Genomic DNA, 71,756 nt, shown 5'->3' with positions numbered 1-71,756 from the left:
TTACTTAACAGCATATATTGGTCATTCAATTTAAAAGATAAGATATCACAATTTAACTTAATCAATTATCAGAAAAGGATTTATGTAATAAATCATATAAAAAATGTCAATTCAATAAAGAGATCTTTTATTAAAATAAAGAGATCAATTCAATTTAAATAATTCAAATATAGTATATTTTATGACTCTTTTCTTGATCTCTTCCCGTTATTTTAAACTCTTCCACTTCTGGTGGAATGATTCAATAAAATACGATTCACATAAAGGAAGGAATGAAGAATGATCAAGTCAATTAAATCATAGAGTAATTTCTCTCAAACGTATCGAATAAATCGATTGAGTCTTTTTGGGATTTAATATTCATATAAATTTCTAGTTCTCCAAGAACTGTTCTTTGTGTATTCATGCTATGGTACTTCTGGACTCATAAGTCAAAGAGAATATATCTCAATACAATTCTTATGGATTCATAGGATACAAATCTTCATGATTCATATTTTAAAAATTCTACAACGGTACTTCCAGACTTGTAGGTTAAAAATCTTCAGGATTCGTATTGTAAAAATCAACTACGGTACTTTTGGACTCGTTGGTTATGAATCTTCAGGATTTGTAGGGTAAAAAAATCAACTACGGTACTACTGGACACATACAATGCTTCTGGATTGAAGGCAATAAATCTTCATGATTCTTTCAAAATAATTCAACTACAATGCTTCCGGACTGTAAGGCTATGAATCTTCCTGATTCATGCAAAATAATTCGATTACAGTGTGTCTGGAGTTTAAGGCTATGAATCTTCCTGATTCATGCAAAATAATTCAATTACAGTACTTCTGGACTGTGAGACTATGAATCTACCTGATTCATGCAAAATAATTCGATTACAGTGCTTTTGGATTGTAAGGCTATGAATCTTCAGGATTCATGCTTATTACTATGGTACTTTTGACTCATAGATAAATGATTCGAAGAAGAAGGAGAAGAAAGAAGAAGAAAAAAAATTTATAAAATTATAACCTTCCACATGGATGTGGTACTTACTCTAGAAGTGGTACTTACTCTTTCACTTAGGAATTGAGAATTTTATGAATAAAGAGTAAGCAAGTAAATAAGGTAGGAGAAGAGAGGAACAAAAGATAGAGAAATAGTGTGATGGAGATACTCTGCTAGGTGTAGACTCCCTTGTATTTATATTATTAGGTTTGAAGTGTTGAACAAGTATACATGTGGGCCTGACCCATGGACTTAACTCTGATGGGCATCCATATATTCATAACAAATAAATCAATTTTCTCCTCATTTTCTTCTCTCCATCATTTTCTTCCAATTATATTGCCTTCACAACCAAGCAGAACATAAATGTTATGTTTCTCAATTCAAATTCGCACACCGTTTCACAGACTCATAACTGGTCTCACACCGTCGTCCTCCACCTTCTAAGCGACGCGTCTACCACCACTCTCTCGATCTTTATCCATCTCCGTCATCCACCGCGCAGAGGATCGTCGACCTCACCGCCTTCACTCATCCCGCCTTCCTCCGCGCACAAGACTGTCGGCCCCGCGGAATGTCTTTGGCTCTTTTCCTTTCTCTTTTGGTATACGAAATCGCCATTCCCTATTTTCACTATGTCAAAACTCGTTGATTGTTGGGATGTTGTTGAACAATCTATCCTTTATTAGATTAGCACTGGAAGATTGAAGAATTAAGATTGAACCAATTACAATGGGGATAATTCTAATGACTTGTTGGCTTGATGTGTGTCAATGCTGCTACTTGCAAATTCACATGTCCATAAATAAGGACATTTGTTCTCATATGTAATTGTCGAGCTATAAATAGAAGGCGATTTAAGTAAATAACTCAGCTAGATCATTTGACTACGAACATGTGCAACTAGATATTCAAAATCATGTCATTTACCAACTTGATCAAGGTTGGAATTTTCACTCTATCAATATTAAGATTTGATGACATATATTTGGTCATTTAGTCGATGCATCGATAAATTTATGAAATACTTAAATGACTCATAAAAAGAGTGAATCCGTGCACATGTATCGCATCAAATATACTCAAGAATAATGAGGGATTCAAATCCATCCTTTTACCAACTATTAATTGGTCATGAGAACAATATATAAGAATTCATTATATTGAAGAATCTTCAGGTTCTTCGATGAGTGTTCATATGAATTCAAATACTTTCGCATCATAAGACTCAGGATGGTCTAACCGGTCATGCCAATCACATTCAATTTGTTCCATATATAGAACTTTCTCAGTCAAAATAATACTTCAATGTTTGAAGTAAAATTTTATGACATTTTAAATCCTTCAAGGATTTTGATATTTTCAACTTATAGTTTATCGTTACATCCATTAGATGTAAATAAATTCCTTCAAGACTTTCAAATTAATAAGGAATATGTGTACATGAGAGTTGTGTCACAAGATAAGTATTGCATCTCATAATTTCCTTTAACGTGTATCCCTGGTGTGGAAAAACACAATAGTTTTGACATCTTTACATGTCTGGATTACTATTGATCCAAGCAATATCTAGCAACAATGTTTATATATACTCTTTATATTTGTATGCTTTGATACCAATTTAGGGGAAGATAAAGGGAGCAGAAAGCATGAGATCATGCACCAATGTGAGACTCTAACTCACACTTCAATTCTCAATATTCTCCCCCTAAGTGTGAGTCACAACCATATTATTATGCTCCCCATCAACAAGCTATTAGCAATTGCACTGCAATTCGCTTCATCACCGTGTCAATAGGACACGTCGTTTGACTACTACATTCTGTTAAGAAGACTTTCGATATAAGGAGTTATTTTCATGGTCACATCAATCATTAATTCAAATATCACTTCTATGATTGCAACCGCATCTGGGTTGTTTCTTGCAAAAAATATAATAATATTGATCTATGGATCTGTTCAAGAGTGTCAATGATCCATTTTAAAATATTGTTTTGAAATTTCATAGGCTTCTTCTACAGAGTCACCACAAAGTTTCATTTCATGAAACAAATGAAAAAATATCAAATATACCATTTGATGTCCTTCAGGGACAATTACTCATGCCTTAAAAGGATCACAACTTTTGTCATGTGAGTTGAAATATTCACTTCAGGGAATATCTCAATCCTTCCTTAATATAGCTACTTCTGTCGCTTACATGATAGACACATATCTTCCAATCAACTTGATCATTTATAATGATAATGATATAGTTCTTCAAGAACTATAATGTATTGACAAAAGACTTTAAGGTCTTCCTCTTTTGTTTATTTCAAACAGCTAAGTTTGTTTAAATATTCTTTTATGATACAAGAAGGAAGTTCAAATACATGTAAACAAATTTGTTTGTAACAAACCCATAGAATTATTTCTAAATATCCTCTCTTCACGATCTCATAAATATTTACACAAATTAGAAAAGATTTCCTTTAAGATTTAGATTGTGTCAAAAAATAAATATTTAGATACTAATTTAAAAAAAAATCATAACCCAATAATCATACATGTATTGAGAAACAATAATTATATAAGTACATCTTTGAAAAAAAAAACGATCAGAATATACCTTTTTTTTCAAATCTCTCAACTAATATAAATACACGGTCAATTTTTTTTTTCATTTTGTTTTTCAAAAGATATAAACGACTTAAAAAAATTATCTATATATTGATCAAAAGGTCTTAGATTTGTTACAAACTTTACTTAATAGCATATATTGGTCATCTATTTATCTATCTATATCTATACTATATATAAAAGCAAAGTTTATGCAGCTTTAAGGGCAATTTAGTAAATCAATAAATGATGATACATGAATTGAAGTTTCTGGATGGGTAATTCAGTAAATCCCAATGTAATTAGTTAGAGATCAAATCTTGGCCGTTGATTTCAACCTTGACCATTTGTTTCCCTTCGGCATTTCACTATTGCACGTTTTCGTTTTTCAGCTTCCGTTTCTTATTTTCCCCTCACAGCTTCCGTTTCGGCTTTCAATTCATCAATTCATTCTACATCCATTAATTACCTAAACGCGTCCATGTGACGCTCAAGTTTGGGCAGCCGCTATGAATTCTCCACCATCGTTCTCTCTCACCTACAATATTTCCCCTGTGCGTTCCCTCTGTCGTGGTTGTTAATGCTGCAGATAGCGAACTGATCTTCAAATCTCTGGTGAAGCTACTGTAGTTAATTAATTTCATTCCTTTCGTCAGATTTATGGGTTGGTTCTTCTGCAAAATGTAAAGCTCAATAATGGGTTGGTTCTTATGCAAAATGTAGAACTCAATTGGTGCATGTACACGTTTTCCCCTTCTCTTACCAGTGAGATATAATGTTCTATCTTCTAAAGTTTTAATATTTTTTCTTCTTCTCCAGGTCTTCTACTTCTCCGGATGTGACTCTTATGGTATGTGTTGGAAGGAGACCTCTACTGCCATGGATTTAACTGATTTCATGTTTTCAGTCATGCTTAACATATGCTCTCATGTATATATTATTTGTTCCAAGAGGATGCCTATATTTTCATAGATATATTGTTCGTTGCTTTGAATTAAAACCACATAGCATTTTCCTTTGAGAGAGAAGATTGGAAATTTGGCGTAATAGAACACTAATCTGTGGTGTTAGATTCATTTTTCTGTCTAATACAGTGTTAGATTCATTCTACTTTCAATCTGTTTGGTCAGATTTATCCTGTGTAGCCCATACACTTATTTTCGTTTCAGACTTACACACTAGGAGCTTAGGTGGAAGCTAGGTATCAGTACATGTACTAGCTCCAAGGATTCAGTGGTGTTTCTTCTGGCGCTTAATTCGGTATTTAACTTTGCTTTTAAGTTTGAAAACTGTATGTTATTTTCTACATAGCATGAATAACAAAATTAAATACATCCATAGAATCTGATTCTATTGGTTGTGTTTCAGGTCCAGTATCTGCATCGATTAAAGGATACTAATGGAAAGTAGTGGTTTGAAGCTGTTTGACGATGCAGTTAGGAAACTTTGTTATTCCACTCCTCCAATCCAGCCAACACAAGGAACATATGCACCGGTCTAGGAACTGACGATTTTTGTGAGATAGTTTGGACTCAACTACTGATGTGGTGATAATCAACACAATGTCCTGAATTTTCAGAGAGTTTTGAGGTCAATGGTTTTAATTGTAAGTTACAAATTAGTTGAAATAAAGTACTTGATTGATGTATTGGAAATTTATTTTACATTACCTGATAAATGATTCTCCTTTTTTTTTTTCTTTTTGCACTTTTATACTGAACCACTTGATGGGAAACTTTCTCTTCTCCAACTCTGTTCCTACCACTTGAGGCTTTCTCAAATTGTGTAACTCGGCAAAATAAAAAACATAGCAAGCATAGCACTGTAGGGTATATAATGCAGTTCACTTTTAATCAACTATCGACCTATGCTGCTTTGTGCATTGTATTTCTTTTTCGCTCAAATTTATTTTACATCTTAGTGACCATTCTCATTCTTCCTTCCCTCTTAAGGTACAAATAGATGGAATATGGAGCTGCAAGTATTGACCAGTTTATTGTGGAGTCCCAAAGGTAAATGCTAGATTATTTTTACATGTTTCACTATTTTATTTTCACATGAAATTGTTCTTAAAATTAATGACTTAAAATGATGTGTGTACTGCCACTTCATTTCTGCATTTTACTTACATAATTCACTTCATTTTTTCAATCTCAGACTTTGCCACAAAGCAACATAGTCTGCTTGTAAAGGTGACTCTACTTTGGATTCCATCGAATCTCAGAGAGTTGTTGAACTCATGAATTCAGAGTTGTCTCCTTGCTCAAGTTGAAACCCAAGGAATTTTGGAAACCGGGTTTGTACTTGCCTTTATGTTTAAAATCCGCCATTGATTCTGCATAACATGTTCTATTTGATTCTGCAGAACATACTTCAATGGAGACCGTTTGTGCATCTAAAGAGAACCATGTTAGCACAAAATTCACTCAGATCCATTACTCAATGTATAAAAATTGTAGCTTTCAGAATCTCTCATATAGTACTCCCCTTCATTTGGCACACATGTACAACTTAATCCATAAATGAGAAAGTCTTATGTCAATTTTATTCAATCCATAAGAAGCATGTACTCCGTGAGTTAGTGTTTGAAACTTTTATTGATATATTTTTTGGGTTTGTTGTCATTTTGATTTTACATTTTTAAATTGGCATTGTCCTATAGAAATTAATTTCTTAATCAAAATAAACTCTACCCTTTTGGTTGTCCTTTAGTGCTGATCTGCCCTCTGTACAGGCTGTGCAGTTTTCTGTGCCTCCTTCTGGCCTTGCTCCTTTGTTGCTGGCAGAGAGCCTTGGTTTTCCTCATTTGAGGCCTTGTTTTTTCTTTTTTTCACTTTGAAGGTGAAGGTTTAAAAATTAAATATGATATTGATGAAAAAATAACATTTCCAATATCTTTTTCCCCCCTGAAAATTCTATTTACGGTTTCAGTTCTCCCATCAATATCATGCTATATCCTTCTTCTATTTACCTTGAAAGTATATAAATTATTATTTGGTTCAAATGAGTTACAAAATTCCAAAAGATACACATATGACACCTTTAAGGACATGTGCTATGCTAATGACTTGCGTGAAGATGATAAAGAATACATTAATGGAGAAATACAAGCTTTGCATTGGGGATTTGAGTTTGTCACCCTAGGTATGGGGCTTGGCACACTACCCTTGAATACGAAACTTTAAATCCCGTATCAAATGAACTTGAAAAGGCTCTATCTTTACATACCTTGAATACAAAACTTTAAATCCCGTATTGAATAAGTGGGGTGCCAAACCCCATACCTAGGGTGACAAACCCAAACCCCTTTGCATTGGGGTACTGCAAAAAATCTTAGAAGACTCTTTGCTATTTTTCTGTTATCATATCAGCTTCCAAGGGCAGAGTTTGTTTGGAAAAAAAACCTGGGACTATTTAAATAGTAATATTTTGCATAGATAAAGACTTCTTATGCAATATTGTGGACAATATATTTTTAATCAAAGCTCATGCAAAAAATGGGAACATGATGTGCTTAGTGGTGAGTACATTTTTAATCAAAGCTCATACAAAACAAAATAAAGGAAAAAACATAAATAAATAAAATAATTGCGCTTCTACAAAACAAAAACAAACACATTTATCACAGAAAAAAAACCTTAGAAATTTATGTTTGCTTATAACTAACGCGGTTCTTTCAATTCATAAATGTTCTTTCAATAAACATAAAAAAACAACACAAACTTAGAAAAGATACATAAAATAAACAAAAATTAATATCCCCGTGCATCGAACGGGTCAAAGTACTAGTTCAATTTAAAAGATAAGATATCACAATTTAACTTAATCGATTATCAGAAAAGGATTTATGTAATAAATCATATAAAAAATAGTCAATTCGATAAAGAGATCTTTTACTGAAATAAAGAGATCAATTCAATTTAAATATAGTATATTTTATGACTCTTTTCTTGATCTCTTCCCGTTATTTTAATCTGATGGGCATCCATATATTCATAACAAATAAATCAATTTTCCCCTCATTGTGAGACCCAAGTTTTTAAGCTTAGAATAAATTAATTAAATTCATATTCACGATTAGGTTTCGATGTATCGTGACGGAAACCTGAACAAGTGTTTACCAAATGGAATAAATTTATGAAGGAGAAAGTTCAGGAAAAGGCTGAAAATAGTATTAAAGTCGATATAAGTTATAGCGTGAGTCTTATTCGCTTACGCCTAGGGCAAGAACGTTAGTAAACGATTAATTTACCCTTAAAGCACTATAGGGACTAATTCCAAAAATATTCAGAGAAATATAAGAATTTCTCTCATTCATTTCCATGACAAGCGTTTCGATACGAAACCCTGAGATATACGAACGTCCGATTCCAATTCTCGGAGGTTTGCCGAAACTAAATCCCTGATAACTCGAGAAACTTAAAATAAACGGTCGATGAAGACTTTTTCTATTCGGAGCTTCAACGAAGATTCCACACGCGTACACCCATTTCTTTCGATGTTTCTCATCTTTCTTCAGAAAGAAGTTTTCTCATCCGACATCAACTGCAAAAAGTAGTTTTTCGGGTAAAATCGATTTACACCGACTTTGGATCATTTGTTTGAATTCCAAGAAACCTGTTTCGAGTTCTGGAATTATGTCGCCAGAACCTATCTTAGAATTCACAGAGGAATGCGCAGGAAAAATCGGAATCGCGAAATATTCATTTTCCCGCATTTTCCATTACCTATAAATAGCAAAAAAATGAAAATTTCTCACCACCACCATTGAAGAGGCCGCGAGCTTGAGAGGAGAGGGAGGAGAAAAGATTTTCTCCGTTTCTTGCCTGATCGTCTCACTGACAGTTGCTACGCGTAGACCTCGAGGTATAGATGCTATTCCTTACTTCTGATCGTCAATTCTGTCGCTTTTCTCTATGTCTTTCTGTGCTCAAAGTTTTGAGCTTTTTGTAAAACTGTCCAAATAACTTGATTTCAGTGTCTAAACTTATTTCCTACATGCCCAAGAGCATGAATATCCGGTTGTTTTATGCTGAATCTCGCCGAATTGCCGCCGAGTTTCAATTCTGCTCGAAAAACCCATTTTTGGCTAAAGCTTCGTCCTTTAGACTTAAAACTCTCGACTGAGCTTAGCTCCAGTAGGATTAGTTGTCATAAACGTCGTAGGTGACGTCCCCATCTAATTTGTTTTTTGAAATTCCAATTTTGAAATTCCGAGCTAAAAACACTGACCAAAATACCCCTGCGTCAGTTTTCGATCCGATAATTTTTCCGAGCTTTAATTCGCCTTAGTTATGACTAATGAAAACCTAGGAACCAAGTTTGATCGAAGAAAAAGCGGCGAACACAATTGCATGTGTGTGGCCGAGAGCACCCTTTAGGGGGGGAGGAAATTTCTCTTTTTCGAAAACTTGTCTTATCGCGTTAGATTATCGTACTTCGGAGTTTATGATGCTTCGTGTAACCTTAGTAATTATTGTTTGCTGAGTTTATGACTGATTGAGATTGAATTCTGTGGTTTTCGCTCTAAGGTTCAATTGTGGAAACTTTGGGGTTGACTGAACAAGCTTGTGAGGCAACTTACTTACTAGCTATTTGTATTGTAGGCGTCGATAACTTCGACTTGAATATTGTTTGATATTGAATATTGCTTGGATATTTTTTATCGCTTTGAACTGCGAAATATTTTCTAGAGGCTTCGGCCGAGTGAACTTATATGAGACGTGTGTCTCTGTTTTCTGAGAGGCTTCGGTCGTTTATTGGTTTCTGTCTTATGATTTACGCACAGAATTATTGTCGTATTGCTTCTTATAGCGTGAGATATTGATATTGTTGTCGAATCGTGCGCTTTGACGCGATTGCGAAGTGTAGGACATTTGAATTGATTCTTTTTTATCATTCGGGTTGAAAGAATAACCCTAGGCAGGTCCTGACCTGAGGTCTGAGATCTAGCCCTCTTTGAAATACTTAGACTTTTCCCGGGGATTATATTTGGGGGATTTGGGAAACTTTGAATAGTTAGAATTTGGAACTTGAGAACTTATGGAACTTGGATTTCGATAATAAACCTCATAACCTGATTAACTCAACTTGAAATGCTTTGATTAATTAACGAGACCTTTAGGGAAAATTAAGAGTTGGAAATGATTGTGAAAAACGGGAAATAGTCGAAAAGCCTTGAACCATAGTGACCAGGGAAATGTCACTGAGTGCAATATGTACTCCGGCTTATCACAGCCTAGTCGCAAAGACGACTTTGACCTTCGGGTACTTTTAAATTGAGATTTGTAGTTAAACACGTATGAGCGAGGACGATTCGATGTTTAGCAAACCATATTGCATCATGCATATACTCGGGGTTGGGACGGTCGAAAGACTGGGCCTTCACGAAGAACACCATGAAGGTATGAAAAACGGTAGAAAGGGGGGGTTTGAATAACGTTTTCAGTATAAAACTTCCACCTTAAAGATTTTGACAAATCTTTCGAGAACTTAAGTGCTAAAGATAAGAGATAGAAAAGCACACAAGGATTTTATCCTGGTTCACTTGATAAATCACTCAAGCTACTCCAGTCCACCCGTTAAGGTGATTTCTTCCTTCTTAGAATGAAGGCAATCCACTAATCAGGTAAGAGTTACAACTGCACTTGAAACCTACAAGTGACTAACAATTACACTGACTTAGCTCACACTAAGATTCACTCTCTTAGTCTTCTCTAGGATCCGATCAACCTTGATCTCCTAAAGGAACTAAACAAACTGTTTATCAAAGAATTGTTTACAAGAGATTTGCTTCTAAAAAGCTAATAGTAAACTCAATGAATTTCAGATGTAAGAAAACTTAGAAGATTTTGAATATGTCTTGCGTATGTGAATGCTTCTAGCCGTTTCTTTCAGTCTTCAGCCTCTTTATATACTCCAAGGATTAGGGTTGAGCGATGCATGGGAAATGCTACCGTTGGAGGGCAGTTCTGGAAAATCCAGCTTCTGCTGTGGCTGAGAACGTTAGGTAGGTCGTCAGGAAGGTACAGTAGCTTTTGTACTTGGATAGCGACGCGACCTTTAAACCTAGGAGACTTCTGATCAGGGGAAAGCTTCATATTGGAACTTGTGAAGCCGGATGATCAGAGTCAGAGGGAAAGCACAGATCCTCTGACCATTGTATCTTCTGATTCTGAACTCAGAGGGAAGAACATGGCCTTCAGAGTTTCTTGCTTCTGGACTTCAGAGTTTCCACTATTCAGCTTCTGGATCTTCAGAGTCTTCTACACCAACAGAACATCTGAGCCTTCAGTGTTTCTTGGTTATCAGACTTTCTGGATCTTCAGAACTTCTAGTGACTGAGTCCTCATCAGAGTTTGTATAGCTTCAGAACTTCTGAAGCTTTTCCACTGTTCATACTGAACATGGTGAATGCGAAAGCGTTGCTTGGGTCACTCTTTATACACAGTGCTTCTGATTTGTGTGAGATTGAATTGAGGTCAGAACCTGCAAATAGCACACTCAGAAAAACACGTTAGAGTACCACAATTGTTCATATCAAAAGGTTAACTTGTAATCATCAAAACATAGAGTTGTACTACTAGATCAAAACTTGATCTTACAATCTCCCCCTTTTTGATGATGACAAAACTAAGATTTTTGATGAACAATTCTTAAACATTAAACTGAATTCACTCAGAGTTTAGAGATATAGAATAAGACTTATCCTGATGTGAATAGTTTATCTTGCTCATTCTGAATTCAAGTCACTGCTTGATTCTGAGCTTAGCTCCCCCTGAATCTAATACTTGATGAAAACGTTAGTAAAGTCTAGATTCTGAGCTAAATGATATAAGAGTTCAGAGTGAAAAACTTATGACATAGATGAAAAACGAGTAATCAGAGCGCATAAGTAATCAGAGTCATGGACAAGGTATCAGAGTCTTGGGTATTAGAGTCAACTTATAATCACTTCAGAAGAAGTGAAATGTATTCCTTGTATTTGCCCAGTGACACATCTATGGTCATGAAGGTGGAACTCTTAAATTCTCCAAAAGAAAAATAAATCACACTAACACATCTTACACATCAAAAACTGGGTTTACTCCCCCTTTTTGTCATAAGCAAAAAGCTTGGGGTGTGAAAAACTTAGCTTGAAGTACAAGGTACTCCCCCTTAGAGAAGGTCTAAGTTTAAAGAAAATGAAAATGATGCAAGAAACATAGTTAGGCGAAATAAATAGAAGAGTTAATGCAAGAGAAGAACGTTTACCACCGGTCAAGTGAGTAAAGAGAAGAGTCAGTTACCAAGAACTTAACCTCGAGAAACCGTAGGAGCATTAACTTTCAGAGAGAAAGTGAAGCCTATATAAAGCGTTGGAGAGAAAGGTAAGCTTCACACCTCGAACAATTTTCAGTAAGGAAAAAAAATGGCATCATACATCGTAGCACTAGAAGAGCTGAGGAAGAAGGCCTGCGAGGAGGACTTGTTCCTTAACATCAGGCATCCAGAGGGTACAGCGACCATCTCGGAGCTAACACGGACACTGCTGGAAGAGGACCTGCGTCCAGAGTTGGAGAGAGACCTGAAGGAATTTCTTGCCTTCGTGGAGGAGGTGCAAGAACTCAGCCGGCTTGAACTCAAGCTGCTGGAAGAAAAAAGGAGTTTGGAAGAGAAGCTCAAGACTTCAGAAGAGATTCTGGAGAGGGATGAGCTAAAGGACAGGCTCAACAACATCCAGCATGTACTGGAGCGTCTGGAGAAGGATAGGTCAGAGCAGCGCCAGGAGTGCAAAAGAATGAGGAGGGATCCTCCATTCTAGATTTTAGGGAAAGAATGTATGATGTAAACATAAAGAAATGATGAATAAAAAGATTTTTGCAAACATATGTGACACAAATATATATATATATGCATAGATAATCACAAAGGAACAAAGCAGAATAAGTAAATAAAAAGAAACAGAGTTTAAATAAAACAACGTTAAAGAAAAAGAAAGAAAATGAAGAGATCCTAAAACTAAGGTTTGTCAGTTCGTCGCAGAAGTTCCATCATCATGTGCTTCATCTCAATGAGCATGGATTCATGAATGTCAAGACGCTGTTCCATGATGTCGAGTCTGGATGAGCTTAACTGAGTAGAACTGGAAGGAACATTCTAAGCAGCTTGAGGATCTGGAATGGAAGCAGAAGCATCAGGAATAAACACTACTGGTGCAAGTGCTTGGCATCTAAGAGCTTCAGCCTCAGCTTCAAGTCGCTCTGCCTCTAGTCTGGCTTGTTCAGCTTGAGCTGCTGCTTGACGTGCAGCTTCTTCTGCTTGAGCTTTCTTTCTCTTGGCTTCTTCAATAGCTTCAAGAAGCTTGTGTCTCTGTTCTTGTTCATGAAGAGCCACCCTTCGAGCAAACCTTTGCTTGGCAGCCTCAATCCTCTGACTTCCCTCTGTATGCAGGAGCTGCATCATAATTGGAACTTGAGCCACCAGCCAAGTGCCCAGATTGTTCCACTCATCAGCCACACGTTCAGCATTCTCACTGAGGTCAGTCTGACCGTGCACATTGCGGAGCCTCAAAGAGGCTTCATGATAGAAAATATTGATGCACTCAGAGAGAGATGTGGGTTGGAGGTGAGTATAGGGAATTATGGAGAGGTTGGTTTCAGGAGAGGCTGGGTGATTGCTGCTATGAGCTTCAGAGGCACCTTGTGGAGAACCAATGTTAATCATTTGAGTATTGGGTTCAGAGGTTCCAAGGTGAGGGTCTGAAGTTTCAACCAGAGGATGGGGTGATCTAACCGAGGATTGGTTAGACACTGATTGTTCGGGTTCAGGTTCTGGTTGAATAGGCTCTTGTTGGTCAGGGGCAGGGTGAGCTTGTTGAGCCAAAGGGTCTGCCTCTTGTAAAGGATTGGCCAAGATAGGTTCATCTGGGTCAACTAGACGTTCAGGTCTAGGGCCAGGATATCTCCTAGAGCTTGGACAAGTGAGGTAATATTCCTCTAAGGTAGACACCTTTTCTTTTCTGACCTCCATGAATTTTCTAATGGATTCAGAGTTATTGGAGGGAGAAGAATCAGCAACATTGGTTGGGAAGGATACGGGTGTATAGGCTGTGGAAGAGTCTGTATCCGTGGGTTTGAGAGCCAGAAGTTTTGATGCTCTTGGGACAGAGTGATCAGAGGTTCTGGGTTCATGTTCTGTGTGGGCAGGCTCTGGTTGTTCGAGTGGGTTGTATGGAATGGTGATGGGAGAGGTAGGTTCTTCTGACCTAGAGGGTTGGTTCTGAAGCAAATTCCAGAGAGGTGCTTCAGTAGGGGAAGGGTGAAAGAATGAAGATCTTGGGGAATGTGGTGGAGAGGTGGTTTGTGCAGCTGGTTGGGATTCAGGAATAGGAGTGAGGGGATTTGAGGAGTGTTTGAGCATGGCAGATATAGGGAGTGCATCAAATAAATTCAAATCATCATCAGAAGCAAGTGCAGGCTTACTTGAATGTGCTGATGATCTAGTCACTCTGGCAGGAGGTTCAGTCCTTCTGACCACTTCAGCAGCTGGTTCCACCCGAGTAGGCTTCACCACGATTCTGACCTGCTTCTTCTTCTTCTTAGGAGGACCATCCTCATTATCACTATCATCACCATCATCAGGCTTTCTCTTCTTCTTTTTGACCAGAGGGACATCGGATTCCTCAGAAGATTCGTCCAGTGTCATCTTCCTCTGAGCTTTCTTCTTGGGAGGAGAAGGAAACTCTGGAGCTGGCGGCAGTCTGCTGACGAAATCATCAAGATCAATTTCGAATCCTTGAGCCCTTAGGTCATCAACATAGCACCTAATGGCGTCAGGATTGTCTGCCTGTGTCCACAGAGGGTAGTCATTCAGAGGCATCCTTCTACTTCTGATCTCAGAAGATGTGTCTTCACGAGCAGGAGCAATCTTCTTCTGGACCAAACCCATCTTCTTCAGAGAATTTGCAGTGAAGACATCACTGACCATGGTGCTCAGATCCTCTACACATCCAGCATTGACCAGATCTTGCACCAGGTTGCTTTCAATGAGAAAGTCTGAGAGCAGTCTCCCAAAGGGGATATATTTGATTGCTGACTTGATGGAGGCAGTGGTGCGAGACTTCCAGATGCATTCCTTCAAGTAGGAGAACAGGAAGTAGGGAAGGCAGATCTTCTTCTGGTCTTGGATGAAGAACAACATCACCTTCTGGTTGAAGTTGATGTAGTCTGGAGAACTGCCCTTCGGTCTCTGGTTTATGCAGTGGAGCAGGATCTTGTGCCAGATCCTGAGTTTGGGGTGAAGGTCCATCACCTTGTAACTCGTCTTGCCCGGTTTGTAAGTGGTGTACAGGGCCTGGTTGATTATATCCTTGGTGCTGGGTTTCAGCTTCGATTCCGTGAGTTGGAAACGATACCCATAAGCAGTGTCTGCACCCAGCAAATTCACGAAAGACTTCTCGGTGATGATGATCTTTCTTCCGAGAATGTAAGATACCACCTGAGTATCATCGCAGTCGGCGTGCTTCCAGAATTCCTTGACCAATCGATCATACACCGGTCCTCGAAGTCTGTTGAAGTAATTTCCCCAACCTTGAGCTTGGACTTCAGGACGAAGATCATACCCATTTGTAGCCAGGTTGTCGAGGTCGAATCTCCATTCTGCCAGGACTTGGAGTTCCTCAGGAGCATATACACAGTGAACGGCACAGCCCCGTTCTGCAATTGGAACACTCTGGTCTTGAGCTTGACCTTGATCTTGTGTCGGATTCTCAGGGCCCCTTTGACCCGTTGCTAGACCAACTACCATGTGAGGGAACTGGGGTGCATCTGCAGTAGATCTTCTGGTTTGTCTCACCATTTTTGAAGCGGTTGAAGGTTTGAGGTAGAAGATGAAGGTTGGAAGATGAAGAGAGATCGAGAGAGAAATCGAGAAAAAGCGGTTTTGAAAAGCAGAGAGAGCGAGAGTAAAAACCGGAAGTGAAAGAGATCGTGTGTGTATAGTGGGTTTTAACAAATAACCGTTGTTGATTCAAAAAGCACTTTAAGATCAACGGTTGAAAATTAAAGATAGATAGTAACAGTAAATACACAAATCACACACAGGAGAGAAGCACATCTACACGCAATCATAACAGACTGTCACACGGGCACAAGGAACTATGCATCAGAAATACTGACACACGTGTTGTTGTCTCAGCTTCAGAGTCAGTACCAGTGGGTACACACACTCTGATTGAGTTACCTTCTGGACTAGACATCTTCTGATCAAGAAGTATCATAGTCAGAGGTTCTGATCCATCTTCACTCTGGACAAAAGTCCATGTTTAGATTTTTCAGAATAAAATTAAATCTATCCTCTGCTAAGGGCTTTGTAAAGATATCTGCCCATTGATGGTCAGTATCAACAAACTTCAGAAGAAGTACGCCCTTCTGTACATAATCTCTAATAAAGTGATACTTTACCTCAATGTGCTTTGCCCTTGAATGCAAGATAGGATTCTTACTCAATGAGATTGCAGCAGTGTTATCACAATAGATTGGGATATTGCTCTCAAGGATCTGATAATCCTCCAGCTGATGTTTCATCCAGAGCATCTGAGTGCTGCATATTGCTGCTGAGATATATTCTGCCTCTGCAGTTGATAGTGCAATGGTTGATTGCCTCTTGCTTGCCCATGAGACTAGATTGCTTCCCAGAAATTGACAATTTCCAGAAGTACTTTTTCTCTCTGTTCTATCTCCAGCATAATCAGCATCACAGTAACCTGAAAGCTTATACTCTGATGTTTTCTTATACATCAAGCCAAGGTTAGTGGTGCCTTTCAGATACCTTAGGATCCTCTTAACAGCAGTTAAGTGGGTTTCCCTTGGATCTGATTGGAAACGAGCACATAAATGAACACTAAATAGTATGTCTGGCTTAGATGCAGTTAAGTATAGAAGTGAACCTATCATGCCACGATAGAGCTTCTGACATACTTTACCACTTTTATCTTCTTTCTCCAGAATGCATGTAGGATGCATTGGAGTCTTGGCCACTGTAGATTCCAGCATATTGAACTTCTTCAGAAGTTCTTTAGTGTACTTGCTCTGATGGATATATGTTCCTTCTGGTGTTTGATCAACTTGTATTCCCAGAAAGTACTTTAATTCTCCCATCATACTCATCTCAAATTCAGCCTGCATCATCTCAGAAAATTCTTTGCATAGAGATTGATTAGCAGAACCAAATATAATGTCATCAACATAAATTTGCACAATTAAGATATCATCTTTATAAGTCTTGCAAAAAAGAGTTGTATCTACTTTACCCCTTACAAACTCATTCTCCAGAAGGAATGAGCTAAGTCTCTCATACCAAGTTCTGGGAGCTTGCTTCAGACCGTAGAGTGATTTCTTCAATTTGAACACATGGTCTGGTTTCTTCTCATCTTCAAAACCTGGGGGTTGATGAACATAGACTTCCTCTGAGATATAACCATTTAGGAAGGCACTCTTTACGTCCATCTGATGTAGAACTATGTTGTGATTTACTGAGAAAGATATCAACAGTCTGATTGCCTCCAGTCTTGCTACTGGAGCAAATGTTTCAGTGTAGTCTATTCCTTCCTGCTGGCTGTAGCCTTGAGCAACTAGCCTTGCCTTGTTTCTGACTACATCTCCTTTCTCATTCAGCTTGTTTCTGAATACCCACTTCGTTCCAATAACATGGACACTCTCAGGCTTCTTCACTAAGCTCCAAACATCGTTCTTGGAAAATTGATTCAGTTCTTCTTCCATGGCCAGAATCCAATCCTTGTCCTGAAGAGCTTCATCTATGGACTTGGGTTCAATTAAGGACACCAATCCTTTCAGACTGAGCAAGGTCTCTTCAGAGGGTCTGAAGGCAGATCTGGTTCTGACTGGTTCGTCTTTGTTGCCCAGAATCAATTCCTTAGGGTGAGCTGCAGTGATTCTGCTCTTCTTCAGAGTTTGTGAGTTAGAGGGACCAGCTTCTTCCTCTGGTTCATCTTCCTCTGGCTCATCTTCCTCTGGAGCTTTGCCTTTGTCAGAAACATTAATGCTTAAATCTGCAAACTTTTCAACTAGCTTTGACTGGTCAGAGTCAAGCTTATCATCAAATCTAACATGAATAGATTCTTCAATAGTCTTAGCATCAGTATTATAAAATCTAAAACCTTTAGATCTCTCAGAGTAATCGAGTAATAGACACTTAGAAGACTTAGCATCAAATTTATGCAATCTATCCTTAGTATTGAGAACATAACAAACACAGCCAAAAGGATGAAAATAAGAAATGTTGGGTTTTATGTTCTTCCACAATTCATAAGGAGTCTTATTCAGAATTGGTCTCACAGAGATTCTGTTCTGAATGTAACATGCTGTATTTACTGCCTCTGCCCAAAAGTGCTTAGCCATGCCAGTTTCTTGGAGCATGGTTCTAGCCATCTCCTGAAGAGTTCTGTTCTTCCTCTCAACAACACCATTTTGTTGAGGAGTTCTGGGACAAGAGAAATCATGTGCAATTCCATAGGAATCAAACAGACTCTCAAACTTGTCATTCTCAAACTCTCCACCATGGTCACTTCTAACACGCACAATCCTACAAGCCTTCTCGTTTTGCACTTGAGCAATGAAGGTAGAGAACACAGCATGAGACTCATCCTTGCGGGTTAGAAACTTTACCCATGTCCAGCGGCTATAGTCATCAACGATAACCATCCCATATCTCTTGGCACCTATAGACTCAGTTTTCACTGGTCCAAAAAGGTCGATATGCAGAAGTTCCAACGGCCTTGAGGTTGAGACAACATTCTTTGCCTTGAAAGGGACTTTTGTGAATTTGCCTTTCTGACATGCTTCACAAAGAGCGTCTGAAGCGAACTTCAGATTGGGTAAGCCCCTGACAAGGTTTAGCTTGCTCAGCTGAGAAATCTTTCTCATACTGGCATGCCCTAACCGTCTATGCCATACCCACTGCTCTTCATTAACAGACAGAAGGCACTTCACATTCTGAGCCTCCAACTCAGATAATCTGATCTTATAGATGTTGTTCTTCCTCTTGCTGTTAAACAGAACAGAGCCATCGATCTGACTTACAGCCCGGCAGGACTTTTGATTAAATATAACATCATAACCCTTGTCAGCTAATTGACTTATAGACAATAAGTTATGTGTTAAGCCGTCTACCAATAACACATTATCAATGCATGGACTACTATCTACACAAATAGTACCAGTACCAACAATTTTACCCTTTTCATTTCCTCCAAAGCCAACTTCACCTCCAGGCTTAAGTTTCAGCTCTCGGAACATACGCCTTTCTCCCGTCATGTGACGCGAGCATCCACTGTCCAGATACCATGATTGGTGTTTCAGTGGAGCTATCAAGGATATCTGCAACATAGATAATCTTGTCCTTAGGTACCCACTTTCTGGGTCCTCTCTTGTTAGTTACCCCAGAGGTTCTGATCACCTTGGGTGTCTCAACATGATATTTTAAAGGAATATTTGCATGATATTTAGTCATAGAGAAGGATCCCTTTTTAAGAGGGTTTTTAGCGACTTTAGCAGGTACAGGATCAGGCAATATGGTACCAGAGGGAACAAAGCATTCATACAAGGATTTAGCTTTAGACACAGAGGGCTCATTTCTAATTGGTTTAGAATAGCCAATGCCATGCATTCCATTTCTGCTTACGCCATAGATCATTGAAGACATTAAGCTTCTATCCACGCTTTTAGCTAGGAATCTTTGAAAAGACTTTTCATACTTAGATTCATTTCTACAATCAGAGGCATCACAGGCAACAATTTCTTCTAACTTAGCAATCTGGTTCTTAAGCACAGAGTTAGAATTGATCAAGGCATGATTATCATTTTTCAAATCAGAGATAATTTTCTCATGTTCCGAAGGAGTCTTGGAAACAGCAAATAAGTTCTTTTTAAGCTTCTTATGCTTAGACAATAAGGAGTTATACTTATCCATAATATCAGACAATGCATGTTTCAGTTCAGAGGTAGAGAAAGAAGCGAATACCTCATTTTCATCGTCTGAGTTAGGATCTCCTTCTGATTCTGAGTCAGAGTCAACAGCTCCCTTTGACTCTGCTTCCTTGTCTTTGACAATAGCCATGAGTCCTTGGACTTCACCATCAGAGTCAACATCCTCTGACTCTGATTCATCAAATGTCACCATCAGACTCTTCTTCGTCTTGAAGTGCTTCTTTGGCTTCTTGTCCTTCTTCAATCTTGCACAGTCACTTTTGTAGTGCCCTGATTCTTTGCACTCAAAGCATGTGACTTCCTTAAGCGAGGACTTCTTCTGACCTGAGGATTCAGACTTTCCTCTTGCCTTTCCAGAGCCTTTGTATTTGCTCTGCCTGTGCTTCCAGATGCGATTGAGTCTCTTGGAGATCAGAGTCAGCTCATCTTCATCAGAATCTTCTGATGCTTCTTCAGATTCCTCTTCTTCAGCTTGAAGAGCTTTTGACTTCTCAACCTTAGCCTTTTCAGATTTGGATTTCAAGGCTATGGACTTTTTCCTCAGATCTTGCATCTCTGAGCGCTTCAGCTCATGGCATTTCAAAATGCTGATGAGTTCTTCTAAACTCATATTCTCAACGTCTCTTGTGAGCTCTATTGAAGTCACCAAAGGCATCCAACTTTTAGGAAGACACCTGATGACCCTTATGACATGATCTTTTGTTGTGTAGCTCTTGTTGAGAGGTCGTATGCCAGCTACAAGTAACTGAAATCTGGAGAACATTTCTTCAATGGACTCATTTGGCTCCATGATGAAGGATTCATACTTTTGGATCAAGGACAATGCCTTTGATTCTTTGACTTTCTTGTTTCCTTCATGAGACATCTTCAGAGATTCGAAAATGCCTTTTGCAAACTCACGATCTGTAATCTTCTGGTACTCTTCATAGGAAATAGCACTTAGAAGAATTGCTCTTGCTTTGTGATGTTGTGAGTACAGCTTCTTTTGATCTGCAGTCATCTCTGACCTTGGGATCTTCTTGCCATCTGCATCAACTGGACGCTCGTAGCCATCCACAATAATATCCCAAAGATCTGCATCGAAACCCAGAAAGAAACTTTCCAGTCTATCTTTCCAATATTCGAACCTTTGACCGTCGAACATAGGAGGCTTTGCATTGTAACCATCTCTTTGAGTTTCACTGGTGGTGGCAGCCATTGTTTTTCACACCGGCCCGGATCACTGAACACTGTTAGGTGTGGTAATCAGAACTTGCGCTCTGATACCAATTGAAGGTATGAAAAACGGTAGAAAGGGGGGGTTTGAATAACGTTTTCAGTATAAAACTTCCACCTTAAAGATTTTGACAAATCTTTCGAGAACTTAAGTGCTAAAGATAAGAGATAGAAAAGCACACAAGGATTTTATCCTGGTTCACTTGATAAATCACTCAAGCTACTCCAGTCCACCCGTTAAGGTGATTTCTTCCTTCTTAGAATGAAGGCAATCCACTAATCAGGTAAGAGTTACAACTGCACTTGAAACCTACAAGTGACTAACAATTACACTGACTTAGCTCACACTAAGATTCACTCTCTTAGTCTTCTCTAGGATCCGATCAACCTTGATCTCCTAAAGGAACTAAACAAACTGTTTATCAAAAAATTGTTTACAAGAGATTTGCTTCTAAAAAGCTAATAGTAAACTCAATGAATTTCAGATGAAAGAAAACTTAGAAGATTTTGAATATGTCTTGCGTATGTGAATGCTTCTAGCCGTTTCTTTCATTCTTCAGCCTCTTTATATACTCCAAGGATTAGGGTTGAGCGATGCATGGGAAATGCTACCGTTGGAGGGCAGTTCTGGAAAATCCAGCTTCTGCTGTGGCTGAGAACGTTAGGTAGGTCGTCAGGAAGGTACAGTAGCTTTTGTACTTGGATAGCGACGCGACCTTTAAACCTAGGAGACTTCTGATCGGGGGAATGCTTCATATTGGAACTTGTGAAGCCGGATGATCAGAGTCAGAGGGAAAGCACAGATCCTCTGACCATTGTATCTTCTGATTCTGAACTCAGAGGGAAGAACATGGCCTTCAGAGTTTCTTGCTTCTGGACTTCAGAGTTTCCACTATTCAGCTTCTGGATCTTCAGAGTCTTCTACACCATCAGAACATCTGAGCCTTCAGTGTTTCTTGGTTATCAGACTTTCTTGATCTTCAGAACTTCTAGTGACTGAGTCCTCATCAGAGTTTGTATAGCTTCAGAACTTCTGAAGCTTTTCCACTGTTCATACTGAACATGGTGAATGCGAAAGCGTTGCTTGGGTCACTCTTTATACACAGTGCTTCTGATTTGTGTGAGATTGAGTTGAGGTCATAACCTGCAAATAGCACACTCAGAAAAACACGTTAGAGTACCACAATTGTTCATATCAAAAGGTTAACTTGTAATCATCAAAACATAGAGTTGTACTACTAGATCAAAACTTGATCTTACACACCAAGAGTGTATCTTCGGCATAGCGGGCGCGAATCCGTGTGTTCAACCCGACGGGTTGGACCGATTCGGCAATAGTAGTTTGACACGCGCGAGTCTGTATATTCAATCTAATGGATTGGATCGATTCGGCGGTAGTCACTCAGGCACGCGTGAGTCCGTACATTCAATCCGATGGATTGGATCGATTCAGCGACAACCTTTCGACACGCGCGGATCCGTATGTTCGATCGGATGGATTGGATCGATTCGGCGACAATCATTGGACGCGCGCAACGTCTGTATGTTCGACTCTATTGAGTGAACCGACTTGGCGTTGTCATTTGTTGCGTGTGCGAGTCTGTATGTTCAACCCGATGGGTTGGATCGACTTAACATGCCTATTTGTTGGGATCATCTTTTGAATTGACATTGCATGCATACATGCACCCTTATTGAATTGTTGAGCCATTGTTTATTGAACTGTTGAGATAGCAGATATCGAATTGTTTATTAGAGCCTTGATAACATGTTATGTATATACCTTAGGGTAGGCAATACATAAGTTATATGTATATATACAACCTATATGTATACCCCCTTCTTCTTCACATGTTGTTTGTATTATCTATTATATTTTGTGAGTTGACCCTCGCGCCTTGGCTTTGTTTGTATGTCTGTGTTTGGGCAGTCGGCCTGCTGCCAGACGTTCGACTGCGGTTTCGTGATGATTCGTCACTCGAGGAGGACCAGGAGCGTAATGACTATTACTGAAGCTTTCGACGAGGATCCGGACTGAATGCATGACCAGATGAGGGTCGATGATGGAAGTATAGGGTATGGGTGTTTAGAGCCTACTAAGGTTGGGTGTTAGTGTCATAGCTTTGATTGTCATTTATCATTTTGGGGCAGGGTAGGTCCCCGACTATTAACTTTTTGAGTGATTCCCTTCCATGAGGATCACAGGGAGTTGTCGGACGTAGGAAGTCTTTTCGAGGTTGTTTTGGGCTGACTTACTTTCTTGGAGGACTGTATTTATAAAACTTATGACTCTATCGATGGATCGCACTTGTTTTCCATTGGGCAATACTTTTAGTTACTTGATGTTACTTTCCGTCACTTGAGGACACTCGTAACGATGATTTTGGTTGCAGCGAGGGCTGTGCTTTTATTGTATATCAGTCGCTGTTAATCGCGAATGGGTTGAGTCTTTATTTCGTCAAGTCATTTTATTTAAACAAATCAAAAAAAAATACCTGCTTTTCCGCTTCATTTTATTTTTGACTTACTAAAGTGACACCCGAAAATCGGGGTGTTACACTCATTTTCTTCTCTCGATCATTTTCTTCCAATTATATTGCCTTCACAACCAAACAGAACACAAATGTTATGTTTCTCAATTCCAATTCGCACACCGTTTCACAGACTCATAACTGGTCTCACACCGTCGTCCGCCACCTTCTAAGCGGCGCGTCTACCACCACTCTCTCGATCTTTATCCATCTCCGCCGCCCACCGCGCAGAGGATCATCGACCTCGTCGCCTTCGCTCATCCCGCCTTCCTCCGCGCACAGGACTGTCGACCCCGCGGTATGTCTTTGGCTCTTTTCCTTTCTCTTTTGGTATACGAAATCGCCATTCCCTATTTTCACTATGTCAAAACTCGTTGATTGTTGGGATGTTGTTGAACAATCTATCCTTTATTAGATTAGCACTAGAAGATTGAAGAATTAAGATTGAACCAGTTCTTAGATTTTGTTCTTATTATTTCAATTTAAGTTTAAAGATCAACTAGTGAAGTCAGTGTAGTGTGGAGGATAATTCTACTGCGTTTGAAATTTGATGTGTAACTTGTAAATGTGCTTGATATGTATGTTTTTATGATTAATTGCTTAATTGTTTGACCTGATGGTTGTTAAATCTGAAGTCAAGTATTAGGTTGACAATTTCATGAATCTGATGTCATTATTCATCACTTATAATGCTGTTATAATCTGTATGATTTTTACTGGATAAATCTTATTGATAACATATGAGATTAATATTTGCTTTTCCTGGTTAATATGTTTGGTTTGAAGGGGAGTTTGATGCAGTGTGACTAGGGCTCACAAGTTCAAGTAATGAAATTAGTCTCTTGCAAATACAAGGTAAGACTGCCTAAAATTGACCCATAATGGGGCCTTACTTTGATCCTGCCATGGAGGGAGCTTTTTAGCACCGGGTTAATAAGTTTTGTTTATGTGCCTTGTTATATTTGATTAATGGATTATTCATGGAATGACTAAACAATGCAAGAATGGGTATCAGTAAAACAGAAGTAAACTTGAAGAGGTTGCTTGCGGCTGCTCCTCAGCAGAAAAATCAGGCAAAACTTGTACATGTAAGTCTGAGGATAGGTCTTGACTATTTATTTTGGAGTGATCAGGGTTATATGTTGATCTTTGTTAACTTGTAATAATTTTCTAATTTTATTGACTTGTATGATTTATTGATTTAGATTTTTTTTTAACTCTGGAAAAGAAAGACTTAATCTTTTGTTGACTATGCAGTATGTTGCTACGTTGCGTGAACAGTTGGAACAATTGGCTGAAGAGAAGACACTAGAAGGCTTACCAAGGTACTTTATGTCTCATTATTTGCAATTTGATACATAGATATCAAGGAGTTGTAAGCGAGGCTCCATCACTCATTGTTGTTTATAAATCACAACCCAGTAATGTGCTAATTTTAGAACTTGCAAATGCTACCCTTAATTTTAGTATACATTAAATTGCAGAGGGAGAATCTTCATAGGGTTTGAGTGGAGCCATGACCACCTCCATTATTTTGGGAAATTTGTAGAATAGAAATACTTAAAAGAAAAACAGACATACTTTACCCCAAATATTATCACAACAAAATGGCCTGCCCAAAATTTTCCCTCAAGATCTGCTACTATTAAGTAGGGCGAGGTGTTCTTTTTTTAATGATTTTTTTTCCGACTTTGAACATCTGAATGTTAGAAATTAATACTTGGTGAAATTTTAGGGATAAGATGGAAACAAGAAAAGAGAGAATTTTGAATAATTGTGATGTAATATAAAACACAAATCTAATCCTTTATTTATAATAATATTATTGGTCAAGAAAGTATTGAGCATTTAGTATAAGCCCAGCTCTAGTTCATTCCTAACATAATAAATTTCCTAGTATTCTATCACAGCAATGGTCCTAATATTTAGACAATACTTACAGGCTCGGCTGACTGGAATAAAAGAATGGACTTATTTTAGTATTCACCGTGAATTTCCCTAAAATTATGACTCACATTGAACATAAGATGGGATCTTGGACTTGTAGAATTTTTTTTTCTTTTTGAAGTAAACTGACTTGATACTTAACACTTTATTCCTCTTCTATCCCTTGGTTATTGATAATTCATGATCTTATTCTCTTTTGTAACATTAATTAAAGCTGTTATATTTCTGTTGCCTTTGATATGTTTCTGAACTGAATATTTATGCATTCATTTATTTGTGTATAAATCTGCACTCTGTTCATGCAGGATTTGCAAGGCTATATTGAATGATTATTCAGAGAAGATTGAAGCCATTGCTGGCAAATTAGTTAACAGTGAGGTATGCATTTGTTAACTATTTTTATTTTATCTTGAGGGGATATTGAAATGTGAAAGGATCTTTATACCATGTAGGGTAGAATTACGATTGTATGGCAAACTGTTGTATATTTTATAGGAACCCAAACAAAGAAGCACCCATTTTCATCATTAAATAGCTTTACTAATATTTATTTTACAGCATAGATGTTGCATATCCTATTATAGCTTGCTCTAAGTTGATAATGCTTCATAAGTGGGAAGTAAATCATATAGACAGATAATGCTCATAAGCCATCAAAGCTGCTTCAAGTCAAGGTTATCGGTATTTGTTCTATGTTTGATACAACTTATGAAATTCAAAATTTATAATTTATAAAATTAAAACATTGTACAAACATTGATTTACAGAGGTGTGCGTGGTTAAGCAGGTGGATTAGGGTAAGGTGGAAATTTTATGATGAAAATCACTTTATACTTGCTCGGTATTCATCCTAAAACAAAAAACGATGGAAATATAAATATAATTATTTTGATATGACACAGGAGAAAAGAATAAAACAAAACCAGCAGAGGTGACTGGTGAGACAAAGCAGCTAGATTAATTAGATAGAATAAGGCAGTTAAAACTGTTAGGTGGTTTGACAGTTTAAAGGGAATGTAGCAGGGGGCTTTTACCTGGAATTGGGGGGGTGGGAAGGGAATAATAGAGAGATTCTGAATTGTTAGTATTTCAGAACCGGAATAAATGGGGAACCCATTGTTGAAGGGCAAATCCTTTAAAGTGGCTTTCTCTCTTTTTTATATTGAGATTCAATAAACCTTTGCAGATTCTTTCGCTTGTCATTGTTAGCTCTCTTGCTTATGCGTTTGTAATACATTCTCACTTTGGATCATAACTTAAATTCAAAATTATGTTAATTTCATCCTCTTTTTCCACCTACTCAACCAAACAAACCTTAAGGATTTATTACATGATGGAGAATATCATAATACATTCCCTACAGTATGTGAAAAGTTTTATGTATTATAAACTATATCAACATTTAATGGCTTGAATTATTGTTACTTGGTTGGAATGGCATAATATGGTAGTCAAAATTGTTCGCTTTTTTCGTTTTTCCTTTTCATATATTCCATTATATTTTTGGCTAAATAGGCGCACTTTTTGATTTTCATTTAACCACTTGAATGTTCTAACACAGCCTGACATACAAGTACCTAAGGAATCAGAAAGAAATCTTGTTAAAGAAAACCCTTCTGACATTGAGTTTAAAAGGCAGATTTCCCTTTCTTCTGGATTGAGAAGAAGGCATGGGTAAGCTATAGTTAGCCTTCCTTATTTTGAATGTATTTTTGTGGGATGCTTTAGTGTTACTTATCTGATTCACTGGACAGTGGAGTTTGAATAAGCATTTGTTGATGAAGGGAAGAGAGTGGGGTTGGTGGAGGTTGGAGAGGGATGAGAGTAGCAGAGCGAAGATGCCATTGACGTCGGAGAGTTGAACGTGAAGGTAAGGGTCGCCGGAGGAGGGTTTCCGTTTCCGCTTACCGCCGCCGGCATGCTTCTTCTCCATTCTGATGAACGCGCGCTTGGCTTAATTTTCTTTTGGTTACATAGGACAAGCCAAGTTTAATTATAAAAGCATCACCTTTTTTATTACACTTTTTATTTTTAAAACTCTTATAAAAATAGTAAACAAAAATGACACCAGTAGTTTTTATTCTTTAGTAAGTGTATTGATAATAGTTATTCTTTGGAAAAAAAATTACAGTTATCCCTTCCTTGTTAGAACCTAATGGACAAACATGGATAATAATTGACAATAAGATCTACCACAACTGGTAGATAGTTTGACTCTCATTTAGTTTAAGAGTCGATCAATGAGCAGTGTGTATGAATAATAATTGGTTTAGAGAGGTTTACCTACTTAATGTGATCTTAAAGCCTTGATAGAATTAGTCTCATATGCTATGAAATAGCCGGAAAAAAAAAACATTGATAATAATTATTGTGTTTTGAAGTTCACTATTAGTTGAGAAATATAATGTGATTGAGATTGTTGTCATGCCTCAACATCTAAATCTTTGTTTGTTCACAAGCTAACATCTAAGCTAACATCTATTTAGATGTTGTTTGTCAAAATTTAAATCTAAATGCAAGTAAACATTTTTTAGAAGCAAGAAAATATAGCATTTTAACATAATTCTATAGTTAGAAATGCATAGTAAAGATAAACTACGTACAAAGGAGCCAATATACAATTTACAATTGGAAAGAAACACAAAAACAAATGAAATCTAAATAAACTTTTGGAGCATAGTCCTCCTAACTCTGGTCCTAAGTCCCAACAAGTGTAGTTACATTGTGATTTTCTACCTAATCCTAAGTCCCAGTTTCTTAAATGATCCAAAAGACACTGAAACCCTCTTCACACTTCTTTACTTATAGGCTAAGCCCCTACTAACTAATTCTCCATTCTCCAAGTACCTATATATTAGTATGACCACAAAAGGATCTTGCTAACCAATCTTGATGAGGAAGAATTGAAGATCTTATACAATGATTAATGTTACTATCTGCACATGCATCCCACATAGTAACAGAATCAAACACTTATATTACTCATAATCCATTACAGCCTGTGATCACAAGGGGAAAGAAGGGTTGGATGGTCATAAGATAAGTGACATTACGGAGCAAAGTAAACTATCAAAATCCAGTAATAGAAACAATAAAAAGATTTAAGAGTAGGAAAATTGATTCTGCTAAACAGAATGAAATCTCAGCAGCTGTAATTCGCATATACTTTTTTTAATCAAATCAACTGCATGCAATATAAATATGCGTATAATTGTCACAGACAAAACAAAAGGGCCATAGAAATAATAAAAACCTATACATAAGGCAACTAGCTATACAGGAGGTATGTTAGAGAAAAAGAAGCCTTGGTATCCTTTGTAAGCATAATATGCAATCCGCGTATAGTAGAAACCCGGTATGAACAACATCATTCCCAGTATTGCAAAGAACAGACCTATCCATCATTCAATAAACAAAAAACAGAACAATTAAATCCTCTGGTTTAGTACGTACATAGTTGCTAATTTTGTATCCATTATTTGGAAATTAATTACCATGAGCATTGTCGCCGCCGACGTGGTTGTAGGCCATGAGGGAACCGATTATGATGCCAAGGATTCCGAAGAAGAGAAGAGCAACGACGAGAGCGATCTCCTTAATAGGTGCATTGTCGCTGGTCGTGTACGATGACTCCACCATGATGTCCTCATCTCTGATCGAGAATGCGTGATCTACGTACATCTTTAATGATTAATTCCATTGGATTTCGTTGTGTCTTCTCCAGATTGATCAGTTCAAGATCGATGCAGATTCAGCTGACTGAAGATTTCGATGAATCAGTGATGAAATCAAGGTTAGAACTGAGCTGTGTGTGTGTGTCGATTTGATATCCTTTGTTTTGTTTTCATGTCCCACGTACGCTCCAAAATAAAAATGCGATTGGATGGATTCTAGAGGGGAAATATTAGCTACTTGAATAATTAATTAAAGTAGGTGTAACATCTTGATTTATTTAATTTTGATGAAAATATATATGAGTAAGATTGAACACATAAGTATTTGCGTTTTCTATCACAAAAACAAAACAAAAAAACCTCCCCAGAAAAAAAAATATATCCAATAAAAAAACTATCATATCACTTATTTATTTATTTTCTCTTATCCCACTTTTGGTATAATGTAGGTAAATGTTGGTAAATCCGCAAGTGTACGAATCCACCCGGTTTTAAATATCGAACCACAGGGATTGTGAGTGAATGAATTCGGTTCAAGCCTTGAGTATGAAGGTTTGTATTATTGAATAAGAGATATGTTGAAGTAGTAATAAGGAAAAGGAAAAATAAAAAGACAATTCAGAAAATAATATGCTTTGGGTTCTTGTCCAACTAGTCAATTCAAGTACATCATTCTAAGCACATGTTCTCATGGATCTCTCCTTGATGATATAGCCTAGTTACTCACTTATTGATTCCTCACATAAGCAATTCTCTCATACTAACAGCTAAGCCCAATTCCTTGTGTACTTAGTCATTTATATGAGGTTTTAGATCATGTAAATTCAGGCCAACAAACCCCAACCCTTCCTCTATTCCTAGTAGCAAGCAAAGAAGGGGTAATCCCACAACAAGTCCCTAATCTATAACAAACTTCCGTTCTATTATAGAAAAGCATAAAGCTAGCACATGTTCTAACTTGAAACATAAAGCATGGATATGGGATTCAAGGAAAGAAGAAGAACATGTGGGAAAGAACTTAAGATTATAACTTAAAAGGAAAAGTCTTACAAGAAAACCAAAGTAAAAGAAGAGAGATTAGCCAAGCATGGCAAGAGCCATGCTTGGCTAAGAACCTTGAACACAAGCTTGGAAGCCCTCTCTCACTCTCTTAGATGATCCTCTACCTCTGAATTTTACAAAGTATCAAAAGATTTCAAAAGAAAATGACTAAAATCCTATTTATAGGCAAAATAAACGAGGCTGGGCTGTTCTGGGTGCTCAGGCGCCAATTCAGAGCGCCTGAGCGCCAATTCCATTCTGAAATATGGCCTCTGGAAGGTAATTGGCGCCTAGGCGCCCATTCCCAGCACCTAGGCGCTTAAGCTCGCCTAAAAAGGACTTTTTGGCTTCTGAAACTCCTCTTTTCAATCCTCTTTAAGTTCTCCATCAATTCCATGCTTCTTGGCCTTCTTTCTCCTTCAGTTTCTGCTCTCCAAACCTAACCAACAAGTCAAGGAAGATTCTAGAAGCTCCAAGAGCTCATTAGCACAAGAGGTCCTTCATAAAACACAACAAAACCATGCAAGTCCTAAACTTTACTTAAAATGCAAGAAAACTACCTATAAAACTACTAAATTACCAAAACAAAATAAAGACTAAAGAAAAGAATAAAAATGCATGAGAATGCATGAAACACTACATGAGACACAAGAAAAAGACTCAAAACCTACAAGGAAAAACCCAAAAAACATCATATAAACCCGGGTCATCAGTAAAGTAGCAACAGATTATTATTCTGAGTATAATGTGTGTCTCATTATAGGCAAAGGCTACGGTACAACAGCTATGAAGTCTTGTATTGGTACATGATAGATTTTTAACCATAGATATAATATTAAAATATTGGATGGCTGATATCTGATGAATGAAATTACTGGAATACCCTTTGTAAGCACTTTCTCCCTACTGCACATGACATTTGACCAAAAAACTAAATCACATGAACCAAGTCCACACCATACATCAACAGAAAACCTAGAACCCCTTGAGATGCATTTCCATAAATTGATTGATGATCAAAGTATATATGAGGTAAAAATGTATTTTCATGTATTAATAGAAAGTTTTGAAAGCACCACCTTCTCTGAAACCCAGATTCAGAAAATTATCTCAATAACAAACAAAAACAGAAATCAGAATGTCTATAGTGAAGGAGCAATGAATTTGAGTGGGAACAACAAGAACTATGTTTCATTTGGTTATGTTTTAGTTGAGGATCAATTAGTAGTATCCCTTATCTATGAAAATACAGTCTCAAACTTTATTCATAGTAACACACTGTTGTTCTGGCCTGCAATCAACTGAGAGGTAGACAACATAAATATACTGAAGTGGATAAAATAAAAGAGATGAGCAGAATGGGAAAATGAAACCTTGTCAATTTTGTTTCTTACTTGTCCTCTATCAGATCCAATTTTTAATACCAGCTCTTTGAAGAGTTTCTGTACAAGCTGGTGGCCTCTTGAAGGTTGAAGCTTGTCTTTCTTGATTATTATAGAAAAATTTAATTTTTTTTATCAGTTTCTCGTTATACCCACTTTTTCCACTGATAAAGATAAAAGGTCTCATACGCAGTTGATTGCGACCACAATCACACGTTACCCACTTGCTGCTCTTGATTCGTGTAGAACTTCATTTAACCAATGTCTATTTAGAAGGAGAGAAGAAAGAATGTAAGAATATGTTAGTGTTCAACTTCAGATCGGTTCTTGGAAAAAGGGTGGAGGAGGAAGGACATGGCATAGGTTGTAAATTGAAAAAGAACTTGGGATAAATTTATCAAATGTTGGTTATGTAACTATACAGCACTTGTAAGGCTTATGCACCCTTGCCTTTGTCCTTATTATATACTATTTGAGAAATCCTTGTGCACTTTTCGTGTCAAAACTACATTATTTCATTCCGTTAAAACTCTGAGTGTGTCAAAACAATATATTTTACTCCTTTTTCTATATTTTTCCCAAGAAAATATTTTTTTTAGCTTAATTAAGTAGCAACACTAGACAAAAGTCAATAATCTCTTTTTCCAGGTACTCACATCAAGCGGTTGTTGCAGGTACTCACATCAAGCTATAAATAATTGATTATGAAATATCCTTCATTCTTGTAGTGCGATCAGGGGCGGACCCACAGCCAGCCTAGGTGAACCCCCTGGAAAAAAAATCCTACTTCTCCCCCTATAATATTATTTTTTTGAACCCCCTGAGAATTTAGATTTGCACCCTAGACCCCAACTCCTCTCTCTCTCTCACACAGTTAGATCTCTCACGCTCTTCACCCTCTTTTCTGATTTCTCTCACACGAATACACGATACACCACAAGCACTCTCACCAGATCTCATCAACGCGCGCCACCACGCCGGCCGCCGCTCCACCACCAGACCAGTCCAGCCGTCCCTCTCTCTAGCTCTGCGGTTCTATAGACTACAGGTATTACTGATTTCCCTAACCCTAAATGGCAAAATTTATTTCCTTTCTCAAGCTTGATTTCCCTAAATTGATTTCCTCAAATCATTCAAATGATGCAAACTCTCAGCTTGGTTTTGTCTCAAACTCTCTCTGATGTGTTGTCAATTAGATGATTGTAGGGTGGGAATATATGTGTTAGTGATGGGTTGCTAGAAAATGCTCTCTGCATTCTTGTTTTGGTTTCTCTATTTTAGTGGGGCTGTCATGAGTTGAGGGGGATGAAAAACTAATTGAGTTAGTTTAGCTTTAGTTTTTTTTTGAGAGCAAAATGCATCAGTTCAGCCTATAGCCATAACCAAAGGTCCAGGACCAGCTTTTACATGTTTCAAGTGAATTGATAAATGTGATGCAAGTTGAATGCAATAGAAGACCATTCTTATTCATTAAATTCCATCATATGTACGCATATCAGTTTTCTCACTGAGTTGGGTGGTTAGATTCTTTTCTCCCAATTACCCCCTGAACTAGTAGTTTTCTGTTTATTTCGCTCTATAGAAAATGAATAAAATATACAAGCACTTAGCTTTAGTTAGTTGAAGTGATTATTGGTTTTTTTATTAGAGTGAACTTTAGTTAGTTGAAGTGATTCTCTCGTGGCTGCCTTCTTGATCTACATGAATAAAAGAACATGAAAATATAGGGAAAAAAGAAGTGAAGAATTTTAAGTTTATAACAAAAGCATTGGAGGCTCTAAGAACCCAATTGTCAAATTTCAGTCCCACATAAGGCATAAGAGACTCATGGGTCTGGACAAAGGAGGAAGCGGGAATGTTTACAATGAGCTCAGCTTACACAGTTTTACAAGGAGAGGTGAGGGAACCACCACATAGACTTTATCATAAATTATGGTCACTCAAAGCACCCTCAAGTGTGTTATCGTTGGCTTGGAAAATTCTACTAGATAGAGTTCAGTAGATTGGTGCGTATTTTCCTTCTGTTTTTCGCCTTGGGCCCCTTGCTTGGTGGTTTAAAAGGAGGGACATGATGGGAGGTCTCCTTCTCTGGTTGCCCGTGATTATATGCCCTGGCTAATGGGTTAGAATCTGAATTGTTTTGTTCTGTTTTTCTAAAGGCCTATACTCTGTTAATGTAGGGCCTTAGATTATATTCTCTTTTCATTTTACATTTGTACCAAGGGTTGGAATACCCATTGTACTCTACTTTCTATTATTAATAACACTTTGGTTTATAAAAAAAAATTGTTGTTGAAATATTGCATTTGGTTAATGACTTGAAATACCACATTATAGTTATGAAAACTTGACAGTTTATGCACTGCATGTATGTACCACAAAGCAAAGCATGTCTTTGACACCTTTTTTTCACTCTATATCTCTCTTCCGACCGGTCATATTACATATCACATTTATCACATATTTCTCTTCTTATTTTTCTCGGAATTAGAATTGTTGCTTTTGCGGTGCTAGGCAATGGAGCTTTACAGTGGCTGGTTTGAGAATGTGGTGGTGCTGGTCTTGAGCTTAGGGAGAGTATTGAGTACCTGCAGAACACACTCTGGCGCTTAAGTCAATGAGTGGCCAAAGAAAGAGTCTATGAGTCTTAGAAGAACTCAAGAAATGCTAAGCATAAATAGTCGTAAATGAACGATAGAACCAATATTTATAGACTCAATGTCCGTGTGTGGAGTCTCTATAAGTGCGAGAGAAGTCCTTAACAGAGCTTCCGAGCACACGCTTGACTTGGCGCCTTCGTGCCTTAACTATTTCATCTCTACCCTTCATGAGGCCGCTCAAGAACTTTACCAGTTAGATCAGAATGATCCACTCCTGAACTAGATCACGTTGATCACCCTTATGGTGTCCGCTTATGACCATACCCTTGTGGGTCAAGTGCCAACGCTATTGATGTTTATAGCTTCAGAGGTGACTAGAACACTTCACTTGTTATCTCTCTAATAATCTACATTCATTAAATATACATCGATCTCTATTGCATAGCTAATGGACCAGGTGACCCAAGCAAATAATAAATAAATAAATAATATATTTTCCGCTCATTTTCTTTTCTTCATCAGTTTCTTCCTATTATATTCCCTTCACAACCAAGACCAAACAGAACATAAATGTTACATTTCTCAATTCCAATTCACACCGCTTCAGAGACTCATAACTGGCATCTCCGTCCGCCGTCGTTCGCGCACCTTCTCAGCGATGAGACTTCCTCCACTCTCTCGATCGTTACCCTGCTCCGTCGTTCACCGCGCACAGGATTGTCGACCCCGTGGTATGTCTTTGGCTCCGGCTCTTTTCTCCTGATCTGTTCGTTTCTGCTCTGGCTCTTTTCCTTTCTCTTTTCTTGTGTCGCCATTCCCTGCATTCACTTCTGTTAGAATGTCAAAACTCGTTGTTTGTTGAGATTTTGTTGAACAATCTATCCTTTATTAGATTAGCACTGGAAGATTGAAGAATCACTGATCAACTAATTCTTGTTATTTGCTCAGGGGTGTGCAAAAAAACCGGTTCTGGTGAACCAAACCGGAACCGGTCCAAACCGTTTTATAAAAAATCCACTTTATTTTTTGGTTTAAAAACTGATCCGGTCCATTTTAAAAATCCGGTTCGGTTACCTGGTCCAAATTTGAAGAACCGGTTTATAAACCGGTTTTTTAAATTTAAATAATTTAAATAAAGGATACAAAAACTTAACCTAGAATCCCAATTCCCAATCCAGTTTTGCGTCTCTTTGCGGAAGAAGAAGATGAGCGACGCCAACGGCGGCGAGACCTAGGCACCTAGGGCAGCGACGCCAACCTCCACCGTCCTCAAACCCTAATCGCCACCACCGTCTCGATTCGTTCCTGATTCCAGCTCAAAATTCCCCTCCATAAATTGATTACGCACAGTAAAAGGTAAACCCCATCTTCTTCGTTTTCTTCTGCAGTTTATCCTCTTTCTTCGTTTCTCCCCAATCTGCGATTTCGTTTATGCTGTTGCTGCGTGATTTTATTTTGATTTCTGTGCTTTGTTTGCTTCAAGTTTATGGGTTTTTATTCTATCAAGCAATGAGGGTTTTGAAAGAAGGGGGTTTCTGATGTTTTCTTCCAAAAGCAAAAGGTTACTGAAGGTTAAAAATTTGGAGGAAACATCCACAGTGCTCAGTTTTAGGAATTATGAGTTTTACTGTGTTATAAGTGTCATGGGGGTGGGCCTGTACCAAGTTCATACACTTGAGGAAGCCCAGACACTTTGAAAATTGGGGTTGGGATTGTGGGATGTTATGTGTGAGATAACCTGAAATGGGTAGCTAGTTTGTCTGTTGACATGAGTGTTGGTGCACTTTTGTGACATTGCATGGACAATTAATGCTTGCAATTGACTGAGGCTACAATGTTACAATTTTTATTAGGTAATTAGGATTCAATATCAATAGTCATTGTGATTTGTGAATATGTGTTTTGTCCTGAACTGTCTTGGCTTGCTTTTTAGTTTGTAATGAATCTTCTAATGATCTATTGCTATGTCTTAATTAAGTATCCAACTGGTTGTCCCTTTTTTTTGACCTCTGTCTTCAATGTATGGTGTTGATTCAACCCATGATGATTTCTAGCAAGAGTTCAGCCTAATTTTTACTGAGTTATAATAGAACTCTGGAAAATGAGTGGAATGTTGTGCTATTGAAGTGAAGGGTCTTCAAGAACCAAGAACCATTGCTATTTTGTGCTGAGACTTTTTTATTGGACTTTTTGATTGGATGTTATTTTTAAATTGCTTTAGAACAAAGAACACTATTGCTTTTGCTTGAGAATATCTCCTACATGTTTCAGGTTCTTTCCTTCTGAGTTTGAATGGGCATATAGACTAGTTTGACTTTAATTGCATCGGCCCATATAATTTTATAAGCATGTAGTAAAATGGTTTGGCATGCTTAAATTCATATTGAAAAAATGGTTTGGATATTATTTTTGTTATTGGTGCTTGGCTTTGAGTACCCTTGTAAACGTTTCCATTATTGCTCTTTGTTTCCCTTGAGTGCAGTTATAGCTGGTTATTTGCAACCTAATTGTTTGTTTGCTGATTTTCAGGTTCCTGCAGAGTATTGTGTGATCAGATTAGTTTCTTTGATTGAAAGCGGTCAAAATATAATTGGTTGACTCTAGGTAATTCTCTTTTTCTTCTTTGATCTCAGCCATATCAATACCGCTCTCTTCTTCCTTTCATGGTTCATGCATGATCAAACAATTTTGTTTTTTCGCTGCTTGTTTCAATTTCACTGTCTTTTGTTTCTCACATGCTGTCAATTTTTCAATTTTTTCTCTCGAATTGTCAATTCTCAAGGGAGATACCATGGACATTGATCGTCCCTTGGAGGATCAGGTGAAGCCACTCCCAGAAATCTTAAACATCATACAGCAGTACCATTCCATCCATACTATGACGCCACTGCAGAATCTTGACTATGATGAATACTTCCAGGTGGAGGACCGACCAAACTCCACCATGCTGCTAGATAAGGTCGTAAGACTGACTTTTGAGCACTTGGATTCAGTGGAGAATGAAACAAAATTCTCATATGAAATCCCCTCATGCTCCCGCTCCAATCAAGCATACGTGCACGTCGCCATGTTCTGAAGAAGCGCAAATTCTACCGGACCTTCTATAATAGAAACATGATCCAGAAATTCACGTATCACTTCTCGGATACTGTACATCGTCATGGAACTCCTCATTGATGATGTCTATATAACTAAGAGGGATCAGACTCTAGATCGATAACTTTGGCCATGTGGTACGGAATCGACTTGCCACTCAGATCTAATTTTGCACAATCAACTAAATCCCCATCTTCCTTAAAACACAAATTACCAATTACCGTTCCTTTTGAAGCGCCAACAATATGAAGGTTTGACCGTGTGCATCCAAGAATGCAAGCAACATCATCCAAGACACCATCAGAGACGTTCTGCTTCTTGAACAGGTCTTTATCCTTGTTCAAGAAGCAGAACGTCTCTGATGGTGTCTTGGATGATGTTGCTTGCATTCTTGGATGCACACGGTCAAACCTTCATATTGTTGGCGCTTCAAAAGGAACGGTAATTGGTAATTTGTGCTTTAAGGAAGATGGGGATTTAGTTGATTGTGCAAAATTAGGTCTGAGTGGCAAGTCGATTCCGTACCACATGGCCAAAGTTACCGATCTAGAGTCTGATGCTCTGTTTATCTTGCTTGTGGAAAAAAATGGTGTCTTTATGAGGTTGGCGGAAGAACGGTTCTATCGTGAATTTCCCATGCATTATTATCACTGCAAGAGAACAATCTGATGTTTCCTGTTAAGATTCTAACTGAATTGTAAACTGAATTGTATTTCTGAAAAGTTGAATTACACGAATAGCATTTAGCTATTTATAGAGAATCAGAGAAGCTTGCGTAGCAAGCTGTTACTAAGAGAGAGAGAGAATCAGTTACACAGTGTGTAACTGATTCTGTTACACCTAATAACTAATTCTGTTACAGATTGACATGTCAGCAATGCCATGTCAGCATGTGACTACATATATCCTAATACACCCCCTCAAACTGAAGGTGGGTGAGAAACTAGTTTCTCAGTCACATTAAGTTTGCTTCTAAGGTCTTCAAAACGAGTAGGAGAAAGTGCTTTGGTGAAGAGGTCAGCAAGCTGATCAATGGAAGGAACATGATGAACAAACAAAGACTTATTCAGCACCTTCTCTCTAACAAAGAAAATGTCAAGCTCCATATGTTTGGTGCGGGTATGCAAAACTGGATTATGAGTTAATGCAACAGCTCCCATATTATCACAGAAAATTCTGGGAACTGTGAATGGAACATGCAGCTCTTGTAACAATGATTGAATCCATAGCAACTCAGCTGAGGTATTAGCAAGACTCCTATATTCTGCTTCAGTACTAGACCTGGCTACCAAAGTTTGCTTCTTAGAGGTCCAAGAGACAAGATTAGGACCAAAGAATACACAGGACCCTGAGGTGGACCTCCTGTCATCAGGATCAGATCCCCAATCAGCATCACAGTATGCCACTAGAGCTACTGGAGAATGCACAGAACAAGGCTTGATATGCAAGCCATGATGAATGGTACCCTTTAGATACCTCAATATCCTCTTAACTGCCTTCCAATGTTCCTCCAAGGGCTGACTGAGAAATTGACACACTTTGTTGACTGAAAAGCTTATTTCAGGTCTGGTAAGAGTGGCATATTGCAAGGCCCCAACTATGGACCTATAGAGTGTAGGATCTGCAAAATAATTTGCTCCATGCTTGCTTAGTTTGGCACCACTGACCATAGGTGTAGAGATGCCTTTAGCTTCAGCCATGTCTGCTCTTTCAAGAAGATCACCAATGTATTTGGTCTGAGTAAGTAGGAGAGACCTATCTTGCAAGTGATGGACTTGAACACCAAGAAAATAGTCTAACTGACCCAATTGTTTTAAAGCAAATTCAGAATTAAGCTTTTGAACAATCTCTTGAATAAAGGGCAGAAAATTCCCTGTGATAATGATGTCATCTACATAGACCAAAATATAGATGATACTTGACTTATGATGGAAAGTAAAGAGGGAAGGATCACAACAGCTTGCCCTGAACCCAAATTTGATTAGAGCTGTCTTCAACCTATCAAACCAAGCTCTTGGAGCCTGTTTGAGCCCATATAAAGCTTTGTTCAGCTTGCAAACTAGGGTCTTGTCTGAACTTTGAAAACCAGCAGGCTGCTGCATATATACTTCTTCTTGGAGGGCACCATGAAGAAAGGCATTATTCACATCAAGCTGGTGAATATGCCACTGTTTAGACACAGCCAAGGTAAGAATCAAACGAATTGTAATAGGTTTAACAACAGGAGAAAAAGTTTCTGCATAGTCAAAACCTTTCACTTGATGATATCCCTTAGCCACAAGTCTGGCTTTATACCTATTAACTGAGCCATCAGCATTTTCCTTTATTCTAAACACCCACTTGCACCCTATAGGATGTCTTCCCTTGGGAAGAGGCACCAAAGTCCAAGTATTGTTGGTCATGAGAGCTTCATATTCAGACTTCATAGCTGCCAACCACTTAGGGTCTTTAAGAGCATGCTTAGTGGTTGTAGGTTCCTAATATTTCCACCCGCATTTTTGTCAAGCGATTGCAAATGAGATTCGACCTACTTGTGCTTGGACTCGTTGATGGTGATCCTCATGGGTTAAAAATTCTGTCAGTATATTGTCGTGGATCTAAAAGAATGGCATACGCTAATGAACACATGACAATACCATATGTGAATTGGCTCGGCATAAGGCCGAGTGATGCAGAGACATTTGCCATACCAATACATTGCATGCTGCCACTGACGAAGATTGATCTGGCTTTGGGAGTTGAAACTAATGATCGAGACCAACCGCAATATTGAAACTCAAGCACTAAATCACTTTTCGTCTAAATATCTCACGAAGGTTTACTTACTGTTAAAACTTCAGCGGTTGAGTAAGTGCATTTGACATCTTTTTATTTTGTGTTTTTTACTCTTGCTGCTTTTTACTCTTGTTGGAACCTTGCTCAACATTCAGTGCCTCTGACTCTTACATGTTCTGAAAATTAAAACTGAAGTTCATGATTTGGTGCTTTTCAGATGAAAATTCCCATAGTACTGTGAATGAAACACCGGGGCCCGGTGGTGCTGCTACCATGACAGGCATAACAGTGGACAAATCAGTGGAGTTTTCGTATGATGAGCTAGCAACTGCAACAGATAACTTTAGTTTGGCTAACAAAATTGGTCAAGGTGGTTTTGGCTCTTTCTATTATGCGGAGCTGGGGGAGAGGTTAGTAATCACATATATAACTGTCTATTATTGGAAGTGTTTCTTGAGAAAAGTTTTATCAAGGTTTAGTATTTGACTAATAGTCAGTTTGAACGAAGACTTGTTGAAATTGAATGTTATGGTATAACTGTATGGATACTGTGTGACATTCTGTTAAATATAGTCCTTAAGCTTTTATGTTTTACAACTGAAACATGAAATGGAAAAAAGAGAAGCTGAAAAACTTGATAATTCATGATTCATCACAGTTGGGGGTCAGTAAATTTTTCTTGTCATTTTGGGATATGAGGTGATATTATATGCTGTATGTTATGAATGGGTCAATGATCCTAAATAATGTCATCCTTCCATGTATCGATATTTTAACGTCATTTGTTGGTTGTTTGAGATGCACATTGTGGAAGCCAAGCTAGAAAATACTTGTGAGGAAGGATTAAGACTTCAAAATGGTTTTACAATGATGAATTAGGAGACTTAAAAAACCAAACTAGGTAAGAGGAAATAATGGCAATATATAAACAGTTATTCAATAATTCTCCTTTCATTTTCTCTCTGTTAATAAGAATTTTTATCTTTGCTTGCTTGAAGTTGACATTACCGCATAATGTTTACTATATTTCCTGCACGTTGAATAACAGTAAAATGAAGCTCAGTGGTTGAAGCAACATATCGGTTTATATTATGTTATAATGATGATGGGCCAAATTGTGTTTGTTCTTAAGAGCCATTCCATCTGGTACTTTGCAGAATCTATATTCTCATTATATAAGCAATGACTTTTCCTATGCAGAGAGCTGCCATCAAGAAGATGGATATGCAAGCGTCAAAAGAATTTCTCGCTGAATTGGAAGTCCTTGCACGTGTTCATCATCTTAACCTGGTATTGATCCTTTAAAACATTAAGCATTTAGAAGTATTAATTTTTTCTTCGTATTGAATTGCAAACTATGCAGCTGGAGATTTATTCTGAGAGAATTTTTAGTAATTCCAACAGTTGGATCTTGCTGCGGAAAAGATGAAAGAATCTCAGCCTTAGGTGGATTGAATATGTGTGTGTAGAGAAGACTTTGTGAGAGCCTCTATAAGGAGTGTAGATTAGATGGATTGTAGCCCAATAAAGTAGGAGAGACCAAGAAAACCTATAAAGAGAACCATTAAGAAAGATTTAAATTATTTACGGTAAGACATGATGTGACCTAGTGGGAAAGGCTTGATTGTTGTGGTCGGTCGTCGTCTTCAGATTTGAGTAGCATCAGGAATTTATTTAGATTTGAAAATAGTAGATTAGTAGTAGAGGATTGTTAATGGTGAATACTTCCTGGTATCTTTGTTTCTATTTGTTATTGCATCCATCCTGAGCCTTTTCATTTTGCTTTTGATTTTAAAGTTTATTCCCCAACCTTTATTTTTGTTTTCTTTTTAGCTTAATATTATCTTTCATAATAACATAGAAGAAAATTTTATCTAATTGACCAAAGAACTTAACGGAAACACTATTGGGAGTCCAGATTACCTTGCCTATGCGTCTTCACTTTTTTCTTCTCCCTTATCCTCTCTTTTTGAGCTTTCCTCTGCTGTTGCAAATGTTTTATTTCTAAGGCATCTCTTGATCATGTATACTGTTCAATTTAATTTAAAAAGTTAATTTGATGCCTATGAACTACTTGCTTGTAGACTTGAACGGCATAATGAGTCATGTATAAGGTAATACTTATCAATTCACCAATAGATTGTCTTTGAACTCAATGTTTTATAGACTCTCTTAATGGCTGAAACTGACTGTTATTATTGCAAAACTGCTTATATGGCTTAAGAATTGAAGTGGCTCTATCACATGAGAACAATGTCTGCTTTTCTTTAATATGCCTAATACAAGGGGAAAGACTTGAACATGTAATTTAAATATATTGCTGAAGTGTACCACTTAATCAAGCCACAGCCCTACATCTCAATCTATCTCCCACTTTGCCCTTGAAGAACATTTCAGAAAAAAAAAGAAGGGTGCATGTATATTTTGTATATATGGTGACGATATTTTGGTATGTCAATATAAATATTCTCCGAAAGCACGCACACCCAAGATGCCTTAGTTTACAAAGTAACTTTTTAAGTTAACAACTTTCAACATATATTGCTGGAAGATTTTTTGTCACATGCTTGGTTATTCCCGTTGTATGTTGAGTCTGTAATTCACATGAATACATCCGACATGCTTTGTTAAACATGAAATCTCAAGTCCTATTTTGTTTAATGTATTAAACTTTTAATGACCACAAGGTGCGGTTGATCGGATATAGTATCGAGGGCTCCCTTTTCCTTGTCTATGAATTCATCGAGAATGGAAACTTGAGTCAACATTTGCGTGGTTCGGGTTAGGTCAGCTCAGCTCATACTTTAGCTTTTATTTACCTATGATGTATGGTGATTATCTTGAGTTAATGATGAAGTGATAATGTTTCCAAGTAGAGATCTCCACTGCCATGGTCTACACGGGTGCAGATTGCTTTGGATTTTGCAAGAGGTCTTGAATATATTCATGAGAATACAGTGCCTGTATATATTCATCGTGATATAAAGTCGGCAAATATATTAATAGACAAAAACTGCCGGGGAAGGTTGAATTTGTTTTGAGATTCTATCTTTATTTTTATTATTTGTTTAACTATGAAAGCTCATAAAACATTTATATTTGCAGGTTGCTGATTTTGGATTGACCAAACTCACAGAAGTTGGAAGTTCCTCGCATCCCACTGGTCGTCTTGTTGGAACATTTGGATACATGCCACCAGAGTATGATAACTTATGTTCTTTTAATATATATATTAAGAGTCTCTCTATTTATAATGAACATGGAATCAAGTTTATTTTCCAAGTTCACGTGGCAGTTTTTTTTAAAGGGAGAGAAGGCGTCCATTGCAATTGTCAAACATGTTACTGGCCTGTGATCCCCCAGAAAAGGAAAATTCCATCCTGTGTGGCTTAGTTTGCCACAATTTTGAAGATTTAATAGTTGTTTTGAAACTTCACTAGATAATGTCCCAAAACTGAGTTCCACTTTATGTTTAGTAAGGTTAACTAGTATGATGTCTATGTGTTTTTAGCTGCCCCTATTTCTTTATATTGATGATTGCATGTTAGCTACAAACAAGCCCTTAATATTACAAAAAGATCCTCTTTTCAAGTAGAATTTAGTGGACTAAAATCCTTAAGATGATTTTTGGTGTATATTTTGTAGTGACGGATCAAGTAAGTCTATTGTCTTGTTCTGTTTAGGCATCAAGTTTTAGATTCTAGCAGATACCCATAATTTTGATGTTTTATTTGTTTTCTTTTGAATAAAACATAATCTAAAATTTGCTTGCACTCAATTCAGTTAAGTAAAAGGTTCACTTTCTTGTGAATGTGGATTTTTTTTAATTATTACCACGGTTGTGTGGGAAGGTATGCTCAATATGGAGATGTCTCTCCCAAAGTAGATGTGTATGCTTTTGGAGTTGTTCTTTATGAACTTATTTCTGCTAAGGAAGCAATCGTCAAGACCAGCGAATCTATTGCTGACTCAAAGGGCCTAGTAGCTTTGGTCAATTTTTATCTCTCTACTCAAGAATTTTTACTGCTGTAGTCCATGTTAATATTTTCAAATCAACCATCATCATGGTTTTTCATCAATCTAAATCATGGTTTTAATTTCTTTTCATTTTTTTTTTATGTAATGTAGTTTGAAGGAGTTCTTAGTCAGCCGAATCCTACAGAAGATCTTCGCAAACTAGTGGATCAAAGGCTTGGCGATAAATACCCTGTTGATTCAGTTCACAAGGTGAGAACATTTATTAGGGGTGTGTTTGGGTAAACAACTTAATTTTGCTCTTATTCATAAGTTATTGGAATGTTAATGAAATACTCTTAAAATAGGTTATAAATAGGTATAATCGCTTATGCTAATCTGAGCAACTTATGAAAATAATCTCAAAACAGCTTATAGGAAGATAATAAACTATTTACATAAGCTCTCAAACATTTGCATAAGCTTCTGAGCTAAGAGATAAACTCATATAAGCTCTTCCAAATGGGGTCTATAACACTTTGAACGTTTGTTTTTATGATTTCAACACTAGTAGTTGTTCTGGCTTGCAGATGGCTCAACTAGCCAAAGCATGCACACATGACAATCCACAACTGCGTCCAAGTATGAGATCCATTGTGGTTGCCTTATGACACTTTCTTCAACCACTGACGACTGGGATGTTGGCTCCTTCTATGAAAATCAAAATCTTGTGAATCTTATGTCTGGAAGATAGGATGGTGACAGTTAAGCAAATATTTGGCATTTCCAGTCATGTTTTGGGGTCAAATTCTCACAACACAGAGTAAACAGTGTTTGTAAAATGAATGTAGCAAGGGAATGTTGACAAGTATTTCTGGTCCAGATTCAGTACAAAGGGTGGTGGGATTAACAATTTTATCATAGTTTACAGTCATTGTACGTGATTTGTTAGGCATTGAGAGATGCGAATGTTTCTGCTCAGGTACATATATTCATATAAGTTTGTAAAATGAACTCTATTTGAGGCCTCTTGGGCATATTTGTCTATGTTCTATAGGTTTTACCATTGCTACTTACATAATACATATTTCCCAACTGTTTGTAATTGTATAGAAATTTAAACTTAATTTGAGTGTTCTGTAAATTTAAGGATCTGGTCAATCCTTCCTCTTTGCGATTCACTTCACTCTTAACCTATGAAAAGAAAGAATCTTGAAAATCAAATTCATGAAATTAGGTTAAATTCAATCCTTGACATATAACCCTTTTGTTCAAGCCTTATTCCTAGGAACCTAATGATTGTGGTAATTCACTTGAATTCCAAATCCATTCGGCAATTTCCATTTGTGGAATTGTACATAAACAATTTTAGGGTGGTCAATTCAAGAAAGCATTGAGAACAAAAATAACCACTCAATTAAAACAAATAAACTTGAGGTTTGACTCTTACAAGTTGCTTAAAAAACAAAAATCATATCTTAAAAAATGAATTTTAAATAGAAAAAAAGACGGGTTATACTTTCAAAATAAGAGGTTAAATAATCATCATCCAATCACATTGGAGATAAATGAGTTGGAAATAAATTAATAAATAAAATATAGAAATTCCAAATTACTTAGTGATTGAATGATATGTTATTTAACCCAAACTTTATCATGAGTCATTTAGACAACCCCATGATATATCGGTTATAAAATCAAATGCACGTCATTACACATTTTTACCAAAAATATACATGTGTAATTTATAAAGAGACCTTACATTATAAGCACCGTAGTTATTACACGATACTCAATGGTGCAAATCTTCACTACTCAGTGATGACATACATTTAGTTATTTGTATTTTAATTTAAAAAAAATTAAAATAGGAAAAATTGATCATAAGAGGACTGCTGTCATTATGTTAATGAGAGAAGTAAATGCTATAATAGCACTAAGTGTATGGTTGGATGATTAACGTGAAAATATTTTCATCTTAATTCATAAAAAAAATTTATTCACTTTTTACTTTGATGTAAGTACTAAGTGTGTTAACACTACCGTCAATAAATATCTAAACATAGCCACTTGGGGCATTTTCGTTCTAGAATGAAGTCAAAAGTCATTGCAAAACCACTCACTGTATATCTTCGGCTCCTTGTTTTGAAGCTTTTCACATATACGGATTATACTTCCCATGTGATTCAGTATATTCAATGTTCTTGATTAAGGCCCTTGTATATAACATCCCCCACAACCTTCATTCTAGGCCACTGATACTATGCGAGACCCTACCTAAAAATTTTGATATCAAACCAATCATTAACCATTTGATCCCAATCAGAGGGTAGCTAGGCCACCTTGTGCCCAAATTGCACACAAACTGGACTAGTGCTTTATATCAAGTCTATATTTATATATACAATCACATCCGTGCAAATCGACGTTAGTATACACTTAATTAAAAAGTAAACATAATTCTTCATTTGGACAGAGATAAAAGTCCGTTCACGTTAAACTGTACTAATACTAAGCACAAATTAAATGTGGTGGCATTAAGCATATTACAGAAACAAAACTGAGCCAAAGACCAACCATTTGTCTATATAAACAAGCTTAGCCCACACCAAATTTGCATTTGCACCTTTTGTCCCTCTTAGCCTGAGTCATATAGTTAAATATTGAACATGAAGCAGTTCCACTTGTTCCTTCTCTTGAGTATCCTTCTCTTCCTTACACCTACTTCTCATGCCATTAGGACCAAGTTTTCAGGCCCTTCCACTTCAACCAATCAAGCTTTTCATCTTGGGGCTAAGTCTCCTATCAACAGCAGCAGAGGTTTAGTGTTCGAGTCTTAGAAACGAAGGGTTCCTACAGGATCCAACCCTTTACACAATAAGAGATAGATTTTGCTCAGAGTACAAGCAGATATGGTTTCTTTCCATAATTATTTTTCATAACGGGGAAATATACTTTTATTATATGCTAGCAGAATTGAAGTTGCATTTGTATTTGATAGTAGAAATAGTGCTTGGTTAACTAGATTGGTAGAGACTAGAGAGAGATGCTGTACAGAGGATAAAGAGAGAATTTTGGGCTTTTGGAAGTATGCTACTGTGTATGGATTAGAATTTTGTAAGTGTTCAGTTTTTACATTTTCTTTGCCTTGAATGAATTCCTGTTTCATTGGAACTTGCACCAAGTTTTTCATAAACCAATTTTAGTACTAATTTGCTTCTTCTATGGCTCAGTTCCAAATATGACCCTCCCCCATAATTCACATCAAAGAAATATGATTTTCATGGGGCATGCTTCTGTTCTGATTGTTTGGTAGCTGGAAAACTGAGGACACAAGAGAGGAAAAAGGAATGGGGAAATTTCGCAAGTACCTGGAAGTGTAGGCTGTTGAGGCATCTACCAATTTGACAAAACAATGGCACCACACAGCGCTGAAATTCTGCAGGTTGAGTGGCTTCTAAAACTTCCTCCAGTTCACCAAGGAACAATACCTCCTTTGAACTATTAGTAATGGGCCAATATTTCAAAATGCCTCTAATTGTATCTGCTAACTTGACATCCTTTTCAACAAATGGAGTAATGCAATAGGAAAGCTGTTGATGATACATAGAGACACACTTCGGCCTGTGAAGAGGGATCAGAGCACGGACAAGGAACAGCTTATGCTCTTCTTTCAAAGGCAGAGCGAATCCATTAATTATGCTGCCTAATATCTCCAGCAACTCTGCAATTCCATTGTGTTTCTCTGTCTCAAACATGAACTGGTAAAAGGTATTGTTGATAGCTTTCCTAATGAACGGCCGATGTACCATGAACTTCCCATAAATGCGGTGGAGAATAGTCTTCAAATAGTCCCTCTCTCTTTGGTCCTCAGAGTCGAAGAGGTCAAGAAGTTTCAACACAAATGAATAATCAATGTATCTTTTAGCAAGCTTCGAATCTGTCTCTGATGAAGCCACAAACCTATAGAGAATTTCATACACAACCTGCAGATGACTCCATGCCGGTTCAAACGTGGGTTCCTCATCTTCAACATCATAAGCATCTGCAACCTTACCATCATGATTAGAAGACGGCAGAGTTCGAAACAAGTTTGCGGCCACCATCTTCGTGACCTCCTGCATTGTCACTTCATTGAACTTCGAATTCACAGACGAAATATAATCAACAAGCTCAAGCAAAGTTTGCCTCTTGATGTCCTTCACTTTAAAATGCTTGGCAGGATCATTAAAATCAAACACAACACAACACATACTCAACTTCCTGATAAAAAGATTCGGCTTTTCCGAACTAGGAACGTCTCGAAAAGCCGGCAAAGCCTCATAAACACTTTGAGCCATTACAGAACTAACTTGGGATGCAACTGCAGGAGCAGATTTCTTAGCTTGGTTTGTTTTACTGAACTCGTAGAGGGCAGTACAAAACTCCAATTCCCCGAATCCGACCCACCCAAACTGAAATTCAAAGGTTTTGACTTTTGAAGAAGCTGAATTGAATTTAAAGGTGAAATTGGAATCAACCCCATCATTGACCACCCCTTCATCACCGTTGAAATCACTGTGAGATGATTTTGAAGGCCTGCGTGGTATTTTACTAAGCATCTGTTTGATCATATCTAGAACACCCCAAAACCTTAAAACCCCCAAAACCTCAAATTTTCTACCAAAGTTTCAAACTTTGAACCTTGTGAACTAATAACACTATCACACTATTGGAGGGTCATTTGCAACTTTGCAATCATACCCATAAACCCTAATCAAAAAACCAATACCTCAAAACTCTGAAAATCACTCTCGATGATTCCTAGATTCTCTCCACACACACAAAAAACAAGGATTAGCTGAGTATGAAGCAATGATTCCAAGAAGTTGACAGCATAAACAGGAGAAAAGTACTTACACTGAGATTGAGATTGAACCAATAAACCCTATTGAAGAAAAGATGTTGTTGAAGCCAAAGTTTTAATCTTTTTTAATCAGAGAGTAAAGGGTAGAGGTAGAAGGGGAATTCAGAATTGGGTTTAACGCCCCACCCCTTAGGCTCCCCACCCCACTTAAAGTGAGGAAATTACCGGAAAGACCCTCCTGATTATAAAACGGTAAATGATAAACCGTTCCAATCATGCCAAATCATTTACCGTGTTTTATTTAAACTTATAACAGGAACAAACTCGTTTTGAAACCCATATTTTCAAAACCCACTTTCCCTCCCCAAATCGCTCCCTCTCCAAATCGCTCCCAAACGTGCATTCCTAAACCATATCTTCATCCAAGCTCCGTTCTCATCATCATCAAAGCTCTCTCAAAGAACCATAACTCCCATTCCATTACATTCAAAAGGTAAGTTTTGATTTTCACCGATTCTCACAATTTAAGTTTAAATTAGGTGAATGATTGAACATTAGGGTAGTCGATTGATGATTAGAGGTAGGTTTTGTTGACTGAAATTGCATGAAATGAGTATGGATACGAGTGAGTTTCTGCCAGGGTTTCACACTGTAAATTTGGGTAAACATTTTCCGTTTTGAACATGGAAAATGATTTTCCGTTTTCAGCATGGAAAATGATTTACCTTTTTCATTAAGCCAGATTTTATTGGAGTCTAAGCCTGGAATCTAGGCTTGTTTGTTCAAGTTGCTATATGAGCGATGTTTGTTCAAGTTGTAATTGAGGGGACATATGAGCGATGTTAGTTCAAGTTGCTATAATTTATCATTTAAGAATTAAGAAGCTGAATAATGGGAACCATGAGGTGTTGTGGTGGCAGTGAATTTGGTGATATTAGGAGACAAGGGGGCAATGAATTTGGTGATATTTGGGAATTGCATATGGTACCATAATGAAAACATTACAGCATATAAGTTCTGGTGCTTCTGTTGGGTGGGTGAATGATTTAAGAGGGGATTTTAGGGACTGATTTAAGAGGAAGGGGATAAGAATATGAATCACATGTTAATTGTATACTTGAGGAGGTGATTCTTTTTGTCTGCTATGTTTTTCTGCACTATAATCAACATTACGTTCCAAGAGCAATGTACCTAACTAAGAATAATATTAGGAGTAAGGAACTTTTGGTTGTTGAACTAAGGCATGTTTTCCTCAAGATAATTTATTTAGTGAATTCTTTAATATTGGGATAACATAGATAGTTAAAATTACTTAGATAATTGAGATAAATTAGATAGTTGAATATTGAATAGTTCATATTGAAATAATTGATAAAATTTGATGTTAATGCTATTAAATTTGTTTGTGAAATTCTAGTTCCCTTAGAACAATGTCGTATGCGATGTTAGGACAATCGATTATGACAACAATCACACAGTATCAGTAAAAGTTAAACACAAAAGTAACAAGACACAAGAATTGGTAACCCAGTTTAGTGAAACTTCACCTACGTCTGGAGGGCTAAGCCCAAAGAAAGGAAATCCACTATCTCAAGATTCAGGAACTACAGACACACATGAACACAACCAGTTCATTGTTCTTTTCCTAATCTACCCAGTGTATTTCTACTTAATATCTCAACCTAAGTATGAGAGCCCCTCTCACTTTCTCTCAATCACTGCCACAGTGATTGGTGAAAACCAATAACAAAAGTGTTTGAACAATCAAACTCAACACAGAACTGAAACTTGCTTTATAGAATCAGGGAGCAAGAACAGTTCACAAATAACAAGAACAAAGCACAACTCACAATCCTAAAACACTTGATCTTCAATCTTAGCTCTGGTGTCGTCACGTTTTAGGTCTTTGTTCTATTTATACTTCAGCAGATGCGGCACTAGGGTTAGCTGGGCTGAAGAACAGAATTGATCCACACAACTTCAAACGCAATCTTCCAAGATATGATTTGCGTAACAACCGTGTATAAGATAGAAACAAATCTTCAATCATAGATTTATTTCAACAATAAAAAACCCGCAAAGAACTCCCTTTAATCAGTTACTTGAACCTCAAGTAACAACAACCAAATCTTTAACAGATAACAGAAGGGACCCACAACGCGTGCCAGCCAGTGAATGAATGTCCTGGCTTTACAGAATTAGATGTCAGGACATCTGCTTCGACATCAGGTTGTTTTTAGCAAAATGCATGACAACAAAAGGAACAACAATCTCCCCCTTTGTCAAATTTTGCATAAAAACAACTTCTTAACCAGAGAGGGAAAAAACACACAGAGTCAGCAGCGGAACAGAACAAAAACAGCACTCCCCCTCAAAACAATGCATCTTCATGTGCAGACATAGAGGAACTCCCCCTCAAATGAAGCATCCAGCAGAACACATATAAACTACTTGAAGTACATAAATCATAACCACATAATTATTAACTTCCAAGTTAGACAAGCACACCAGCAGAACTTGAACAAACATAACATTGTCACACTGTCTTGACATAAACCTGCTAAATAATAGAAACCAGAAGCAGAAACAGAAAACAAAACACAGTCTTCAACATGAATCTTCTAACTAATGTCTTCAACATGGATCTGCTAACTACTCCCCCTTTTTAGCATAAATTTGGCAAAGGTTGTAAGTGAAATAAAGCCAACTGACAAACAAAAGAGGACTAAAACAACAATCTAAGCTTCAGATTAAGACTCCTCTTCCTCAGATCCTTCCTCCTCTGCAGCATCACTTCTAGACTCACCCTCGTGACCTGCCTCCTCTTTAAGCTTAGCAATCAAAGTATCCACTTTCAGCTTCCTCTCAGTAGCAACCTTGATAGACACCTGCAGCTCCTTTGAAAGATCCTCCAATTCAGCAATAACACTATGAGTTCCAGAAGCAGACATTGAAACAGGAATTGATGTCCTGCGAGATGGCATATCAATGTCCAGGACATGGGGATCCAGGAACAAGCGATGATCCAAAGTGATGGGGGTACCCTTAGGAAAAGCCACATCATCCATTTTGAGTATATCAGGATGCTGCTTCAGGATGATAGCAGTCAAGAGTGAAGGAAAAGAAATAGGCAGCTTTACAGCACAAGTTTCTGCATGTTTCAAAGTTTGAGCAAACACCAAAGAGCCAAAATCAAAAGGCACCTCAGTCCCAATTCTGTAGATCAGTTTGGCTAAAATTGCAGAGACAGCAGAGGTATGATGAGAAGGGATCCAATTCACCACTCCTATCCTGTTCAGAATAGCATACTTCACACTCAATAACCCTGTAGATAAAAGCTTCTTAGCAGGCCACTTCTTCACTTGTCCAGTAGTGAGTTCCTTGGCAACCTTGTCCAAAGACAATTCTTCCTCAACAAACTCCACAACACTTCTTCCAAGGGCTTGGTTGATCACAGCAGGAGAAAAAGTTACACATTTCCCTCGCACATAAACTTTCCTGAATTCAGCACTTCCAGGAATGCCAACATCATCTGTCAAATTAACTAGGAACTCTTTCACTAGCTTCTCATAACATTTTCCAATATCCATGACTGTCTTCCTTAGACCAGCCCGGTCAATGAGAGCAACAATCATCTTACACTCAAGCACATCCTTGCCAATCTCCCTTTCTTTTCCAATCTGGCGGTTGCAAACATATTTCCACTTGAGAACATTCTCAGCAACATGAAAGGAAACATTATCAATAGGGAAAGAAGGGACATCTGAAGGAATTCGCTTACCAGAGAATTTCTTCTTTTCAGAAGTCCGAATGTCCTGAACATCGACTTCAACATCAGACTCAGATTCCAAATCAATCCTTGGAATTTTCTTCTTCTCAGCAGTTTTCTTTACCTTCTTGTGTGAGGAATCCACAACCTTTTGTTTACCTTTGCTCTGCACATACATAGTGGATTTGGCCTTCTTTTGTGAACCAGAGGGGGTGTCTTCAACAGGAACCCTTATTCTCTTCTTCATCCTGGCAGCAACACTTGCCAGAGGAACATCATCTGAGTCATCAGCATCTGAAATTTCATGAACAGATGGAGGAGATTTGGTAGTCTCCTCATAAGAGACAGCCTCGTGGGCTTCATTCTCTGGTTCTGAGTTCTTGGACTCAGAGGATGAATCCAGAGATGGCGAATTCTCCTTATCAGGCACATTGGATACAGGAACTTCAGTTTGAGGAGCAGAAGCCTCAACATCTGCCTCTTCATCCGCAGAGGAAATTTCATGAGAAACATCCTCAAACACAGGTGAGTCACGAGTGCCCTGAGATCTCGTACTCGACTTGTAGCACTTTCTTGCAGGAGTTCTTGAATTCTTTCTTCCAGAATCCTTCTTGGATTGAGCAGAGGATTGCGCATTCAATCCCATAACCTTGACTCCAGAAGATGTCTTCTCAATCTTGCCTTTGATGGAGTCCTAAGACTTGAGACATGGTGAAATATGACAGAGTATGCAGATTCAGAGGATCAAAGAAAAATTGAGAGCAAAGATGAATCAGAATTACACAATTAAAAAACTCAATCAGTTGTAAGATAGAAACATGGCCGTTGGTGATGATTATATAGCAGTTGAGTGGATGATAAGCAATCATGATGATGATGTCATAACGGCAGTTATTGGTAGTTACGAGAAAACTAGCCGTTAGAGCAAAGTGATGCAGTAATTGCTATGCTTCTTGAAAGAGGCAAATCCCAATATTTCCTCTCAATTTCTCAAACGTGATAGAATCAAGTGGTTTGGTAAATATATCCGCCAATTGCTTTTTAGTGGGAACATGCTCTAGAGTGATAATTTTATCTTCAACCAAGTCTCTAATGAAGTGGTGTCTGATATCAATGTGCTTGGTCCTGCTATGTTGAATAGGATTTTTGGAAATATTAATAGCACTAAGATTGTCACAGTACAATGTCATAACATCCTGCTCGACTTCATACTCCTTCAACATTTGTTTCATCCACATGAGTTGAGTGCAGCTACTCCTAGCAGCAATGTATTCAGCTTCAGCAGTTGACAAGGAGACACAATTTTGCTTCTTGCTGAACCAAGAGATCAAGTTGTTCCCCAAGTAGAAACAACCTCCAAATGTGCTTTTCCTATCATCAGCACCTCCTGCCCAATCTGCATCACAATAACCAACAAGAGTAGGATTCGTATCGTGTGCATAGAGAATACCATAATCACATGTACCATTAACGTATTTGATTATTCTCTTCACTTGCAAGAGATGACTAGTCTTTGGAGCAGCTTGATATCTAGCACAAGCACCTACAACAAAGGTGATGTCTGGCCTGCTAGCAGTAAGATACAGAAGACTACCAATCATGCTCCTATACAAGCTTTGATCAACATCTTCTCCTTGTTCATCTTTAGATAACTTGATATGTGTAGCAGCATGAGTTCTTTTGTGACCTGCCTTTTCTAGTCCAAACTTCTTAACAATACTCCTAGCATACTTGCTTTGTGAAATGAACAGAGAATCTTCCATTTGCTTAACCTGAAGACCCAAGAAATAATTCAACTCACCTACCAAACTCATTTCAAATTCAGATTTCATTTGTTGAACGAAATGCTCCACCATCGTGTTCGACATTCCTCCAAATACTATATCATCTACATATATCTGTGCTATCATGAGCTTGCCTTTGTCATTCTTTACAAACAGGGTCTTGTCTATTCCTCCCTTGCAATAGGCATTCCTGACAAGAAATTTAGTGAGTCTTTCATACCATGCTCTTGGAGCCTGTTTCAATCCATACAGGGCCTTCTTCAGCTTGTACACATGGTCCGGACGATGAGGATCTATGAATCCTTTGGGTTGTTCAACATATACTTCTTCACTCAAGTACCCATTCAGAAAAGCACTCTTTACATCCATTTGATAGAGTCTAAACTTTAACAAACAAGCAACTCCTAGTAATAGCCTTATAGATTCCAGTCTAGCCACTGGAGCAAAAGTTTCATCAAAATCCACTCCTTCTATCTGAGTATAGCCTTGAGCAACCAATCTCGCTTTGTTTCTAGTGACTACTCCATTCTCATCTGACTTGTTCTTGAAAATCCATTCAGTACCAATAATGTTCACTCCTTCAGGACGTGAGATGAGGTCCCAAATTTCATTCCTTCTGAACTGATTAAGCTCTTCCTGCATTGCATTTATCCAGTATTCATCAGTCAGTGCTTCCTTGACATTTTACTTGGTACATCATCTATAATAACATTGACAGATTCCATCATAACCTTTGTACGAGAGTTATACACCCTATAAGCTTTACTTGAAGTTCCTGCTCTAATCGTTACTCTGTTGTGGACATAGCATGCAATACTCATTGCTTCAGCCCAGAATTTCTTTGGAATCTTTCTTGCATGAAGCATCACCCTGGTGGATTCTTGAAGAGTTCTATTTTTCCTTTCCACAATACCATTCTGCTGAGGAGTGATGGGAGCAGAAAACTCATGACTTATTCCTTCTGAGCCACAGAAATCAGAGAATTTTGAGTTCTCAAACTCTTTTCCATGATCACTTCTGATTCTTACTACAGTACTGCTTTTCTCAGTTTGAAGCTTCAGGCAAAGTCTCTTGAAAATCTCAAATGTCTCTGATTTTTCTTTCATGAAATCAATCCAAGTGTACCTGGAAAAATCATCAACACACACAAAAACATGGGTCCCATTAGATCCATGTGTAGCAGTTCAAGGACCTTTGTCGTGGTTGGATGTTGGAGCTTTGCATGGGACATCTTGGTTTGCTTTCCAATTTTGCACTCTCCACATATTCTTCTCTCATCAATTGTTAACTTTGGTAAACCACGAATGGCTTCTTCAGAAATGATCTTCTGCATGCTCTTAAGATTGATATGACCCAATCTCTGGTGCCATAGATTCAGCTCATCCACTTTTGATATCAAGCATCTAGAGACTTGTGCCTTTTCTGGTGAGACCCACATGTAGCAGTTGTCTTTGGATCTGATTCCTTGCATCATTACTTTATGATCATTTGTTGTTACAACACATACTGCCTTACTGAATAACACATCAAGACTTTGATCACAGGGTTGACTTATGCTGATAAGATTGGCAGTCAGTCCTTTAACAAGCAACACATCATCCAAATCTGGGGATCCAGGATTTACCAGTTTTCCTATTCCCTTGATCTTTCCTTTTGCTCTATCTCCAAAGGTGACAAAATTGCTGGCGTATCCTTTGATATTTTCAAGATTTTCCTTGTTTCCAGTCATATGTCTTGAACAACCACTGTCAAAGTACCAGTCTTCACTTGATGAGGCTCTGAAAGATGTGTGAGCTATGAGGCATGTCACTTGGTCTTTGGGTTTCCAAGTCTTCTTGATCTGTTTCTCCTTTGAATCCTTCAACACATTCTGTCTTTGAGGATAGCCATAGAGTTTGAAACAATAAGGCTTTATGTGGCCATTTCTTCCACAATAGTGGCATCTCCAAGGGTTAGACTTATCATTTTTCAGCTGAGAACCCCTATGTTGAGGCACATGTTGAGACATCGGGTTGGACATCTGATGGTTGATGGAATTATTGAATTCATATTTCATTTTAGCACCAACAAATTTCTTTGGCTGCTTTTGATTTTCTTTGTTGGAAGTATTGTAATTGAAGCCAACTCCTTTCACGCTCCTCCCTTGTTTGCTTGTTTCCTTTAGAATCTCATCCAGCATGTCAGATCCACTATTCAGCATACGCACAGATTTATGAGTAGCTTCAAGTTTATTTGTCAGAGTGACCACTTTATCCTGAAGTTCTGCATTAATCACCATCAGCTTAGCCTTTTCTACAGTATCAACATCCTTAAGCTTTGTGTTCCATTCATCAAGATCATCCTGCAGCTTATCAATAGTCCCTCTTAGCTTTTCATTTTCTAACTTGAGCTGCTATATATTATCTTCTTGCTCTTTCAGAAGTTTGCATGCTTCTTCCCATTTAGTGTGCAAGAGCCTGTAAGTCTCCTCCAACTCTTCATCTGTTATTTCTTCATCACTAGATTCTGAAGCATCAACAGTTCTTGAGAAGGCATTAACTCGGTTTGTAGAGAATTCTTCCTCATCCTCCGTGTCTTCATCTGACCATGTCACAACCATGCCTTTCTTTTGCTTCTTCAAGTAAGTAGCACACTCAGTTCTAATATGCCCATATCCTTCACATTCATGACACTGAACACCTTTATTCTGACCAGATTTGTCTTCTTCTTTGGTCTTTTTCTGAGAATTGAAGGGCTTGAAATTGTCAGTCTTAATGTCCTGGACATTTGACCTGTTTCTTCTATCTATTTTTCTCAGAAGTCTATTAAATTTCTTTGCCAGTAGAGCCAGAGCTTCAGATAAATTCTCACCTTCACAGTCAGCATCATCTCCACCATCAGTGTTAGAGACAAAAGCTATGCTTTTACTCTTTTTCTCAGACTTCTCACCAATCTTCAACTCATAAGTCTGCAGAGAGTCAATGAGTTCATCAAGCTTCATGTTACTGATATCCTGAGCTTCTTCAATAGCAGTGACTTTCATAGAAAATTTGCTGGTAACAGACCTCAAGATTTTCCTTACAAGCTTCTCATCAGACATAGGTTCTCCCAGAGCAAACGAGGCATTAGACAAATCACGCACACGCATGTAAAATTCAAAAATAGTCTCATCCTCATTCATCATTAAGTTCTCAAACTAAGTAGTAAGCATCTGGAGCCTTGACATTCTTACTCTGGTGGTGCCTTCATGTGCAGTCTTCAAAATTTCCCAGGCATCCTTTGCCACAGTGCATGTGTTGATCAACCTGAACATGTTTTTGTCCACTCCATTAAAGATAGCATTCAGCGCCTTAGAGTTTCCCAGAGCAGCTTCATCTTCATCCTTTGTCCATTCTTCTTCAGGTTTCTCTTCTACTTTTGAAGTACTTCCCTCAGCTTGCACTTTGGTGGGATGACTACATCCTTTGACAATGGTCTTCCAAGTCTTGTTATCAATAGACTTAAGAAACGCAGTCATGCGGACCTTCCAGTAATCATAATTGGTCCCATCCAGAATTGGTGGCCTGTTAACCGATCCTCCCTCCTTATTGTCCATGAGAACCAGACAAGGTTTCCCTGGTGCTCACCCAACAGAACAGGGGTGCCTGCTCTGATACCAATTGAAATTCTAGTTCCCTTAGAACAATGTCGTATGTGATGTCAGGACAATCGATTATGACAACAATCACACAGTATCAGTAAAAGTTAAACACAAAAGTAACAAGACACAAGAATTGGTAACCCAGTTCAGTGAAACTTCACCTATGTCTGGAGGGCTAAGCCCAAAGAAAGGAAATCCACTATCTCAAGATTCAGGAACTACAGACACACATGAACACAACCAGTTCATTATTCTTTTCCTAATCTACCCAGTGTATTTCTACTTAGTATCTCAACCTAAGTATGAGACCCCCTCTCACTTTCTCTCAATCACTGCCACAGTGATTGGTGAAAACCAATAACAAAAGTGTTTGAACAATCAAACTCAACACAAAACTGAAACTTGCTTTATAGAATCAGGGAGCAAGAACAGTTCACAAATAACAAGAACAAAGCACAACTCACAATCCTAAAACACTTGATCTTCAATCTTAGCTCTGGTGTCGTCACGTTTTAGGTCTTTGTTCTATTTATACTTCAGCAGAGGAGGCACTAGGGTTAGCTGGGCTGAAGAACAGAATTGATCCACACAACTTCAAACGCAATCTTCCAAGATATGATTTGCGTAACAACCGAGTATAAGATAGAAACAAATCTTCAATCATAGATTTGTTTCAACAATAAACAACCCGCAAAGAACTCCCTTTAATCAGTTACTTGAACCTCAAGTAACAACAACAAAATCTTTAACAAATAACATAAGGGACCCACAACGCGTGCCAGCCAGTGAATGAATGTCCTGGTTTTACAGAATCAGATGTCAGGACATCTGCTTCGACATCAGGTTGTTTTTAGCAAAATGCATGACAACAAAAGGAACAACAGTTTGCTTTGAATAGATAGCGAGAATGAAGGGCAGGAAGAGGTCTCGATCTTCTACTAGTGAGGATGCAGAGGATCGACACCGGCGCTTGCATGCTTCTACCCGGCGCAGCGACCATTGTGCAGCCACTCAGGCGGTAGAGTCTTCAGCTCCGGGTGCTACTATGCCGTCACCCATGGTAGAGTCTTCAGCTCCGGCTGCTACTATGTTGTCGCCCATGGTAGATTCTTCAGCTCCGCTTGTGGCTGCTTCTGTGGCGTCTACGAGGGGAGAGTCTTCTGATGCTGTGCTGAATCCTACTCCGTCGTCTCTGATGGTTGAGTTATCTCCTCATGCCATTCCTCGGCAGCCTTCCAGCGAGGAGACATCTGGCGAGGAGTCTTCTTCTGAGGGTAGTAGTGAGGAGGAGCTTATTCTTCAGGAGGAGCTTGATGCTGCTGATGTCGTGCCAGAGGAGGGGGCACAAGGTGGTGATGATGACCTCATCCTGAGGGCGGTGCCATTTCCGGGGGGGCCTGAGGACCTGTCGCTTCTCACGCATTATGCCGATCACAAGGCTCCCTGGACGTGGCATTCACTCCTACGCACAGACCCGCGGTACGTGGACCGTCGGGCATTGAGGCTGGCCACGGTTGGGGGGAAGGTATGGAACCTCCCTTGTGATAGCGATTTAGAGGCCCATACACATGTTCGACAGCTGCTGCAGCAGACAAGTTTGTATCACCTACCTTGGTGCGGGTACCCGGAGACAGACCCAGGCCTCATATTGGCCCTTGTTGAGAGGTGGCATGAGGAGACCAGTAGCTTCCACATGTCGTTCGGGGAGATGACTATCACCCTGGACGACGTGTCGGCTCTTCTCCATCTCCCCATGGGGTCGAGGTTCTACACGCCTGGCAGGGGGAGCGAGATGAGTGTGCAGCGCTCTGCGTCCAGCTCATGGAAGGATCCACCGCTGATTATCTCGTGGAGTTTGATGCGACGAGTGGCCAGACTATTCGGTTCTTTACGTTGAAGGTCCTGTATGATTCTGCTTTGGAGGGTATGTCTTAATTATTACTTTATTAAATTGTATTTATTTTTAGCGTATTATTATAAACTGTTAACTTAATTCATCTCATTGTAGAGCACTGGTATGAGGATGCTGCCCGGATTTGGCTGGTGAACCAGCTTGGCGCGACGCTCTTTGCCAACAAGAGCGGGGGATACCACACGACTGTCTACTGGATTGGGATCCTGGAGGACCTTGGGCGAGTGTCGGAGTACGCGTGAGGCACGATTGCGCTGGCTACGTTGTACGACCAGCTTAGTCGTGCATCCCGCAGGAAGACAGCCCAGATGGGAGGGTTCACCTCGCTCTTGCTGTCATGGGCATATGAGTACCTTTCTGACCGCGTCATTATCAGGAGGGAGGTACCGGACTACTCACAGGACCAGCCTAGGGCGCAGCGGTGGTTTACGTCCCGGATTGAGCATGTCGGACTCGATGAGAGACGAGTCATGCTCGATGAGCTTACGGTGGATGACATCATATGGACCCCATTTGAGGACCATCAGGCTCATCGCCCGCGGGATCCGAGGGCCCTCTATTCTAGCTACATCAGGACACCTTACGGCCGGTCTGTGAGCCGACATCTACCAGAGAGGGTTATGCGCCAGTTTGGCTACATACAGGATATCCCTCGACACCCCTCTGAGATCCAGACGACGGGGTCCCTTGCTGAGACCGCAGATGATGCCTATGCTGACTTTGAACCGTACCTGCGCCCTCAGGGGATCCCTGCTACATATCCAGGAGAGGCGGTGGAGGGTTACATGAGGTGGTATAGCAGAGTGTCCCATCTGTTCATCATCCCTGACGATAGGAGGGAGGAGCTCAGTGTCGTGGTAAGTTTGGATTCTAAACTTGTATATTATTTTATCCATTCAATTGTGATTTTTGTTAATGACATTTTTTTTTGTATATTATTTTTTGCAGTCTGCTATGCGTAGGGGTGTGGAGATGTTGGAGCAGTCACTGGAGGTGCCAGGTGCTCCTGTAGTAGGTACATAGGCCCGACTCCTCACTGAGAGGGCGCTCGAACTTTTTAGACCGAGTTCCTTCGTTGGTACCCAGGGAGTTGCCTTTGCTGCTGTTCGAGGAGCCGCAGCTACAGGAGGCAGAGCTCGTGGAGGCAGACCCCGTGGAGGCAGAGCCCGTGGAGGTAGAGCTCGTGAAGAGGGTGATCCTGGAGAGGGTGCTCGTGGAGGTAGAGCTCGTGGACCTAGAGGAGGTCGTAGGGGTCGGGGTCGAGGAGAGTGATTTTATGACTCTTGTATGTTATGTATATTGTTATGTGGACATATGAGACTCTTTATGTTATGACTATTTTTATTTACATGCTTCCTATTTTTAGTCTTAATATTAAGACTCTTATAACGAAAAAAAGAGTAACAACTACCACATAAATAATCCAATGTAGGTAAAATAACATAAATAATCCATGCCAAACAGTTCGAAGGTGACACAACCAAATTAAGCAGAAGCAACATGAAAAACAAAATTATTCCTCTGTGATATCGATGAAGTCATGAGGTTCGCAATCCTTTGGAAATACCTTGACTACGTTGGGCAATGTTATATTAAGATAACAAACAGATCTTCTAGGTGCAAACAGAGCAACCTGCAAGTAAATTGCAGACTTTAATCCAACCATGCATAGTTGTCCAAATGAAGCAAGCTTACTATTTAGGTTCTAGAGGATAGACCTTTTGGAGAACGAGAACAGATCCAACAGTTATGTCATTCGCAAATTCACTGTGAGTGAAGGCCTTGCGATGGATGCTAGCATCAATGGTACTCGTATGGTCCTAAATTATTGCAATCGTGAGAGAAATAAATAGGAACGGTTAGAGAACAAGATTTGATAACAAAGGGGACAAAAGCAAGGATATACCTTGAGGGTAACTTTCGCATCTCCGAAACCATTGGGAGTGCAAGATTTGATAACAGAAACAACATTCTCCACTCTCTCAACGTTCGCTGTCAGTGAGCTCAGCGGAGTGGCAAATCCCCACTCTTGCAGGGCTGATAGCCAAGCATTTGAATTGAAATCAGGGTCGGTTTCGGTTGATCCGTGTTTAAGCACACGCCTCACGATTTCCTGGGTCGGAATTAGTGGTGTGTTAGGGGTGGATCTACGGGCATACATGGCAGCCCGGATGGCGCCAGCTGGGCCAGGAATGAGAGGACGAGAGCTTCCAGAAGTGTTGCTTTGACGTTTGCAATGGCAGACGAATGCATTTGGGTCTTGTTCCATTGTGTGTTTTTTTTTGTCTAGGTTACAAGACAAGAAGAAGAGGATGAAGAGTAAGAAGAAGAGGCAAGACACAATAGAGATTTATAGCAGAATGGTCAGAAGATTTATGGTGTATTGGTGGCTGGTAGAAGTGTGGTTGGGGTTGGTGGTTGAGAGTAATGTCAGGTTTCTAGTTCGTCGTGTAGTGGATGGAAATGACAAGACCTTGATAATGAAATGGAAATGACAAGACCTTGATAATGAAATGGAAATGACAAGACCTTGATAATGAAATGAAATGACAAATAAGCTATACTATTCAACGTACATCAAATTAACATAACCAAAAGCATCAAATGAACATTACACGCAGTAACCTGTCAATCTATGGTGATGTCTACATAGTTATCCTTAACAACCTAAGGATAAGGGCCATCAAATTAATATTACAGAGAGTTTACAAATGAATATTACACAATTGAAGAACACTCAATCTGTGGTGATGTCCACATAGCTATCATGATGACCACTAAAATGTCCAAGCCAAGCTTGGAATTCTGCAGCGAACATGTCTAAACGTGGACCATATGGGTCGCGCCAGTGTTCGGAGGCAGCATCAGCATGCCAACGCCACTGGAGAGCAATGGGCGGCATAGGATGTACAGGAGTTAAATGGAGCTACATTTTAGAGAATAACCATAAAATTAGATCACTTCCAAATACAAAAATTAATTGACAAGCTAGTAGGTAACTAAAATATTAGTGTATTTGATCAAAATATACATGTATAAAATGATTTATCACATGACCAATAGCTATAACAGGATGCACATCTAGTGGACCGGCTCCTCTCAGTGGAAGGTATATGTTACAACCCATAGCGGATAAGGTTACGAGAACCAATTGGAAGTTGCTACAAGGTATCCCATCTCTGGCAGTTGCATCCATTTATCAAAGGTGGTCGGGTCACCATGGGGAAGAGTGAGTCGAGCATGTAAGGCATCAACAATCATCCTGGACCACATGTCAGTATACATGAAGCTATTGTTTTCAAGTTCTCCTATCAACTCTGCCCTAACCCAAGGCCAACCTCCTCACCGGCGGAATGACCCAGTAATGCAGCAATGGATCTATAGCCACAGTTACCATCATCCTCAACATCTATAACTGTGTGAAAATATAGATGGAAAAAGGATGGAAAATGACTCATGAAATGGCTTGTATCAGACTTCTTCGCACACTTCTTCCTCTTTGCTGGTTGTGAAGCCTTCTTTGCTGTCGCTTTCATCTCCATATCAACATGTTCAAACCCTGAAGGATCACGAGTCAAGGATCCTATTGCTCGACCCTTGGGTGGTTTGCTCTCCTTCAACTTAAGAGTGCGGTTGGACTTTATCCGAAGCTCAGGAGTACATAGTGAACTGCTTTCAGGACAATATATCGCCTGAAGCTTCCTCCTTACCATACTATGCTCTCCAGTATCCAAAGAATGGAAATAAAGTATCAGTGCCTCAACTTCTGGGTGCATTTCTCCATGGTTTAGGCCGTAAATAGTTGAGCTGCAAGTATCTGCAACAGGTACATGCTCCCGACTTAGGCTCTTCCAGAATGGATGAATTGCCTCATACAAAATTCTTCCGTAACCTGCAAGTTCACAAACATGTCACATTCAATCAAAAATATAAATAATTAGTAATAATTGACAGGAGAGTGGTTGACCGGTAACCTGCTAGTTGACAACCGCAAGGTAGTCCATGAGTCTCTCTCAATAAGCAATCGCATCTTCCGTCGTAGGACTTCGTTCTTGCCTGTTCAGCATCAATGAGTTGCAAGCATTTGTTTGACACAAATCCTCTAATATTTATGTAGAATGGGGTCTTGAAAATGTGATCAATTCTGTGAATACTGTGCTCAAACGATGCTACTATCTCAGTGTGACGATTCATGGTCAAACTATGCGACGCATCCCATGAATTGGCCAGGTCACCCTTTCTGTTCCGCAACATCCTCTTCAAGCTGACATGTGCACCTTCAGCCCTGCAAACCAACAACTCGCCTTATTACTTTCAATTTTAAAACATATAAGAATTAATACTGTAATAATCTATGAAATGAAAAACATATAACAAGTAATAACATATTTTTTGTACCTGTTACTTGTTGTTGTTCCAAAATGCATCACATGATTTGTCCATGCATTGGCAAATTTCTCCTTGTGGACCAACCATGTAGTAGAACAATAAGTGATAAACTTGTTGTATTTAGGCTTGCACATTTTAAACAATTCCATCCAATGACCTTCAAATTCTGCAACTGTTGGAGCTTCTACCAAGTCGGCCCACTTCTCCATAACCTCTGCAGCAAAATTATCAGTGCCAACATACTCTTTGCACTTTGCCAAAACACACTTGTTGATGTGCCGCAAGCATAATAAATGGGTAGTGGTGGGAAGGCTTTGTTTAGCAGCACTCAATAAGGCCAGATCTCGGTCAATCACAATCACTGTAGGCAACCTGGATTGGTCGGAAATAAGAGACTTCATACACTCAAATGCCCAAATGTAGTCATCTGTGCCCTCACTACCAATGTAGCAGAATGCTATTGAGTATGTTTTATCCGTGGAGGTCAGGCCCACAATCTCAAGCAAGGGTAGTTTATATTTGCTTGTCTTGTATGTGCAATCCATGATCACTACATAAGGGAATGTGTTGAAAAGTTTGACAGCATTTGGATGAGCCCAAAATACATCTCTAATAACTTCTGATCCGGGTTCATTTCTTTCAAAGTGAACATACTTGTCATCGTCCAACTTCTTCAGCAAGTATTGCATCTCTGTCAATGACCCACGAGCGGATTGTCTAAACCTCTTGCAAACACCATAAATTTGTTGGATGGTTGGTAGTCAAGTTTGAAGGATTTTTTCCTTCAAAGACGCCAACATCTTTCTCGGTGGAACCCAAGTCTTAGCCTGATTTATCACGTCCTCCTTCTCCTCACTAGTCAGTTGACCAGCGTAATTGTGGCCAAGTAGTGACCTAGCTGGTTCATGGATGTGTCTACCCTCCATCACCTTCAACCACCATCCTCTACCATCTTTCGTAGGTCGTCCTTTTAGTCTAAAAGGACAACATGTCTTTTGTGTTGACGTTCCTTCAACAAGATCAGGTTCTTTGTAGGGAGCATACACACCATGCTTCTCACACCCCAGAAGGACATATTATTTTCTTTCATTCGCACCACTATCAGACTTTGTGATCACCAAAACAAATTTATTTCTAATAGAAATGTCGTGAACCCATTTCAGAAGATCAACTCGTGAAGGGAAACGTTGTTTCATGATAAACAAGGCATAAGGCTTATACAAGGCATAAACAAAGCATAAACAAAACATGAAAAAATTTGTTCAATAAGTACCTGATTAGTCGCATACAAATGAGAGACATCTATAGTTATACTCGGGGATACAAATGGTGATGGTTGCTCCTCTTTAAGCTCCTCTTTAAGATTATCATTTTCCAATTCAACATTTATCAATTATGATTCACCAAAACAAATGAGTCTGTCATCCCTGGAAGCCAAGACAGTAAATCAATTGTCATATTTAAAACGGTAAATCAATGTCTGAATCAACAACGGTAAATCAATTTCCGAATCAACAACGGTAAATCAATATTTGTTTTCAAAACGGAATATCATTTACCGCATTTGTTCGCGATACAGAGGCCTATATTACCAACTTAACTACCTAAACTAACTACTTAAACTAACAACTAAATACTTAAACTAACTATAAATAAAGTACTAAAGACCAACAACACTTACCAGGAGTTTAAAGCTTGGTGGTGGTGGTGTTGGTGGTGGTGGTGATGGTGATGGAAAGTAGAAATGTGGAGAAGGTGGTGGTGGTGGGAAGGTGAAATGTGAGGGAGGAGTGGAGTAATGGTGGAATAAGGTTGTGTGGTCGAGTTATGGGGGGCTGGTGGGGGTTGTTCATGGAGGGGTTGGTGGAGGGAGAAGTAATGGTGAAAATGTGATCAAACTGTCAGGAAAAAAATGGTTAATGATTAACCGTTTTCAATATATGATGCGGTTAATCATTAACCGCATTTGTTCTTCGTGTAAGGGGTAATGGTGCAAAGGTGTTCATACTTGGGAAAAAAAAACGGTTAATGATTTACCGCATCGTATATTGAATACGGTAAATCATTAACCGTGGGGTACTTTTGGGATAAAAAAAAAGGCCGGGGCAGAGAGCCTAAAGGGTGGGGCGTTAAACCCAATTTCCAGGTAGAAGGAGAAGAAGAAGAAGTTAGAAGAAAGAGGGAATATAGAAAAGGTTGTTTTTTTGTTGTTTGTGTTTCACAGAAAAAAGGAGGGGAAAAGGGCAGGACTTGAAGTTAATGACATCTGTGTCCCACTTTTGAAGATTTGAAAAAATCTTTTCTATTTTCTTTTTTCATGTGAGGACTGAGTAAATTGGTGGTTATTGGGACCCAAATATGAAATATCATCATCAAAATTACGTCCCAAATATGGAACCCTACCACTTATTTTTATGTGATTCTTGAGGAATTGTGGATTTTCTTTGGGTTTGAGTTTGGTTGACTGAGTCAAGTTAGTATGGTCCATTTTCATCATTTTATTGGCTCCTTTGGTAATGATAATAGAATAAAGTAGGATTGATGAGAAATATTCATAAGAACATGAAAGAAGAGTCAGCGAGGAGGTGGGTGGTGTTAAGAACTAATTATTTCGAAAATTTAAGTTATTGGGTAAATGACACATAAATGAGTATATTTTTAATATGTCGCCTCACATAATAGTGCATTTGAGCTTGAAGTATGGATAATGCATATGTTCATTTATCATGTGTTGATAATAAACTTTCTATTAGAAGAATTGGAGACGACAATGATCGAACTCTAAATCACTTGTTCATAGAAGTTTTGATACTTTGTCATGCTTCAAGCTTTAGTGGACCCGATAAAAAAAGGGAAAAAATTTGAAGTCAAACACAAGGTAGGCGAGTCTGTGCATTGTTCACGCTTCAAGCTCAAGTGAACTTTTGTGTGAGGAGATGTGTTAGACACATAATAGAAAACAATTCGGAGTTATTTACCCCACAACTTAAACTTGTAGAATAATTAGTTCATGACAGGTGGGAAGAGCGAGGAACAAAGTGGGAGAGATGATGAAATTGTTAGGAAATAACACAGCTGAAGAAGTAAAATAAACCAGGAGCACAATCAACAACACAAGAATATAACGTGGAAACTCCAAAACCGGAGAAAAAACCACGGCCGTTGTCAAAACCGACAACCAGAGAATAAACACTATGTGAAAATTGTTACAACACAAAGACTTCACTCTCAACCACACCGTGACCCCAGTACACCCACACTCTCCAAAGTGAATATTTGAACTACATCTCACAATACTCTAAAACAAGAGCATTAGAGAAAAGAAAACACAAATATAAACTTAAAGTGTTTTCAGGTGCTACATCTTTGATGTTTTGGTGTGTTGAAACAAGGAGCTAGAGATCCCTATATATAGCCTTGGACCCTCCCACCCCTCACTAATCTAAGCGATGTGGGACTTCTCCAAGATGCATAACTTATCTTTTTTTCTCCTTCATTAGCAATGTGAGACTTGTAAGATCAAGATTTGGTCATGTGGTACAACTCTATGTTTTGATGATAACAAGTATTTATTTGTGGATGAACAACTATGATACTCTAATGTTTGTCTTGAGTGTTTTGACAAACAGGTTCTGATTCTGACACCAGAAGATATATTCGTCAGAAGTTCTGAAGATCAGAAGATCTGAGGATCAGAGGATCTGAGGATCAGAGGATCTGAAGATCAGAGGATCTGAGGATCAGAGGATCTGAGGATCAGAAGATCAGAGGATCAGAAGATCTGAAGACCAGAAGCTCTGAAGGTCCAGAAGCAGAAGTTACGAAGGTCAGAGGATCCAAGCATCCCTCTGACTCTGATCACCAAGCTTCACAAGTTCCAACACGAAGCATTCCTCTGATCAGAAGTCATTGGTTAAAGGCAAATGTCTCTATCAAGAAGTACAAGAGCAATGTACTATTCTGACAAGCCTACCTACCAAGGTTCAGCCACAGCAGGTTCTGGAAGTTCCAGAAATGCCCTCCAACGGTCATATTCTCTCAACAGAAATATCCTTTGCACCTTGGACTATAAAAGGCTGAAGAAAAGAAGAAAGCTGAGAGAGAAAAACCAAGAGCTGCAATACAAGAAAAGATTCAAGCCTCTACTTTCTTCATCTATTCTTATTTAGTTTACACTCAGCTTATTTAGAAGCAAACCTTTGTAAACACCAACCTCAAACAGTTGTTTGATTTTTAGTATCTTAAGAATAAAAGTGAATCTTAGTGGTGATTCCTTTAGGAGATCAAGGTTGATCGGATCCTAGAGAAGACTAAGAGAGTGAATCTTAGTGTGAGCTAAGTCAGTGTATTGTTAGTCACTTGTAGGTTTCAAGTGCAGTTGTAACAATTATCTGATTAGTGGATTGCCTTCATTCTAAGAAGGAAGAAATCACCTTAACGGGTGGACTGGATTAGCTTGAGGGATTTATCAAGTGAACCAGGATAAAATACTTGTGTGCTTCTCTCTTCTCTCTATCTTTATCCGCTGCACCATCTATCTTAGAGAAACCGAAAAGATTTACTTTAAATCTTAAGGGGAAAGTTTTTATATTGAAAACGCTATTCAACCCCCCCTTCTAGTCGTTTTTCACACCTTCAATTGGTATCAGAGCGCAAGTTCTGATTACCACACTTAACAGTGTTCAGTAGATCCGGGCCAGTGTGAAAAACTCATGGATTCCACCACTACTACAAGCAAATATCAATACAGTGCAAGACCACCTATCTTTGATGGTCAGAGATTTGATTTTTGGAAAGATAGAATCAAAAGCTTCTTTCTTGGCTTTGATCCTGATCTCTGGGATTTTGTTGTTTATGGCTACACCCCTCCTGTTGATGAACATGGTGTAAAAATCCCAAGGAAGAAGATGAGTGAAGATCAAAAGAAGGAGTTCAGAGATCATCACCGATCAAGAGCTATTCTGCAAAGTGCCATTTCATATGAAGAATATGAGAAAAATACTGATCGTGATTCCGCCAAGGGCATCTTTGAATCCTTGAAGATGTCTCATGAAGGAAACAAGAAAGTGAAAGAATCAAAGGCACTGTCTTTGATCCATAAATATGAATCCTTCCAAATGGAACCTGACGAATCCATTGAAGATATGTTTTCCAGATTCCAGTTGATTATTGCTGGAATAAGACCCCTCAACAATAACTACACCACTGCGGATCATGTCATGAGGATCCTTAGAGGTCTTCCTGAAAGCTGGATGCCTTTGATAACTTCCTTGGAGCTAACTAGAGATGTTGAATATATGAGTTTAGAAGAACTCATCAGCATACTGAAATGCCATGAACTGAAGCGCTCAGAAATGCAGGATCTGAAGAAGAAGTCTATAGCTTTGAAATCCAAATCTGAGAAGTCAAAAGCTCTCCAAGCTGAAGCAGAAGACTCTGAAGATTCTGATGAGGATGAGCTGACTCTGATATCCAGAAAATTCAACTGCATCTGGAAGCACAGGCAGAGCAAATACAAAGGCTCATCAAAGGACAAGAAGCCAAAGAAGCACTTCAAGACAAAGAAAAGTTTGATGGTGACTTTTGATGAATCAGAGTCAGAGGATGTTGACTCTGATGGTGAAGTTCAAGGACTTATGGCCATTGTCAAAGACAAAGGAGCAGAGTCAAAGGATGCAGTTGACTCTGACTCAGCATCAGAAGAAGATCCTAACTCAGACGATGAAAATGAGGTATTCGCTTCTTTCTCTACCTCTGAAATGAAACATGCTTTGTCTGATATTATGGATAAGTATAACTCTTTATTGTCTAAGCATAAAAGGTTGAAAAATGACTTATTTGCTGCTTCTAAGACTCCTTCTGAACATGAGAAAATTATTTCCGATTTGAAAAATGATAATCATGCTTTGGTAAATTCTAACTCTGTGCTTAAGAACCAGATTGCTAAGTTAGAAGAAATAGTTGCTTGTGATGCCTCTGATTGTAGAAATGAATCTAAGTATGAAAAGTCTTTTCAAAGATTCCTGGCTAAAAGCGTAGACAGAAGCTTAATGGCTTCAATGATCTATGGCGTAAGCAGAAATGGAATATATGGCATTGGTTATTCTAAACCTTCTGAAGTTGCTCCATCATCTCTTAAGAAAGGAACTTTCTCAATGTCAAAATATCATGCTCAAATTCCTTTATATTATCCTGTTGAAAGACCCAAAGTTGTCAGAACTTCTGGGCTAACTAACAAGAAAGGACCCAGAAAGTGGGTACCTAGGGATAAGATTATATATGTTGCAGATATCTTCAATAAGTCCATCGAAACTCCAACCATGGAACCTGGACAGTGGATGCAGGCAACACATGACGGGAGAAAGGCATATGTCCCAAGATCCAAAACTTGAACCTGAAGGTGAAGTTAATCTTGGAGGCATCAGTAGAGTAAGATTTGGTCAAGTCAAAGCTAGCTGAAAAAGCTTGCAGAGATGAGCATGACTGTTTCAGATAGAAACAAAGACTCAGAACTTGTCAAACCAGAAGCAACAACATCAGAAGATGCTACTACAACTTCTGACTTGCGTCATCAGAAGAAGAGTAGGTTCATAGCTTCTCATTCTGAAGCATCTGAAGATGGAATTTTTTTCAGAATGGAGATGTCACCAGAACCTCTGGACTTTGACACTTCTGCTCTCATAAGAAGATATACTAATCAGCAGCCAAGTATCCCTTGGTATTCCTTCTGAGGGGGAGTATTTCGTCTTATGCTCTTACTATTTTTTTTCCACCTTCATTCTTTTTGCTTATGACAAAAAGGGGGAGAACTTATAGTATCTTGACAACTCCTATATTATTTAGCTCAGAATCTAGATATTACTAACGTTGATATTAAGTATTAGATTTAGGGGGAGCTTAGCTCAGAATCAAGCACAAGTCTTGGATTCAGAAGGAGCAAGATAAACTATACACATCAGGATAAGTTTTAACTCTGATACCTTATACTCTGAGTGTATTCAGTTTATTTGTTTAGAGTTGTTCATCAAAATACATGGTTTTGTCATCATCAAAAAGGGGGAGATTGTAAGATCAAGATTTGGTCATGTGGTACAACTCTATGTTTTGATGATAACAAGTATTTATTTGTGGATGAACAACTATGATACTCTAATGTTTGTCTTGAGTGTTTTGACAAACAGGTTCTGATTCTGACACCAGAAGATATATTCGTCAGAAGTTCTGAAGATCAGAAGATCTGAAGATCAGAGGATCTGAGGATCAGAGGATCTGAGGATCAGAGGATCTGAAGATCAGAGGATCTGAGGATCAGAGGATCTGAGGATCAGAAGATCAGAGGATCAGAAGATCTGAGGATCAGAAGATCTGAAGACCAGAAGCTCTGAAGGTCCAGAAGCAGAAGTTACGAAGGTCAGAGGATCCAAGCATCCCTCTGACTCTGATCACCAAGCTTCACAAGTTCCAACACGAAGCATTCCTCTGATCAGAAGTCATTGGTTAAAGGCAAATGTCTCTATCAAGAAGTACAAGAGCAATGTACTATTCTGACAAGCCTACCTACCAAGGTTCAGCCACAGCAGGTTCTGGAAGTTCCAGAAATGCCCTCCAACGGTCATATTCTCTCAACAGAAATATCCTTTGC

The 71,756-nt window shown here is 38.5% G+C and overlaps 4 protein-coding genes, 2 long non-coding RNA genes and 1 pseudogene across 14 annotated transcripts; 5 read left to right on the top strand and 2 right to left on the bottom strand.

The window, feature by feature from the left end:
- The first annotated feature begins 4,001 nt into the window (after nt 1–4,001).
- On the top strand, nt 4,002–6,203 carry LOC130735321 (uncharacterized). 5 transcript variants are annotated; one of them, XR_009018392.1, is made up of 6 exons: nt 4,002–4,294; nt 4,414–4,524; nt 4,764–4,854; nt 4,963–5,200; nt 5,547–5,606; nt 5,752–6,203. It is a non-coding gene; the product is annotated as an uncharacterized LOC130735321 (long non-coding RNA). The 5 variants fall into 5 exon arrangements; XR_009018391.1 differs by having other exon boundaries at nt 4,002–4,333; XR_009018388.1 differs by having other exon boundaries at nt 4,002–4,333; nt 4,414–4,854; nt 5,752–5,890; nt 5,960–6,202.
- Nucleotides 6,204–23,413: 17,210 nt separating this feature from the next.
- On the top strand, nt 23,414–30,472 carry LOC130737844 (uncharacterized). Of its 3 annotated transcripts, none has more exons than XM_057589698.1 (7): nt 23,414–23,624; nt 24,113–24,181; nt 24,330–24,414; nt 24,584–24,651; nt 25,579–25,651; nt 26,835–26,947; nt 27,058–30,472. In XM_057589698.1, the coding sequence occupies exons 3-7, from the start codon at nt 24,331–24,333 to the stop codon at nt 27,119–27,121; spliced, it is 402 nt and encodes a 133-aa protein (XP_057445681.1). In that variant the 5' UTR covers nt 23,414–23,624; nt 24,113–24,181; nt 24,330; the 3' UTR covers nt 27,122–30,472. The 3 variants fall into 3 exon arrangements, 2 of the variants coding, with proteins under 2 accessions (XP_057445681.1, XP_057445682.1); XM_057589699.1 differs by having other exon boundaries at nt 27,028–30,472; XR_009018975.1 differs by having other exon boundaries at nt 24,342–24,414; nt 26,835–30,472.
- Nucleotides 30,473–35,118: 4,646 nt separating this feature from the next.
- Nucleotides 35,119–37,329, top strand: LOC130737842 (uncharacterized). Its single transcript, XR_009018974.1, has 3 exons — nt 35,119–35,326; nt 36,500–36,574; nt 36,753–37,329. It is a non-coding gene; the product is annotated as an uncharacterized LOC130737842 (long non-coding RNA).
- A 10-nt stretch (nt 37,330–37,339) lies between these two features.
- On the top strand, nt 37,340–37,962 carry LOC130736277 (DNA topoisomerase 6 subunit A-like). The gene is made up of 2 exons (XM_057588118.1): nt 37,340–37,668; nt 37,929–37,962. Exons 1-2 carry the CDS (start codon nt 37,340–37,342, stop codon nt 37,960–37,962), a joined length of 363 nt encoding a protein of 120 aa, XP_057444101.1.
- A 1,690-nt stretch (nt 37,963–39,652) lies between these two features.
- Nucleotides 39,653–44,976, top strand: LOC130737841 (chitin elicitor receptor kinase 1-like; annotated as a pseudogene).
- Nucleotides 44,977–46,238: 1,262 nt separating this feature from the next.
- Nucleotides 46,239–48,792, bottom strand: LOC130737840 (serine/threonine protein phosphatase 2A 59 kDa regulatory subunit B' zeta isoform-like). Of its 3 annotated transcripts, none has more exons than XM_057589696.1 (2): nt 47,167–48,792; nt 46,239–46,663 (listed from the first exon to the last, which is right to left on the bottom strand). In XM_057589696.1, exons 1-2 carry the CDS (start codon nt 48,406–48,408, stop codon nt 46,649–46,651), a joined length of 1,257 nt encoding a protein of 418 aa, XP_057445679.1. In that variant the 5' UTR covers nt 48,409–48,792; the 3' UTR covers nt 46,239–46,648. The 3 variants fall into 3 exon arrangements, with proteins under 3 accessions (XP_057445679.1, XP_057445677.1, XP_057445680.1); XM_057589694.1 differs by having other exon boundaries at nt 46,239–46,648; nt 47,167–48,790; XM_057589697.1 differs by having other exon boundaries at nt 46,239–46,597; nt 47,167–48,790.
- A 2,599-nt stretch (nt 48,793–51,391) lies between these two features.
- Nucleotides 51,392–53,056, bottom strand: LOC130736276 (uncharacterized). The gene has a single exon (XM_057588117.1). The coding sequence runs from the start codon at nt 53,054–53,056 to the stop codon at nt 51,392–51,394; it is 1,665 nt and encodes a 554-aa protein (XP_057444100.1).
- Nucleotides 53,057–71,756: the final 18,700 nt, after the last annotated feature.

Source organism: Lotus japonicus, chromosome 2, assembly GCF_012489685.1.
Source record: "Lotus japonicus ecotype B-129 chromosome 2, LjGifu_v1.2".
Taxonomy (NCBI): Eukaryota; Viridiplantae; Streptophyta; class Magnoliopsida; order Fabales; family Fabaceae; genus Lotus; species Lotus japonicus.
The sequence above is the reverse complement of the archived record's forward strand: the minus strand, read 5'-3'. Positions and strand labels throughout refer to the sequence as shown.

Bases quoted from the DNA above. Each gene is read 5' to 3' on its own strand.
- LOC130737844 (XM_057589698.1), top strand. From the start codon at position 24,331: ATGGGTATCAGTAAAACAGAAGTAAACTTGAAGAGGTTGCTTGCGGCT. The intron at 24,652-25,578 runs GTACTTTATGTC...CTGTTCATGCAG, and splicing joins ACACTAGAAGGCTTACCAAG to GATTTGCAAGGCTATATTGA. The intron at 25,652-26,834 runs GTATGCATTTGT...GTTCTAACACAG, and splicing joins GCAAATTAGTTAACAGTGAG to CCTGACATACAAGTACCTAA.
- LOC130736277 (XM_057588118.1), top strand. From the start codon at position 37,340: ATGCAAGCAACATCATCCAAGACACCATCAGAGACGTTCTGCTTCTTG. The intron at 37,669-37,928 runs GTTGGCGGAAGA...ATTCTGTTACAG, and splicing joins AAAAATGGTGTCTTTATGAG to ATTGACATGTCAGCAATGCC.
- LOC130737840 (XM_057589694.1), bottom strand. From the start codon at position 48,408: ATGATCAAACAGATGCTTAGTAAAATACCACGCAGGCCTTCAAAATCA. The intron at 46,649-47,166 runs GTACTTGCGAAA...TGGATCCTGTAG, and splicing joins TCAACAGCCTACACTTCCAG to GAACCCTTCGTTTCTAAGAC.
- LOC130736276 (XM_057588117.1), bottom strand. From the start codon at position 53,056: ATGGGATTGAATGCGCAATCCTCTGCTCAATCCAAGAAGGATTCTGGA.